This window comes from Miscanthus floridulus, chromosome 6 (assembly GCF_019320115.1).
Source record: "Miscanthus floridulus cultivar M001 chromosome 6, ASM1932011v1, whole genome shotgun sequence".
NCBI lineage: Eukaryota > Viridiplantae > Streptophyta > Magnoliopsida > Poales > Poaceae > Miscanthus > Miscanthus floridulus.
This window is the reverse complement of record NC_089585.1, coordinates 66,150,340-66,222,428: the sequence shown is the minus strand read 5'-3', so window position 1 is coordinate 66,222,428 and position 72,089 is coordinate 66,150,340. Positions and strand designations below refer to the sequence as shown.

The 72,089-nt window shown below is 44.4% G+C and overlaps 2 protein-coding genes across 3 annotated transcripts; one reads left to right on the top strand and one right to left on the bottom strand.

The window, feature by feature from the left end:
- The first annotated feature begins 14,141 nt into the window (after window positions 1-14,141).
- Window positions 14,142-19,860, top strand: LOC136456075 (probable RNA-dependent RNA polymerase SHL2). Its single transcript, XM_066455838.1, has 2 exons — window positions 14,142-16,961; window positions 18,653-19,860. Exons 1-2 carry the CDS (start codon window positions 14,202-14,204, stop codon window positions 19,520-19,522), a joined length of 3,630 nt encoding a protein of 1,209 aa, XP_066311935.1. The 5' UTR covers window positions 14,142-14,201; the 3' UTR covers window positions 19,523-19,860.
- A 19,803-nt stretch (window positions 19,861-39,663) lies between these two features.
- LOC136458320 (protein REPRESSOR OF VERNALIZATION 1-like) lies at window positions 39,664-47,944 on the bottom strand. 2 transcript variants are annotated; one of them, XM_066458279.1, is made up of 8 exons: window positions 47,368-47,943; window positions 47,186-47,248; window positions 45,701-46,405; window positions 44,997-45,131; window positions 43,540-43,623; window positions 41,662-41,718; window positions 41,443-41,529; window positions 39,664-40,233 (listed from the first exon to the last, which is right to left on the bottom strand). In XM_066458279.1, the coding sequence occupies exons 1-8, from the start codon at window positions 47,857-47,859 to the stop codon at window positions 39,946-39,948; spliced, it is 1,911 nt and encodes a 636-aa protein (XP_066314376.1). In that variant the 5' UTR covers window positions 47,860-47,943; the 3' UTR covers window positions 39,664-39,945. The 2 variants fall into 2 exon arrangements, with proteins under 2 accessions (XP_066314376.1, XP_066314377.1); XM_066458280.1 differs by lacking the exons at window positions 39,664-40,233; window positions 41,443-41,529; window positions 41,662-41,718 and adding an exon at window positions 42,492-42,820 and having other exon boundaries at window positions 47,368-47,944.
- Between the last annotated feature and the right edge of the window lie 24,145 nt (window positions 47,945-72,089).

Below are 72,089 nucleotides of genomic sequence, written 5' to 3'. Positions count from 1 at the left end.
AATGTGAAGTCCAATTATAAGCTTGGTGAAGACCAATAGATACCATTTTGAATTCCATTCTTCACCCATATGAAATGAATACCACTTATGATCAAGTGCACTTTCTTGTTGTGGTTGGCTTGCTTCATCTTTTGATCTTTACTTGCACGAGAGCATCAATGTGAGAATACCACTTGAAATATCATGACTAGCTCTCTTTTGGGTGTTGCTTGCTTTCTTGATCAACCCTTTTGATTGCTTCAACTAAGCATCTCAAATGTCCCTTGGATTACCACTTCCATGTTAGCCTTCCAAGTACCATACTTGGTTTACCTACACATAGGCGGCAAGCCCCTACACTAGGGAGAAGTGACCTCTCACCAAAGAACCATTCTTGATACTCACTTGAAATAACTTGATTGATTGATCCAAGTGATGGACTTAACTTGATGAGTAACCTTGATTCCTTCTTTAAGTCCTTTTCTTTCTACTTGTTTAAGTCTTTTCTTTCTACCAAATGATTTTCAATAGTCACTAGAACTTAAACTTCATCTTCATCTTGAGTTTGATCTTGATCTTCCAATTTGAGTACCGAATGTGTGCAAAGTACACTATACAATCAAATGGCCTTGTACGCTTTGCTTGTCATGCTTCTAAATCATCTCAAAACCAAACTTAGGTATCCTCAACCACTTGTAAACATGTTTCCAACTTGAGGACCTTTCAATCAAAGTGACTCTAGATCAATCCAACATTTGTCACTTTTCTGGCATATTCTGTACCCTTCAAAGAAATAAGCATATTTCCCAAAGTACAAATCCAAATACCATGAAATTTGGTAGAGGTATGCATTACTAAGTTATATAGCAGATGTAAAAATTTGAGATTCATTTGACTTCTAGATTGCTACTAGATTTCAATTCTTCCACCACTTCTACATGCTGAAAACTGCTGCACTATAGCTGACAAGATCCACTCCAAAACCGAAGCATTTCTTATCCAATTTTCATGCAATTTCTACAGCATCTCATACCATAAGTCTGATCATGTACACCAATTTTAATGCCAATCCAATAAGTTTTGATCACTCAAACATGGCTAAGATCATAGCTAGCTCAGATTTTACAATATAGGACAGATTTCAACAGTTGAGCTATACTTCATCAAATATGAATAGAACTTGAAACCAACTTGTTTGAATACTTTCACAAGACAAATCCATTCAACCCACTTACTAAATGTTATCTCATGAATTCATCCAATACAAATCAATCCAAACTTAATTACTAATCAAATTATCCATTCAATCAACTTATAGCAAGCAACTTTGCATATTTGTCCAATTCAATCAACTCATATGCACCAAAATGAAATAATCAACAAGAGATATACCTTGGTTAGCTCATGATCATCCAACTTGAAAGCTTCAACTCAATTATTTGCAAATCATCAAATATAACCAATGAATCACTAACAACTTGAATTATAGCACTTGTATGATGTAGCATATTTAGACTTTACTCAATTATCATGCATTGGGTTTGGATGTGCACTAAACTTCATATATTGACTCAACATATGATGATCAATATGAAATCAATTGAATCAAGTCTTCAATGCCGATGATACCTACAATCAATCATCCACTTTTTGATGGTACCCAAACTAATTTTGGGTCCTCTCAAGTTAGGAAGCAACATACTTAGGTATAGCCTTAGTATAAATAGCGGGATGTTTTACAATTGCAACCAATAAGGTACCATTGCCATCCTTCCTAAGCATAGAATCATCATCAATTGAAATAGGCTTAGGAGTGTTACCTAGGGGACATGAATGTGCCATGTGTCCCCTTTCTCGGCATGAGTAGCACTTTCTCTTTGCTTGAGCCTTTTCTTCCTTGCTTATGTTGTGCTTCTCATTGCCTTGCTTCTCCTTGTTTGCTTGAGCCTTCTTCTCAAGCTTGTTTGGACAACCCGAAGCTAGGTGGCCCAATATGTCACAACTATAGCATCTCATGTGAGCAATCTTCTTATTTTCTCTTCTTTGTTCTTACTCATTTGCTTTGCATCTTGATTCATCCTTGGACGCAATGCTCTTTCTCTTGCTTTTCCACCTCTTCTAGTTTTCTTCTTCTTTCTCATCAAATCACCATCTTCATGGTTGATCTTGATTTGCTCTTTGGTGTCTTCTCTTGCTCAACTTGTGGCTATGGTTGAGGCTCTTCTAGTTGCTTCACCAATTATTTGGTTGGGCACATTGAGGTAAGGTGACCCCAAATGCGGCACTTGAAGCACTTCACATGCTTGAGCCTCTCTTCTTCTTTTATCTTTTTGAGCTTCTCAATGTTAGGGCAACCATTTGCAAGGTGTCCCGCTTCATGACACTGGTAGCACATGGTATGAGAGAGCTTTCTTTGTTGTAGCTTCTTCATCTTTCTTTCTCTCTTTTTTTCGCCCTTTGTCATCTTCTTCTTGAAGCCAAGGCCACACTTGTCACCATAGTTTCTTTGAGTCTTCAATATAGCTCAAAGGTGACTTTTGAGTTGTAGCACCTCTCTAACTTAGTTGCTCAATTTCTTCACTTCATTTTTGAGCTCATGGTTCTCCTTCAAAAAGTTAGTCTCACAAGACATAGAAGTAGGACAAGCATCTATTTGTGAAGAACATAGTATTTCTAATAAATCATCACAAGAGGTGGATACATGTTTCTTGCCTACATCACAAGGGTTAGCAATAATATGTGATTGATCAATTGACCCATGTGATGAGCTCTCACTAGTTTTAGTTTTTCCATTAGAAATCTCTATAGTGAGAAAAGCATGGTCTTGTACCAAGTTATCATGAGAAACACTAAGTTCCTCATGAGCCAATTTTAGCTCCTCATATGAACAAGTAGTAACATAAAGTAGATGCTTTTGTTGTTCACATGTGTTCTTTAGAAAAGAGTTTTCATTTTTTAATTTCTTGGTTTTGGCCATCTCTTTTTCTAAAACTTTGATCATGCAACCATATCTATCTAGAAGCTCCTCATATGAATCAAGATCAATCACATTTGCATTAGATACCTTAGTGTCACCTTGTGACATGAAGCAATGTGATGTAGTTGGAGAGCTTGAAGAAACATCACTCTCATACCCCGAGCATGATCCATCATTGTCACTATCAAGTGTGCATGGAGTAGAATCATCATTGGCATCACTTGTGGCATCATCATCAATCTTGTCAAGTGATCTTGTGATATGATCATTATCGTCATCACTTGACCATGAGGTGGAGTAATCTTTCTCAATCACCACATTGTGATCATGCTCGACACACTCATGAGCCTCCTTCTTGGGCTCATCATCATCATCGGAGACCGTCCCATACTTCTCATTGAGATAACTCCAAATCTCATGGGCGGTCTTCATGTCAATGATCTCTCCAAAGATGTTATCATGCAAGGATCTATACATGATGTTAGTAGCTTGGATGTCGAGATCTAGGCATTTCTCTTGTGCTTGAGTTAGATTATCTTCATCCAACACATGAGAAAAGCCTACATCTACCATCCACCACATTTGAGGGCAAATAAACTTAAAATTGCATATCATCCAATTTTTCCATCGTGTAAAGTGTGTCATAAAAAATGTGTGGACAATCAACATCTAGCCCATAAGCCGCCATCCTCTCGGGTCGGTGAAGACCATCAATGAGAGACCGGGCTCCGATACCACTTGTAGGGATCGAGATGGCAGACTAGTGGGGGGGTGAATAGTTCTTTTTAAAATTAATTGTGTCAGCTAACCGAAACAAGTGCAGAATTAAGACTATCGGTCTAGCCAAGACTACACCCCTCTATCTATGTTCTCTAGCACCTTCCAAAGATACTAATTAAGCAACAAAGGTGCTGGGCTAACTAGAGCTCACCTAATCAATTTTAGGAGCAAGGTCACACAAACCTATGCCACTAGTATTTCAAGCAATGAGGGAGCTCCTACACATGCTAGTAAGCAAAAGCACAAAGCCAACTAAACTATGCTCAATAACAAGGCAACCAATGCCAAATTAAAGAGCACAAATACTTAGCTACACAAACTAAGCAAAGTGACTAATAAGGTTACACAACCAAATTAGCCACACAAGTGAGCTACTTCTATGCTACACAAGCAAGAAGGTAACTAGTGAGCTACACAAGCCAACTAATTACAAGAGCAACTACACAAGCACAATATATATAAAAGTAATCATAAGCTTGTGTAAGGGGATTACAAACCAACGGGAAGAACTAGGTTGACACGGTGATTTTCTCCCAAGGTTCACGTGCTTGCTAACACGCTATGTCCCCGTTGTGTCGACCGCTCACTTGGTGATTCAGCAGCTAATTGGCATCACCCGGCAAGCCCACACATCAGGCACCGCAAGAACCTACCCCGAAGTGAGGGTAGCTCAATGGCATGCTCAACTAGAGTTGCTCTTTGTGGCTCCCACGGGGCGAGCACAATGCCCCTCACAAAGCTCTTCTTCGGAGCACCGCACAAGCTTCTTGCGGGCTTCGACGGAGACCACCACCAAGCCGTCTAGGAGGTGGCAACCTCCAAGAGTAACAAGCACCACCGGGTTGCAACTCGATCACCTAGTACCACTCGATGCAATCTCATAATGCAATGCACTAGAATCACACTCACTCGCAATCGATTCGCACTCTTACAAGCACAAGTGAGTTAGAGGGCATCCAAGCACTCCTACACAAGCCACATAGGCGTGAGGGTGCTAAGCAACCAGCCCAAGGACGGCCACACACTCCTTTTATAGCCCTAAGGGCTAAAATAGTCTTTACCCCTTCACTGGACAAAGCGTACTGACCGGACACGTAGGTCATAACGATCGGATGCTGAAACCCAGCGTCCGGTCACTTACAGAGAGGTTCCAGCGATGTTTTTCATCGACCGAACGCGTCTGGTCATCACTGATCATACTCTCCCAGCGTTCGGTCGCTTCTGGACACACTAAAAACACTGATCGGATGCTGGGACTGGACGCGCAGGTGCTGACCGAATGCTGGAACCCAGCGTCCGGTCGTTTTTCGCGCCAGCGTCCGGTCACAGACCTTTCAGCGCTAAAACGGCTATAACTCTTAGCTCCAAACTCTGATTTTGATGATCTTGGACATTTTGGAAAGCTTACTCAGAGGGCTACACATCCCACATGTATACTTGATCCAAATCACAATGGATCAAAGCAGTATTCTAATCCAAGGATCATCCTATAGTTTGGAGTACACCGAAAAACCTTTTTCTCTTCTCTAAGTTGATTCACAACAACTCTAACTTCTTCTCCTTTGCAAATGTGCCAACACCACCAAGTGTGCACCACCATGTGTATGTGTGTTAGCTTTTCACAAACATTTTCCAAATGATTAGTCACTCAACTTACCACGCCACTCGATCCTAGCGATGATGTAAAGTTAGATCACTCGAGTGACACTAGATGACCGATATGCAAACAAATTTGCCCCTCTTGATAGTACGGCCATCTATCCTAAACCTGGTCATCAACTTCTCTACACACCTATGACCGGTGAAATAAAATGCCTTAGGTTATACCTTTGCCTTGCGCATTCCATTCCATCTCCTCCAATGTCGATGCAACACATGCACCAACATGATCAACAATGATATGATCCACTTCATATCATCATGTGATCATATTGGTTCATCGATCTTGACTTCACTTGCTTTTCACCATTGCCTTCATCCATCGGCGTCAAGTCTTGCTTAAGCTTCACCGCCACCCGGTCCATTGCTCCAAAGCCTCCGACTTGCCCTTCACGCTTGCAACCGGTCCATCAAGCCAAGTCTTGTCTTGATCTTCTCCACCTTGATCACATGACTCAATGTCATGTCTCATGTGCAATAAGCTCCTTCAACATCACATGTGTGAGCTTTGCAACATCTCCAAACTATTTTCACCTTCATGGCATATGTTGCTCACACATATGTACTTAGTGGACTAATCACCTAGTGTATCTCACATAAACATAATTAGTCCATCTAGGTTGTCACTTAATTACCAAAACCACACAAGGACCTTTCACCTACAAAAAAAGATCAATTTCTTTTAGGTACCTAAACTTGTTTGGGTCCTTGTAGGTTAGTTACCAAGGATTTTGGTACCCAAATGGCCTTCTTCTTTGGAGCCCACAATTGGTGTACCAATGAACTTAGCCTTCACACCATTGGCACCCTTAAAATGTATGTAACAAGAATCAAATTTAATTGAGGATAGATTAGGTAGCTTGTTCTTGTTAATCTTGCAATATTGCTCTACATGCCCAACTTGCTTGCATCTATTGCAAAACTGACCATTGCCCTTCACAAAGCTAACTTTGGGAGTGACTAAGGCCGCCTTGCCTTTTTTGGGGGTATAGCCTAATCCCTCTTTGTTGAGAGAAAATCTTTGGCTACCCAAACACTTTAGCAAGCAGGCATCTTCACCATAGGCATTGCCTAAGGCACGAGTGAGCTCATTCACCTCCTTCTTGAGGGTCTCATTTTCCATCATTAGTGAGGCATCATAACTGAGACCATCACTCAAAGGTGAATTAGAAGTAGTAGTGCTACAAGAAGTGTTAGTGGGAGTAACTACAATGGACTTATAAAAAGATTCATCAATAAGATCACATGTTAGTCCCACATCACATGATACAATTACTTGCTCCTTCTTCGCTTCCTCCATTTTGACTTGCTCTATGAGAGAGGAGTGAGCCTTTTCAAGCTTAGAGTGAGCTTTGCCTAAGCTTCTCACGAGCTTCCATTAGCCTCTCATGAGTGGCATTGAGCTCATCAAGGGATTGCTCAAGAAATTTGACTTTCTTGTTCAATTCCTTGCACTCCTTTCTCTTCATCTCAAAGCAAGTATGCAGTTGCTCACACATATCCATAAGCTCCTCCTTGGAGTACTCCTCCTCATCATCATCATCATTATCATCATTCCTACAAGCGTCAAGTTTCACATTCATCATCATCACTCACATCATATTTTACCTTGGTAGGCTTTGTCATGAGGCATGTCGATGGAGTGTCGAAGATGGAGGGCTTGTTGTTGATGGCGATGCTTGCTAGTGCTCTCTTGATAGATTTCTTGCCATCGTCACTAAAGTCATCACTATCCGAAGAGCCATCACTATCCCAAGTGACCACATAGCCTCCACCCTTCTTCTTTTGAAAGATCATCCTCTTCTTCCTTCTTTTCCTTCTTTTCTTTCTTGTCCTTCTTGTGCTTCTTCTTCTCATCCTCATTATTGTCACTATTATAGGGACAATCCACTACAACGTGATTGGGGCTCTTGTAATTGTAGCATCTTCTCACATATTCTTTGCTTTTGGTGTGATCTCTTCTCTTTCTTGCACCATAGCCCTTCTTTTTCATGAATTTGCCCATCTTGTGCACAAATAGAGCCATGGCTTCATCATCAATGTCACTAAGATCCTCATCATCACTTGATTCTTTCTTGGACTTGCCCTTGTTCTTGGATGATGAGCTAGCCTTGAATGCTACACTCTTCTTCTTCTTGTCTTCATCTTCCTTCTTATCATCCTTGTCAACCCCTTCCCTTTCCACATAGGTATGTCTCTTGTGTCATGACATCACCTAGTACTTGGTTAGGGGTAATCTCCTTCAATCCTCCTCTTATGATAAGCAATCTCAACATCTCAAATCTTGGAGGTAGGCACATCAAAAACCGATGAGAGACATCATCATCCTTGATCTTCTCTCCCAAAGCATTTAAGTCATTGACAATTACTTGTAACCGATGGAACATCTCTGGAATGCTCTCATCATCCTTCATCTTAAAGCTTGTCAACTTATCCTTGAGGATGTACAACTTGGCACTCTTCACCGCTGGTGTGCCCTCATATAGTTTCCTCCAATCTCCTCTATACCTCATTAGCTCTTTCACAATCCTTGATTTGCTCAAACACCTTGGAATCAATGGCATTGTATATGGTGTTGAGAGTCATTGTATTACATTGCTTGTTAGTCTTGTCTTGATTGGTGGGATTGTCAGGATCAATGATAGCATAATCATTCTCGGTCACTTCCCATACTTGATCATTGATTGAACCAAGATACATTCTCATCTTTCTCTTTCCAATAATCATAGCATGTGCCATCAAAGAACGGTGGTTTGCCCCCCACATGGTTGAACACAACTTGAGCCATAATTTGACACCAAGGTTGTTAAGCCTTCAATCAAACGGTGACCACGGCTTTGATACCACTTGAAAGGTCCTAATATGGCTAGAGGGGGGGTGAATAGCCTATTTAAAATTCTACAAACCAACTAGAGCAATTTGATTAGTATGACAAATAGCAGAAAGCAAACTTGCTCTAGCTTTACAAAGGGTTGCAAGCCACCTATCTAACAATTCTAGTTGTTATGATCACTAGGCACACAATCTACTAGGTCACTACTCACTAAGAGCTCTCACAATTGCTACACTAAAGAGCTCCACTAGATGAACTTAACCCACAAGGCAAGCTCTCAATTCTAGCTATACTAAAGAGCTTGCTATAGCTAGTTTGCAGGAATGTAAATGAGTAAGTAATATGATTATACTGCCGCATAGAGGAGTGAACCAATCACAAGATAAATTCTTTATCAATCACTGGGATAATACCAAAGGGCAAGAGACAACCAATTTTCTCCCGAGGTTCACGTGCTTGCCAACACGCTATGTCCCCGTTGTGTCGACCAACACTTGGTGGTTCGGCGGCTAAGAGGTGTTGCACAAACCTTGTCCACACGATTGGACACCGCAAGAACCTACCCACAAGTGATGTAACTCAATGACATGAGCAATTTACTAGAGTTACCTTTCGGCGCTCTACCTGGGGAAGGTACAAACCCCCTCACAATCACCGGAGATGGCCACGAATAATCACCAACTATGCCAATCCTCTTTCGCTGCTCCAAGCCATCTAGGTGGTGGCAACCACCAAGAGCAACAAGCGAACCCCACAGCAAAACACGAACACCAAGTGCCTCTAGATGCAATCACTCAAGCAATGCACTTGGATTCTCTCCCAATCTCACATAGATGATGAATCAATGATGGAGATGAGTGAGAAGGGCTTTGGCTAAGATCACAAGATTGCTATGTCAATGCAAAATGGCCAAAAGTATGAGCTTGAACCGGCCATGGGGCTTAAATAGAAGCCCCCACAAAATAGAGTCAGTTGTACCCCTTCACTAGGCACAACATGGGGTGACCGGACGCTGGACCTCAGCGTCCGATAACATGATGCTGTGCCACATGTCCCTCTCTTCAATTACTGAATGCCCTGATCTCAACGGTCATATGACGACCGGACGCTGTGGCTCAAAGTGACCGAACATTGAACCACCAGCGTCCGGTCATTTCAGTAAGCATCTAGAGATGATTTTCTTCGACCGGACACGTCCGGTCACACTTGTCCGGACATAGTCAGTGTCTGGTCAGTCACCTTGATCACTGTGCTGCCACATCAGCTGTACCAGATGCAGCCTTCCAGCGTCCAGTCAGTTTGTGACCCAGCATCCAGTCAAAGACCGATGCCAGCGTCAGCGCTGCTACTACTGACCGGACGCACCGGTCCTTCTGAGACTAGCGTCCGGTCACCTTGTGACCAGCGTGACTAACTCCTTTTTACCTCTATCTTCTTTACCCTTTCTCAAATGTGCTAACCACCAAGTGTATCACCTTGTGCACATGTGTTAGCATATTTTCACAAATATTTTCAAGGATGTTAGCACTCCACTAGATCCTAAATGCATATGCAATGAGTTAGAGCATCTAGTGGCACTTTGATAACCGCATTTCGGTACGAGTTTCACTCCTCTTAATAGTACAGCCATCGATCCTAAATGTGATCACACTCACTAAGTGTCTTAATCACTAAAACAAAATAGCTCCTACTATTTATACCTTTGCCTTCAGCCTTTTGTTTTTCTCTTTCTTCTTTTACAAGCTCAAGCATTTGATCATCACCATGCCATCACCATCGTCATGATCTTCGCCATTGCTTTATCACTTGGAGTAGTGCTACCTATCTCATAATCACTTTGATAAATGAGGTTAGCACTTAGGGTTTCATCAATTAATCAAAACCAAACTAGAGCTTTCAACTATGCCAACGGTCACTGAGTTAAAGTAAGCGAGGTGTCAGGAACTCCCTACTCTTCCTAGGACTTCCGACTAGTCGAAACTCATGACTCACGTCAGGAACTCCCTGACTAACCCATTTGAAAACTAGCCATTGGGCTCTGGTTCGGCCATACCGGTTAAGTGCGAGACATCGGAACTCTCGATGATTGCCGAAACTCCCAACTCATGTTAGAACTCCCAACCTTCGGTTTGTGCGAAAACTAGTCGTTGGGCTCTAGCCTACTATACCGGACATGCCCAGTGTGACCAGGCAGTCAACTCTCCAAGTCAGTTAAGTGTTGGGATGTCGAAACTCCCGACGATTGCTGGAACTCCCGACCAGTCGAAACTTTTGAGTCACGTCGGAACTCCCGACGAACCATGTTAGAGAAACACCTGAGTGACCCTACCATACCGGTATGCTCGGTCATAGACCAAAGTTAGTTTCTCTCTTCTCTCTTTCACTCAAACCTCACATAGGTTGGCTTGAGCACTTGTGAATGATTATCTATCAACATGATGCATCCCTCTTAATAGTATGGACATACCTATTAAACTCAAGATCAAAGGAAAAAATAAATTTATACCGCTTGAGTTGATCTCTTTTGAATTGATGTCGTCTCTTTCAATCTTCATCAAGGGTGCTAACATGTTGATATTGATCTTTTCACTTGAGCATAGCCATCTTGAGCACGTGACTTGATTCCATTCATCAAATATGAATAACTCCAAATGCATCAAGTCACTTTCAACACTTTGTCCAATATAGATTTGATCCTCCACATCAATATGACCATCATAGCTTGATTAGTACCTCAACTAAATTCAAGTACTTTCTTCTTCACCCTAGCTAGGTTCTTCGGCCGCCAAGCTGTCACTTGCCTTTCACCCTTACTTAGTATCTTGAAACCTTTCCTTGCTATCTTCAGCATCTCAAGCCATAAAGTCACATATTGTGTTGAATCATCCATTCATTTGTATTGTTATCTTTTTCATTTCAATTTAGCAAGCTTCAAATATGAGACCATTCCATATGCAATCCCTCATGTCTCATTAATTAATTCTTATCGTGCTTGCTTTCACATAGTACATGGAAATCCCAAAATAAATAAGCCTTCACATGAATTTCATTTGCATTATTGTCTTGTGCTTGAACTAGATTGTTTATACAACAACACATCATTTTAGCTTCATTAAGCATCTGTGAGATAACCAATTTCCTGTTTCACACTTAGAGAAAATGTTAGATCTTTAATCATGTTGTTATTCAATCATCCAAAACCCACTAAAGGGCTAGATGCACTTTCACTAGTTGTATTAGGGAGAAAAGCTAGCCATTCAAGAAGTTATAAACCTTAGCATGTGCCATACTTTCATCCCTAACGAAATATTGAAGCAACTTTAACCGTATATTTAACTATGTCAACATCGAATTTTTGCTCCACTCATAAATGCAGCCTCAAGGCAACTACAAGAAGACTTTAAGCTCTTATCATCCAATGAGCACATTGCACGGGAAGAAAACATGAGACCAAAAATTATTTTTATATACTTTTTAGTGTTGAAACCAGTAAGCGAAGCAATGTTTTGTTATAAATAAAAAAATATGTGTGCGTGTGGTGGTGGTGTGTTGGGGTGGGGTTCTAGAAATTTGGGACACCAGTTTTTCAGGTATGCATTCTACATAGGCTTTTATGGTGTTAGGGTTATGGTTAGAGTTTGAGAAGTTGAAGGGGTAGTGTCGAGCGTATATGTATGCTCATTTTTAATTGAGTCATTTTTTGGCACTGTTTTTGAACACTGTTTTCATTAACAGCAAGAAAAAGTTATAGCATGAGATCCTGGTAAAGTAGTAAGATTAGGATTATAGGACCAATATGATCTTGCAAAACTAGTCTCACAAGAATCATCCATTGAGTTCAAGCTCAAGTACATAAGAACAATTTGCGACCCGAGCAAGCTTAGCACCAAGAGAAATAGCTACCGAAGCTATATAGCTAGCAACTAGCAAACCAATTGATAGTCTTATCGGCAGCATCCTTCTGCTCTACTAATTCCTTCAGCTTCGAATGTCACCTGGCTTCATTTTTAAGTTTGTTCCAGCAATACATCAATACAAACGACTTGTCACCTTTGTCTCTTCAACAACAACAGCAACATCATCAACAACAACAACAACATCAACAGTTTTTAGTCCCAAGCAAATTCATGTAGGCTAGAGTTGAAACCCAACAAAGCCTTTTAGTCACCTTTGTCTCTTGCCTTATATAAATCCAATGCATTACCTATCTGCATATGCAATAATTAATGTAGTTAGTACAACTGTAAGCACAAAAGGTAGAGTGCATAAAAAGTCATAACATTATCTTATCTTGAATAGTAGGTCCACTTTGATTCCTACACAAAATCTCGTTGTAGCAACTACAAAATTTGTTTACTACAACTAAAATAATCATCCATCTATGCATGAAAGAATTCTCAATGTGATCTGATACGAAGTCCTTGTTTGTATTGTAGTACTATGCAAATCTCTTCTAAAAGTTTTCACAAGTTTGATTGGTTCTGTTCACTGGATCTTTGCTAGTATTTAACCAAACTAACACAATTAATCCATCCTCCTTATTAAACTTTTTTTGCTTTTTTGTTTTGGGTCTGGCACCATAAGTACTTGTAGCAACAGGAGAAGGGGAGCACCTTGGTTTCAGAAGGGAGCACACCAAATTGGTTGAACAATCCATCCAAATACAGATCATCATTGTCGATATTCGTCATATCGGTCTAAGAACTTGGATTATCCATATTTATATTTACATTCAACAAAAAATAAGTTGCAAATACACCATACCACAACACATGAATGTGTTGTTCATCAAAAAAAGAAGAGAAATTTCCATCTACTTTTGGCCGGCTGCCTATAGCAAAGCCATCCCGCAAGAAGCAGGAGGCAATGACACTATTGAGGCGATGTGAAACCAATTGATGACCACTGGGGTAAGGGAACTCCAGGCGACTGGGTGGATCGCAGCTATAGATTCAATGGCGACGTGCAGAGGTGTTGCTGCTCTGGTATGCAAGATAGAAGCTGGACGAAGGCAAGTACGTACCAATAGTACTGGACTGAAGAGCAGGGGGGAGGGGGAGAACAGATCCCGCTGGAAACAACAATGTATCTCGCACAAAAAGGAAATTGCTCGCACGAGAAGTACCGCAGAAATGAGCCCACGGAGGAGGGATACCAAGTTCTCGACTGTAGAAACTTATCGCTCGCACGAGATGTATCGCGAAAACCAGCCCATGGAGGAGGGATACGAAGTTCTCTCGACTGCCGAGTTGGAGACAATATTTTACAACGTTTTCTTTTTAAGAAGCTTTTTTATGAAACTATCAAAGAGAATTGTTTTTGCTAAAAAATCAACATAGAGAATTGTTTTATAAAACTCCTACAGATGCTTAAGAAAAAAATAGTTGTTTCAGAATTTGGACATGTCTTTTAATTTGCCTGCTCTAAGATTACAAACGGTGTGCATGCCTTTACTTTCTTTAGGGCAATTTCAATAGAAGATTTTTCATACACATTAAATATGTTGATATAGATATTAAATATGCTGATATAACGGGCCTGTTCGCTTGGAGGAAATTCTGGAGGAATTTGAATGGTTTGGAGAATGCTGGAGGAATTTATGAGAGAAAAATACTATTTCAGATGAAAAAGAAGCGGATCAAGCCAAATTTAAGGGCATGCGAACGGGGCCAACATTGTTATTAAAATAATTGTACTGAAAACTGAGACATAAAACCCCACTCACACTCACCGACATCAGTGAAAAACGATAAATAGCTGAAGAAAAAGAGAGGCCATTGGCCGACCAACCACAACGAACACACACTTGGCATTGCACCCATCCGTTCCTCGTTACGCTTAAAATTTTAAAACCCTTCCTATTCCATTAATTAAACCAAAACAACCCCCACAAAACCCCCTCGGCCCCTCCAAGAAGACCATTGCTCTCTCCTCCGCCATCCACCCAACGGAGCCGCGGCAACCACCGACACCATGGGATCGCTGCGGGGCGCGGCAGCCCCCTCCCCCTCCCCGGCGCCGCGCGCGGGCGACCTGGTGACCACGCAGGTTAGCCTGGGCGGATTTGACGCCACCGTCAAGGCGCTCGATCTCGCCGACTTTCTCGAGTTGAAGGCGGGCTTGGTCTGGCGCTGCCGCGTCAAGACCTCCTGGACCCCGCCGGACGCCTATCCCGACTTCCTTCTCCCCACCGTCACCTCCGCCGCCGCGCAGCCGCCACAGTACGATCGCGTGCCTCCGCACGCCTTCGTCCACTTTGCGCGCCCGGAGGGCGCGCGCGCCGCCGCCGACGCAGCGGGGCGGTCCGAGCTCATCCTCTCCGGGAAACCCCTGCGCGCCGCCTGCGCGCAGGAGAGCTCCCTTCGGGCCTCCCGCCGCCGCAGTGTCTCGCCAGTCCGCTTCCCTGGCTCGCGCCTCGAGGTCGGGGATCTCCCGGCCAAGGACGCCTTCCTCGCCGCCTGGCGCGGCCCGGCCTCTGGGCTCGAGTTCTCCGTCGATCCGTTCGACTGGTCTTGCCGCCTCATCTTCGCCCGCGACACCGCATTCAAAGTCCGGGAGTTCCGCGAGTCTGTGGTCATGCGCTGCGACGTCAAGCTCGAGTTCCCCGTCCGCAACGTCGCCGAAGTCAGGGTGTTCCGGCTCGACTGCTCGCTGCTGATCCGGCTGTCGGCGGCACCGCTGGTTTATTACCGCACGGCGGATGACGACATCCACGAGTCCATGCTGTTCGACCTGCTCGACGACGATGACCCGTGGATACGGACCACGGACATCACTCCCAGTGGCGCGATTGGGCGGTGCGGCGCGTATAGAATCACATTCTCGCCGCGGTTCTGGCCAAAGATGGAACGCGCGCTGGCGTACATGAGGGATAGGAGGGTGCCAATAGTTGATTGCGGTGGTGGGTGGGGGGCCAGGAGGGGCCTCACCGTGCGTGATGAGCCTGAGTTTGGGGAGCCAATGCAGGACCTGTTCTTCTGCGTGCAGCACGCCGAGGGTCTAAAGTTTCCGGTGTTGTTCCTCGTGAATGCTCTGGTGCACAAGGGAGTAATAAATCAACACCACCTCACGCCTGAATTCTTCGGTTTGCTCCAGAGGAAGGAGGAGGATGTGAATGTGGCTGCTTTGAGGGAATTTTGGGGGGACAAATTTCCAGTTTTTGATGCATGTGGCAGGCTGAAGAATCTGCAAGATAGGGTTGCCAGGTACCCCAAACTTCTTCGCAACAAGATTGGGGATGACAATTCAGAGGTGAGGAGGCTGGTAGTCACGCCCACCAAGGCTTGTTGCCTGCCACCAGAAGTGGAGCGCTCTAATCGTGTCATCCGGCATTATCGTGAAGTCACAGACAGGTTTCTCAGGGTTACTTTTATGGACGAGGGTATGCAGCAACTGAACAGTAATGTGCTGAATTTCTCTGCTGCGCAAATTGTCAAAGATTTGATGTCAAACTCGTTCCTGCATAAGACAACAGTGTACAAGCGTATTAAAACATTTTTGACAGAGGGATTCCACATGTGTGGCAGGAAGTACTCATTTCTTGCATTCTCATCAAACCAGCTGAGGGACAGGTCAGCTTGGTTCTTCGCAGAGGACAGAATGAGAACAGTGGAAACCATTAGGAAATGGATGGGGCGGTTCACAAGTAAGAATGTAGCAAAGCACGCTGCTCGGATGGGGCAGTGCTTCTCATCTACATATGCTACAGTGGTGATGCAGCCGCATGAGGTGAATGAGTGTCTCGAGGAAGTTGAACGCAATGGGTACATTTTCTCTGATGGAATTGGCAAGATTACGTGCGACCTTGCACTTGAAGTTGCTCAGAAGCTGCAATTAACAGATAATCCCCCATCCGCTTACCAGATTAGGTATGCAGGCTTCAAGGGTGTTATAGCTGTCTGGGAAGGAGAAAATGATGGGATACGACTTTCCCTGAGGCCGAGCATGCACAAGTTTGAGTCTAACCATACTGTGTTAGAGGTGGTCTCATGGACAAAGTTTCAGCCAGGATTTTTAAATCGTCAGATTATTACATTACTGTCCTCCTTGAATGTCCCGGATGCTATCTTTTCTCAAATGCAGGAAGCCATGTTATCTAATCTCAATAATATTTTGTCGGACACTGATGTTGCTTTTGACATTGTAACCACCTCTTGTGCTCAGCAAGGAAACACTGCAGCACTGATGTTGAGTGCTGGCATTTCACCTGGAACTGAACCACACCTGAAAGCAATGCTGTTAGCTATAAGGTCCTCACAGCTACTGGGTCTTCTGGAGAAGACAAGGATTTTTGTGCCCAAGGGGAGGTGGTTGATGGGCTGCCTTGATGAACTTGGGATCCTTGAGCAAGGACAGTGCTTTATCCGGGCGTCATCTCCATCACTCAATAATTGTCTGGTAAAGCATGGACCAAGATTTTCCTCAGCAAACAAAAATGCAGACACCATTGTGGGTACTATCGTAATGGCAAAGAATCCATGCCTTCATCCAGGGGATGTCCGGATCCTTGAAGCTGTTGATGTGCCTGAACTGCATCACCTTGTTGATTGCTTGGTCTTCCCCAAGAAAGGTGAGAGGCCACATGCCAATGAAGCATCTGGGAGTGATCTTGATGGGGATCTCTACTTTGTGACATGGGATGAAAACCTTATACCACCTGGCAAAAAGAGTTGGAACCCTATGGACTACTCCCCAACTGAAGCAAAACAACTACCTCGTGCAGTATCCCCACATGTAAGCTCAACTATTCTCGGCATTTAGGCATTTCTTCCCTTAAAAGTTCAATATATGGATGCATTGCCTCAAATATTAGTTCATTTCGATGCCCTCCCATTACTAATTTCTGCTTGACATGTTAGTGTTCTTACTGAGCAATCTCTGTTGCAGCTAATATTGAAGTTGAGCATAAACTTCCATGGAAATTGTATCATAGGATTGACTCTGAATCAGGGATTCTTTTTCTTCCTACTAATTCTATGCCTGTTAATATTTGACATGTGAAATCCTAGAGTTTTGAACTGTGTGTCTATATGATTATTTGTCTTCTACTCCCTCCAGTCCGGTTTCTAAAGCGTCCTTGCGTTTTAGAGAAAGTCAGTAATATTATTAGGCGTCACTCGTATACTGAGACAGGATTTAACTCATAGACAGAACCGAACAGTCACTTACATGGAAATTTTTCTCTTTTTCTTCTGGCATGATTAATACTGATCCAATAAAAAATCGGTAGCTAGCACTTGACTAATACCGAGGCGATTGTTGCGCTGCAATCGCATGCATGCCACAAAAAAACAATCCAATAAACAAAGCGCTAGATTAATACGATGTCAAACATCCCATTGCTCCTTGGTATTTGTGATTTCACCATATGCACCTTAGAAACCGGACTGGAGTGAGTATTTGAATAACAGATGAGGATAGCTCTGATGACATTTCTTCAGTAACAATCCTGAAAGTTACCATCTTTTCTTATATATCAACTTTCGTGGACTTACTATCTCTTGTACTGACAATAGATCATCGTACAATAATTTTATGATGCTTTGTATTTAATTCTAGTATCTTAATATGAATCATGCAAAATCCCGTATAATGTAATTTTACTATAACAATTCTTGAAGTTAATGTGCTCTGCAGAATACATGTATAATCTGCAAAACTGTGTTCATGTCATTTGCTCAATTGATACATGTTTCTAAATTTTCATTTGACAATCTACATCCACAATGGCATTATTGGTCAAAGTTAAAAGAGTTTTGGTTGCAAAATCACTTGTTTCTGACTGGAGGGTGTTTTGTAGGGATGCAAGTGGTGACACCAATTGGTAGTAGTGGGGCACTTTGTTACTTCATTTATATCCCATATCCTTTTCTTTGAGATCTTAATTAGTTCAATTAAATTAACTTTGGGTTGACCCAGAGAAAATAAAACTTTGCATCCCTAGTGTTTTGTGTGTATTAGGTATAGGTAGTAAGCTAGGAAGTCTAATGTGCACAGCTGGATTTCAATCCAAAAGGACTATTTTTAGTAATACCATGTTTTTTCAAAAATACAAAGCTCGTTGCATCCAAATACATAGTTTGTCAAAACCAAAGTATTTCACAAAACCATGATATTTTTCTAATAAAACAAAAATACTTCAAACAAGGACTAAGGTGTTTTCATAGGTTGGAATTAAAGTCAAGAACTCCTGAACATTAGTACATATAAGGCATAAATATTTTTCAGTTCATCATCAACTAGCACTCTCTTGGCTTTTGAGACTTAACGTTTGCACTTTTTATCCAATCGATCTGATCATATTGCTAATATACAAAAATTATGATCATTTCACATGGTTTCTTCAAATTGCTTTGTCCTTGGTTTGTGATAAATATTACTTTTTTCAATACACTTTTATTAATAAGATATTGTACTGTTAACAGGATATTGTTGATTTCTTCTTGAAGAACATGGTAAATGAGAAACTGGGTCCAATAAGCAATGCTCATGTTGTTCACGCTGATATGAGCGAGTATGGAGCAATGGATGAGAAGTGCATTCAGTTGGCAGAACTAGCAGCAACTGCTGTGGACTTCCCCAAGACAGGCAAAATTGTGTCAATGCCACCATCCCTTCGACCAAAATTATATCCTGACTTCATGGGAAAGGAGGATGGCATCTCCTATAAATCAGAGAAGATCCTTGGAAGGCTTTATCGGTCAATCCAAGAAGCCTCCAGTGGTGATTTGGTTCCAGAAGAAACTTGCACGTTAAACGATTTGCCTTATGATGCAGATATGGAAGTTCCTGGTGCAACTGATTTTCTCTCAAGTGCTTGGGAGTGCAAGTGCTCATATGAAACACAACTGAATGCACTGCTCAACCAATATGGCGTGCGCACTGAAGCAGAGCTTGTTACAGAGCACATATGGTCACTTCCCAAATACAGCAGCAGAAAGCAGGGGGACATAAAGGAGAGGTTGAAGAATGCATACTCTGCTCTCCACAAGGAGTTCAGGAGCATTTTCGAAAGCTTTGTGACAGATCAAACTGAGATCTCTGATGATGAGAAAAATCGGTTTTATGAGATGAAGGCCTCTGCATGGTACCAGGTAACCTACCACCCCAAATGGGTCCAAAAGTCAAGGGAAATGCTCAAACCTGACTGTGAGGACATGCCAGCAAGGCTTAGCTTTGCATGGATCGCGGTCGAGCACCTGGCACGGATTAAGATAAGGCGCCATGGAGAAGTGAAAGTGGACAGCCGAAGGCCCGTTGAGAGGCTCGCAGCCTACATATCTGGGAGCATGTGAGTTGGCGTGAAGCTCCATGCGATAGTGAAGCAAGACCACTCAGCATGTGAGTTGGCGTGAAGCTCCATGTGATAGTGAAGCAAGACCACTCTGCCCTTTCTGCCATGCCATCTGAACTCTGAAGCATGGCTCCGTCTAGTCACTTCGGTTTTTTTACGAGTCACTTCGGTTTTTTAGGAAATTATATAGTCAGACACAGACACTCTACATGCACGTACACCAGACACAGACACTCTACATGAACGAACATTAATGCATTTACTAGAGTCGAACTTGTTCAAACTCTATTACTACCAGAATGTTTGTGGATATTAGTTCATGGTGTCTGAATTCCAAAACAGTTTTGTTGGTTGTGTAGAGTGTTCCAGTTTTGTCCTGGAAAATTGGTCAAAACTGGTCTGGTATGTTTTTTGTGGCCATTAGATGATGTCTGAATTCAGGTTGAGTGCAGCTGTGTAGTGTTGGCAATTTGTATTCGAGTCAACATGTAAACATGCTTGTCGCTTCTCGTCGTACGCCAATCTCCGTAGCGTCAAACAAAAGCCTTAACTGGTGACTAGATTGCTCTCGTTGTACGCTGGCCAATCTCCTTAGCGTCAAACAAAAGCCTTAACTGGTGACTAGCAGCAACCTCTCTCTCTACAACTAAAAAATACATAGAGCAATTGCCCCTGTTGCTAATCGCCTCGCCTGCACGGGTGCCCCCTGTCTATACCATGACCGCTATAAGGAAAGTGGATCAAGTCATTAAAAACTTGTGAGTGCATCAAGTCATCAAAAACTTGTGAGTCTCTTCCATGACCACTATAAGGAAAGTGGATCCTATGTGCCATCAAGTTTGATTTTAGTGTTCCATGACCGACATGACCATTCGGACTAATGATGTTTGCTAGTATACAAGGTATAGTTCAAATGGATGTAAGGTGGCCTTGGACTTTAGGCAAAGGGGCGATTCAAATTATCAACACCTCAATCAAGATATTAGAAGACATGTTGAAGATCCACAAGACATGCTAAAAGTCCAAGACACAAGATGGAACCAAGCTAGACATGAAGAAAAAGACCCTAGTGCATGCTGGTTGCATGCACCAGATTGGTCCGGTGGTGAACCCCCAGGGGCACCAGACTATTGGGTGGCAAACCCTAGCAAAGAGGCATCTAGAAGGCACCATATTGATCCGGTGGCGGCGGTAAGGAAAGCACCAGACTATGCGCTTGTATTGTTCACCAATGGAGTGTTTCACTCACCGGATTGATCCAGTGTGAACGGTGAAGGGGCAACAGACTATAACAGTGGTCACCAGAGAGGTTCTAGAAGCAAAAGGAGGGCATCGGATTGATCCGGTTGAAAGCATCTAGGCCCCTAGTTGGATTTCGGTGATTAATGTCAATGCAATATTACTATGACTAACGTGTGTTTTGCAGAGGCAATAAAGTTAGGTCATGGTAATGGAGATCGATTGGGCAATCGAGGTGGTCATGCCCCTACGATGGAAATCGTTTCGGTTTTCAAAGGATGGACGACAAGGTTAAGGATGACTAGTTCTAAGTGTCGATTGGAGTTGGGGAGACACTTAGAGTAGTTTAGGACTTTGTTTTTCCTTTGGCCGTACTATTAAGAGGGGTATGGACGGGTAGCTTGACCTAGATGAGTCTAGTGAGTTAGGTGTGGTGCACACTTGTTATAACTAGCTCTAGGTAGCTCCTATGAATGCCTAAGATCCTTTGGAGCAAACTTCATTCACATATGATCGAGAGTTGGAAGTGAATGGAGGATCAAATGCTGACCGGACGCTGGCTCCGGTGCGACCGGACGCTGGCCGCAGGGTCCGGTCAGTTCATTTGATCAACAGACTGTGTTCGGTGCGACCGGACGCTGGAGAGGTCAACTGACCGGACGCTGAAGTCCAGCATCCGGTCGACTCCAGTAAGGTTCCAGAGAAGGGAATCTGTGACCGGACGCGTCCGGTCAGTACTGACCGGACCCTAGGGGTTCAGCGTCCGGTTGAGTACAGTAAGCATCCAGTGAGGGTTTAATACGACAGGACGCGTCCGGTCAGTGGTGATCGAACGCTGCCAGCATCCGGTCAACACATTTTCACTGGTTCGCGGGTTGAACTGACCGGAGCGTCCGGTCAACATGACCGGAGCGTCCGGTCACCCCGCAGAAGCTCATAACGGTTCGTTTTTTAGGCTGCCTTATAAATAGAAGCTCCACTCGTGTGTGGAGTCACTTTTGCTCATTCCAACAGCTGAGAAACACGTTTATGAGTGCCAAGAAGAGCAAGGTCCTAGTGAGGTGATTGAGATTTAAGAATCCAAGAGAGTAGCCTCATTAGTGAATCAAGAGTAGCAAAGTGTGCATCCATCTTCTCATTAGGCTTCGCATGGTCAAGTGAGAGTTCATGCTTGTTACTCTTGGTGATCGCCATAACCTAGACAGCTTGGTGGTGATTGGGAGCTTGGTGATCACCCGGTGGAGCTTGTGGGTGACCCAACTCAAGTTGTGAGCGGCTTTGGGTGATTCGCCGCGACGGAGTGTCGAAGAATCAACCCGTAGAGAGCACTTGATCCTTGCGCAGATCAAGGGGGAGCTACACCCTTGCGCGGGTGCTTCAATGAGGACTAGTGGGGAGTGGCGACTCTCCGATACCTCGGCAAAACATCGCCGCGTTCCTCTCTCTCTATTTACTTTGAGCATTTACTTTGAGTATTTACTTTGAACAATTCAATACTTGTCTTTACATTCATAGAATTGCCATGCTAGAGTAAGTTTGGAACATAGGTTGCAAGTCCGTTGTGTGTTAGTTTGATAGAAACACTTTTCTAGGCACAAGGGGTTAATTGGGCTATCCGTAGGATTTGATTATTGCAAGAAAATTTAGAATTAGCCTAATTCACCCCCCCCTCTTGGGCACTTTGATCCTTTCAATTGGTATCAGAGCCTCGTGCTCACGTTTTAAGCTTAATCACTTTGAGCAAGATGTCTCACGGGGATGGACCTCCTCCTATCTTTGAGGGAGATGACTTTCTATATTGGAAAATCCGTATGGAGGCGTACTTAGAAGCTCTAGACGCCGGTATTCTTAGAGCCGCCTCTTAAGGCTTCCCAAAACCTCAGGATGCTACTAACCTACAAGGCGATGAGGTGAACTATGAAAAATGGAATGCAAAGGCTCGAAACACCATCTTTAGAGGTCTTTGCAAAGATGTGTTCAACCGTGTAAGGAACCACAAAGACGCCCATGCACTATGGTCGGACGTTTGTGCGCTCCATGAGGGAACCAAGAGTGAGCGTGAGGAACGCTATCATCTTGTGATTAAAAAGCTAAATTCTTTTGAGATGCTTCCCAAAGAAAGTGCTAATGAGATGTATTCTCGTTTAAATGTTCTTGTAGAGGAAGTCAATGGGCTTAGACTTACTCAAATGTCACCATCCAATGTTGTGAGAAAGATCTTGAGTGTCCTCCCCATTGACAAATATGGGCACATTGTGACCGTGCTACATCAAGGTGATCTTTCCGCCGCTACACCAACACAAATCTTGGGAAAGATTAATGCTCATGAGATGTACATGCACATCATGCCACAAGATGGCTCATCCTCTACAAAGAAGAAAGAGAAGGACTTAGCATTCAAAGCTAGCCAAGATAAGGGCAAAGCAAGACTTGAGTATGAGAGCTCAAGTGATGAAGAAGATGATGAAGAAAGTCTTGCTCTCATGGTGAAGAAGACCGCCAAGATGCTAAAGAAGCTAAACAAGAGTGGCATCAAGTTTGACGGCAAGAAGAAGAAGTTCTTCACTAGCTCAAGAAGAAAGTCAATCTCCGAGATGGATTGCTACAATTGTGGCGAACTTGGCCATCTAGCTCATTAATGCATAAAGCCTAAGAAAGACAAGTTCAAGAACAAGAACAAGGGCAAGAAAGATGACTCAAGCAATGAAGATGAAGATGAGAAGAAAAAGAACAAGCCATATAAGAAGAGAGATGGCAAAAAGAGGGACTTCTACAAGAAGAAGAAGAGTGGAAAGGCCTACATCGTCGGTGATTGACTCACGGACATTGATTCATCAAGTGGATCATCCGATGATGATAGTGACAATGAGAAGGTGCCCGCCATTGCTATTGATCTTTCATCTTCACCGCCACCACCGCTATCATCCTCTACACACCTATGTCTTATGGCCAAGGGTGAACGTAAGGTATCAAATGATGGTGATAGTAGTGATGATGAACATGCTAGTGATGATGATAGTGATAGCGATAGCGATGATGATGATTCACCTTCATATGATGATCTTGTCAAAATACTAAGAAAATACACTAAGATCATTAGAAAGAGTAGAGCTAAAAATGAAAAGCTTGATGCTAAAAATGATTCACTTTTAGCAAAATGTGATACATTGGAAAAGACTAATGATGAGCTTAGAGAAACAAATGATGCTATATCATCCAAACTCAAGGCGCTCAAATCTTCTAAGAAAGAGCTTAAAGATAAACATGATAAACTTGAGTGGGTGCACAATGAGCTCATCACTAGCCACAACAAGCTAAAAGATGAATACACTACTCTTAAGATCAATCATGATACTCTTGTTATTGCTCAAGAATTTTTACCAAATGTGCCACATGATGCTACTAACCATGTTGTCAAGATTGATATAGCTACTTCATGTGATGATTTAATTGATGAGAGCATTGAGCAAGGATTTAGTAGCAAAGGCAAGCAAGTGGTTGAGTGCAATGACTATGATGAGTATGTCAAGCTCAAGAGTGATAATGAGAAGCTCATGAAAGATCTTGAAGAGATGAAAAGCCACAACATCATTGTGCTAGAAACTCTTGATCATGACAAAGAGTTGATCCTTGAGAATGAGAAGCTCAAAGAAGAAAACAAGAAGCTCAAGGAAGAGAAGAAAGATGATGCTCTAAAGGAAGAAAATAAGAAGCTCAAGTTGGAGAAAGAGCATCTCAAGATTGGGTTGAGCAAGTTTGCTAGAGGCAAGCACCTCCAAAGTGAGATACTTATGAACACCGTCATGAAGATTGATAGAAGTAGCATTGGATATGTGGCAAGTGTAGAGAAGAAGAAGGCTCAAGCTCAACAACAACAATCAAAGCCAAAGCTAAAGCCAAAGAGATGTTTTGAGTGTGGACAAGAAGGCCACTTTGCTCATGAGTGTCAAACTCCACCGCCACAACCCTTGCCCAAGCATGCTAGACCCTTTGCTTTCAATGCTTACTACATGCTTAGAAATGATTCTAGTGGAAAGATGAAAGTCATGTTCTTAGGACCCCCTAACAAGAGTAGGCCTAAGAAGATTTGGGTGGCTAAGTCACTTGTTGAGAAGGTGAAGGGTCCTCAACAAGTTTGGATTCCTAAAGCTTGAATCTCTTGTGTGTAGGTGAACTACAAGACCGGTGGAAGTCATTGGGTTATTGATAGTGGTTGCACTCAATATATGACCGGTGATCCTCATATGTTCACCTCACTATATGAAGAGGTAGATGGACAAGAGAAAATAACATTTGGAGATAATTCAAAGGGCAAGGTTAAAGGATTGGGCAAAGTGGCAATATCAAATGATCATTCCATCTCCAATGTGCTCTATGTTGCTTCATTGAGCTTCAACTTGCTATCCGTTGGACAATTATGTGATCTTGGCTTTCAATGCTTGTTCACCGAGAAGGAGGTTGTTGTATCCAAGGTAGATGACAATCAAGTGATATTCAATGGATTTAGATATAACAACTTATATCTAGTGGACTTCATCCTCCGAAGATGCAAATTTGAAGACTTGTCTATTCACTAAAACAACACTTGGGTGGCCTATGGCATAGAAGACTTGCTCATGTTGGGATGAGCTCACTTAAGAAGCTTATGAAGAATGATTTGGTGAGAGGGTTGAAGGATGTGAAGTTTGAGAAGGACAAGCTTTGTAGTTCATGTCAAGCCGGCAAGCAAGTTGCAAATACTCATCCAACCAAAGCTTTCATGTCAACCACAAGAGTGCTAGAACTCCTACACATGGATTTATTTGGACCAACAACATACAAGAGTTTGGGAGGGAATCTCTATTGTCTTGTGATTGTGGATGACTATTCAAGGTATACATGGGTATTCTTGCCTTCATGACAAATCCGAAGTTGTATCTTGCTTCAAGAAGTTTGCCAAGAGAGCTCAAAATGAATTTGAAGTGAAGCTCAAAAAGATTAGAAGTGACAATGGGAAAGAATTTGACAACAGCAAACATTGAAGCCTATTGTGATGAAGTTGGGATCAAGCATGAAGTCTCCGCAACTTATACTCCTCAACAAAATGGTATAGTTGAGAGGAAGAACCAAACTTTGATCACTCTTGCAAGGACAATGCTAGATGAGTACAACACCCCCAAAGCTCTATGGGCGGAAGCAATCAACATCGCATGCTATGCATCAAACCGCCTATTCCTTCAAAAGTTCCTTGGCAAGACACCTTATGAGTTGCTCAATAAGAAGAAGCCGGACGTCTCTTTCTTTAGGGTGTTTGGTTGCAAATGCTACATCTACAAGAAGCAGGCAACACCTAGGGAAGTTCCAAAGACGTTGTGATATTGGTTTTCTTGTTGGTTACTCATCGAAGTCCAAAGCATATAGAGTATTTAATCATGCCACCGGCTTGGTTGAAGAAACATATGATAGTGGAATTTGATGAATCTAACGGCTCCCAAGGAGCACATGAGAATCTTGATGATGTAGGTGATGAACCATTAAGGGAGGTTATGAAGAATATTCCTGATGGGAGACATCAAAGCCAAAAGATGATGAAGATGATGTACAAATCATTGATCAACCTTCTTCATCAAGTGTACCACAAGATGGTGAAAAAGATGGGAGAGTAAAAAATGAAGATACTCATATCTCCCATGAGCAAATGGTGATTCAAGCACAAGATGTTGATGCTCCACAACCTCCTCCCCAAGTGGTCAATAGAAGAAATACACTTCTCCTACAAAATCATCCACAAGATCTCATCATAGGGAGTCTATCAAAGGGTGTAATGACTCGATCTTAAAAACTTACTTCATTTATTGCTTATCACTCTTTTGTCTCTTGCTATGAGCCTACCAAGGTAGAAGAAGCTCTTAAAGATCCGGATTGGATCAATGCCATGCATGAAGAGTTGAACAACTTCACTCGCAATAAAGTTTGGACTCTTGAAGAGCGACCAAAAGGTGCAAGAGTCATTGGAACAAAGTGGGTGTTCCGCAACAAGCAAGATGATCAAGGTGTTGTTGTGAGGAACAAGGCAAGACTAGTTGCAAAGGGGATTCTCTCAAGTTGAAGGTTTGGATTTTGGAGAGACCTTTGCATCGGTTGCAAGATTAGAAGCCATCCGTATCCTTCTTGCATATGCATCACATCATGAAATGAAACTATATCAAATGGATGTGAAAAGTACATTTTTAAATGGCTTTATTAATGAACTAGTCTATGTTGATCAACCTCCCGGGTTTGAAGACCCTAGATATCCTAATCATGTTTATAGGTTGTCCAAGGCACTATGTGGGCTTAAGCAAGCCCCAAGAGCTTGGTATGAGCGCCTTTGGGACTTCCTCATTGAGAAGGGCTTCACTATGGGGAAGGTCGACACCATACTATTCACCAAGAAGCTTGATGGGCATATCTTCATTTGTCAAGTATATGTTGATGATATCATCTTTGGATCATCAAATGAAGACTCATGCAAAGAATTTGGTGAATTGATGTCGAAGGAGTTCGAGATGTCAATGATTGGTGAGCTTACATTCTTTCTTGGTTTTCAAGTCAAGCAAATAAAAGAAGGCATCTTCATCTCTCAAGAGAAATACACAAAAGATCTTCTCAAGAGATTCAAGATGGATGAATGTAAGCCAATCAAGACACCAATGCCTACCAATGGACATCTCGACCTAGATGAGGGAGGTAACCCGGTTGATCAAACTCTCTACCATTTCTATGATTGGTAGCTTGTTATATTTAACCGCATCTAGGCCCGACATCATGTTTAGTGTGTGTATGTGTGCAAGATTTCAAGCTAACCCTAAGGAAACACATTTAATTGCCATAAAAAGAATCCTTAGGTATCTTAAGCACACACCAAGCATTGGTCCTTTGGTATCCCAAAGGAGCTTTATTTGAATTAATTGGCTATTCCTGATTCGGATTACGCCGGATGCAAAGTTGATAGAAAAAGCACATCCGGAGGTGCCATTTGCTTGGTAGATCACTTGTGTCTTGGTCCTCCAAGAAACAAAATAGTGTGGCTTTGTCCACCGTCGAAGCGGAATATATTACTGCGGTGCTTGTTGTGCACAAATTTTATACATGAAATAAACTTTGCTAGACTATGGTGTAGTTCTAGAAAAAGTACCTCTTTTGTGCGACAATGAAAGTGCGGTAAAACTTGCAAATAATCCGGTTCAACACTCTTGCACCAAGCACATAGATATCCACCATCACTTTCTAAGAGATCATGTTGCTAAAAATGATATATCACTAGAAGGTGTAAGAACCGAAGATCAATTAGCGGATATCTTCACTAAACCGCTAGATGAGGCTACATTTTGTAGATTGCGGAATGAGCTCAATGTACTTGACTTTAGCAACTTCACTAAAAATTGAGCTTGTGTTGTCCCTTGCATTCATTGTAATATACACCATGTTTAATTTTTGGCAATGCATATAGGGCTTGTCTAACATGGTTAAGATAACCGCCGAAAAGCGTGTGAAGAAGCTTAACCTTGGATCAAACTTGACAAGCAACTAGATTACTTACAAAGTATTGCATATGCATAGATGTTGTTTTGTCATTTTGTTCCATTTGCCCTCTTATTGCCTATTTTCTTAAAAAGAATTATAGCCTAAGGCAAAATATTTTGAAAAATATGAGGGTTTGAGAGAGGTCACTCACATCAGTCCCAATTGGTGTTTATTTGGATCTTATTCTAGTTGGGACTTGATTGGGAACAGGCAGCATGAAGGAACTTTTAAGATTTGCTAGAAAAGGACCATCGGACGCTGCATCGGACGCTGCTGTCCAGCGTCCGTTCAGTTCATAGGAGGTGAACTGCTGCTGAAGGAGTGATCGGACGCTGCATTTGTGTGTCCAGTCAGGAAGGGATCCAACGTCCGGTCGTTTGAAGAAGAAACAAGCTGTACTGACCGGACCCTACCTGCGTCCGGCCATGGACCACCGGACGCGTTCGGTCGCGATTCCAGAGGAATTGGACCTCTCTGGAATCGACCGGACGCTGGGTGGTAGCGTTCGGTCGCTACCACCGGAGCGTCCGATCAGTGGATCTCATGCGGCTTCAGGACTCTTTTTCCATTTCCTTTCTTGTCACGTTGGGGGATCTATTTAATCGCATTTGTCATACCCTTTGCCCCACATCTCGCCGTGACCTAGCCCATGTCCTAGCCATCACGCCACCACCGCTCCACCATGTAGCTGAGCTTTCTTGCCACCGTTCATCTCCAGCCGCCTGCGCTCATCACCGTCCCCGACTGCCCGTGCCAAGCCCCTCGAGCCACCGCATCTGCACGCCTCCTGCGACAGCGCGCCACCGCAACCACGCCACCATAGCCAAGCCCGCGGCAAGAACCTTGCCACACCGTCGTCGCCCGCATGTGCCACCGTCGGCTCCTAGGCACTGAGCGCCACTCAAGGCCGTTGTTCTAGTGCCCTAGCCCTGCCTCCTCGTTGGTAAGGCCAGACCTTTGCTCCCAATTTGATTTGCGTGTGACCTAGATCAAATTGCAGTGCACTGATTTCAAATCACATTCAGGGCTTTTCGATCTACCCTAACCCTAGTCGGTTCTGAGGTTCCCCATGTGACGTCTCTTCTTTTCCTGGATCGCTGATCGTCAGGTAGCATGCTCGTCGTCTCAATTTTATACCTACATTACTTGCTTCCTAGGTCTTTCACATCTATTAGATATATTGTATTTATTTGTATATCCATCTATTCCATCGTGCAGCGAGTCGATGCCGTTGAGGTTCTTGTGGCAGTTGTCAGTCAACTCAGAGTCAAGCTCGTGAGTACGGATCGAGGCCAAGCCTCGGGAGTGTCAGTTTGACAGTTGATCTTTGTCAGCGGTAGTTCATCCTCTTGTTAGATCAGATGGCTCGCACGAAGAATGTTGGTGGTGGTCCAGGAGATGATGATCGGAGGCCCCCGCCTCGCCAGCCTGTAGGACCGAAAGGCAAGGCAACAAAGTAGGTGACATCCAAGAAGTGCAAGTACCCCGACATAGAGACAACGAGAGCAGTAGTAGTCGCTGAGGCCGCAGAGCGTGCCGAGAGAGGTGGTGCTCACAGTAGAGTTGTCATAGCAGATCATCTAGCACCAGATGCTTAGGGCAGACTTAGGGAGATTGAGCGACTTCATGGTAGTCCATCTAGGACTATCATGATGGCAGGACATTGCCTAGGCTATTGAGGAGCCTTAGTGTTAGGGGGGGTCCCAGCAGGAGCCACAGCAGCAGCCCCCACCAGCAGAGCCTCAGCCAGATCAAGATACTTAGGAGGGCCAGCAGGCCAAGGAGACCAAGCAGGCACCCTAGCTATGCCGCTCTAGTCATACCAGTGCTACAGTTCCAGCGAGGTTAGCTACACAGCGTAGGGGTTCATGCCCACCGCCCAGACCATAGGGTCCGCCTCTAGTGGTACATCTTGACTTGAGGGCCGCCACAGCCAGATAGGTTCGCCTAGCTGAGGTTTGTTGAGTTTGACGTGTGGTTCCCTCCGAGGAGGGATGAGAGAGTAGTAGAGGGTTTCTATACACCGCTCCAGTAGGATTTCTATAATGCTTATCTCAACAGTGGGGCAGTGTTCAGATCTCAGCGGGTATGCAGTATAGAGTCTATTGTGGCAGCAGTCGGAGAGCATATGCACCTCTACTTGTCATATTTGCCGGGATTGATAGATCTAATTGGCTAGACAGGAGTATATGTACCATCTTGGGTTCGGTAGTTTTATGCTTCGCTCTACGTTGATCCGCAGCATAACTTCATACACTTTGCATTCAACTGGCAGAGACTACAGGGTGATGAGTTTTAGAGCCCGGGAGATACTGAGGCTACAGGATCAGCCTGTCATATTGCATGAGGTATGCTATGGATAGCAGGAGCCTCCCAGGCACCCTCATGGAGGGATGGTGCCCCCTACAGATCTTGTGCGCCATTGCTTCAAGGAGCCCTTTGGTGAGGGGTTGAGGAGGAACCCTAGTGATCTTACTCCTACAACGCGAGTGCTAGAGGCCATTATCAGGAGGACACTACTTCCTAGGTTGGGATACAGGAAAGGTCTGACTCGCTTATAGCTCTAGCTCCTTAATGCCCTGATGTAGCAGACCGTGTTCGACATTTGGGACCTCCTTCTATCAGAGATGGAGGATACTATAGCTAAGGGCTTCAAGGGTCAGTAGATAGCTTCCATATGCACATTGGATTACATTCCTAATGCTCCAGTCTATGCAGGTTCAGGACCCCTGAGATGGTTGCAGAGTACAGAGGTGCCACCACAGAGTTTCTAGCATATAACATGGCATAGAGGATCAGGCACAACACTCCACAGGCACCCACTCAGCCTAGTCATCGTCCAGATGTTCTAGAGTCAGTAGCTTAGTAGGACGAGATCATCAGAGGCATAGCCACTACTGAGGAGGAGGCAGCTTGAGGCACAACAGGAGATGACCGAGTCTAGTGACAGTTCGGATGATCACTATCAGCCTATTCCTTAGATGCCTCCACGCCGACATGATGCAGAGGCCGGCAGCTTTAGCTCAGCTCCACCTACACCGTAGATGGACCCTGTATTGATTGCCATTCTTGAGCGGATGCAGTAGGATCAGGCACGACAGGCTCAAGAGACAGCTGCCAACTTTGCATAGTTTCAAGCTCATTAGGACGAGTTCCAGTGGCAGCAGCAGCTCCTTCATCAGCAGTAGTTACTTATGCAGCAGCAGCTCATGGGATTTATGCAGCATGTAGTAATAGCACTTGGGGCCCCATAGCCATAGCTTTCGCCCCAGCTTGCTCAGCCTGCCACCACTTTGACGACTCCAGCAGTACAACCTAGTGGGCTTCAGAGTCAGGGATAGCCTCCAGCTCTGTTTGCTTCACCTACAGTACAGGTGTCCTAGTGGTTATCTTCACCAGTGGTAGCCCCACAGTTCACTCTATATCACACGGGCTTCTCATCGGAGCAGTCACCCTCGCTTTTTGTGCCTGACATGTTAGTCTCTAGGAGTCTTGGAGCATCCTTCAGCGAGTTGACCGACATGCCTACACTGCCTCATATGCATACCGTCGGTCCTTCTACAGCAGCCCATGTCGCCGTGACTACTTAGAGGCTCCCATCGTCTGTCGCCTCTTCAGATCCTACGACAGACATCCTAGCAGCATCATAGGCAGCACCTACCCCAGCTCAGACCCAGACCACTTTAGACACGCTTCCAGCCATAGAGGGTCAGTCAGTTCAGAGCTTAGGGTTAGATGATGATGGTGCCCAGTTTCATCTTGCTCCACGTACTTCAGCGCCCAGCTCGTCCGCTGCAGCCCCGCCGACCGACCCTTAGGTTTTAGTGTTTGATGCCAAAGGGGAGAGGGTTTGAGTATATAGACTTAGGGGGAGCGACATTTAGGGGCAGCTAGTTATCTAGTATCAGCTTATTATATACATTTGGAGTTTTATTTGTGTGATACACTATTACTATTATGCATTCGTGTGTTACTTTCATGCATATTATTATATCTATGTGATAGTATTATCTACGTGATTGTGATACATGACATGTGTGCTCTCTACTTTGTATTCATTGTTATGTCAGATCACTTGTGTCATGCTCATTTGTCTTTGCTTCTGCATTAATACTCCGATGCAAATGAGCTTTGTTATTTGTACTCTTGCTTAATTCATATCCTTTGAGTACATTGTGTTGGCTTAGGTTATATAAGCTTGCCTAACTCTTTTGTTCTTATCGACAAAAGCTTATATGAACCAAGCCCATCAAAAACCTCACTCTTTCACATACTCAAGGTAGTATTGTCATCAATCACCAAAAAGGGGGAGATTGAAAGCATCTAGGCTCCTAGTTGGATTTCGGTGATTAATGTCAATACAATATTACTATGACTAACATGTGTTTTACAGAGGCAATAAAGTTAGGTTATGGTAATGGAGATCGATTGGGCAATCGAGGTGGTCATGCCCCTATGATGGAAATTGTTTTGGTTTTCAAAGGATGGACGACAAGGTTAAGGATGACTAGTTCTAAGTGTCGATTGGAGTTGGGGAGACACTTAGAGTAGTTTAGGACTTTGTTTTTCCTTTGGCCGTACTATTAAGGGGGGTATGGATGGGTAGCTTGACCTAGATAAGTCTAGTAAGTTAGGTGTGGTGCACACTTGTTATAACTAGCTCTAGGTAGCTCCTATGAATGCCTAAGATCCTTTGGAGCAAACTTCATTCACATATGATCGAGAGTTGGAAGTGAATGGAGGATCAAATGCTGACCGGACGCTGGCTCCAGTGCGACCGAACGCTGGCCACAGGGTCCGGTCAGTTCATTTGATCAATAGACTGTGTTCAGTGCGACCGGATGCTGGAGAGGTCGACTGACTTGACGCTGAAGTCCAGTGTCCGGTCGACTCCAGTAAGGTTCCAGAGAAGGGAATCTGTGATCGGACGCGTCCGGTCAGTACTGACCGGACCCTAGGGGGTTTAGCGTCCGGTCGAGTACAGTAAGCATCCAGTGAGGGTTTAATGCGACCGGACACGTCCGATCAGTGGTGATCGGACGCTGCCAGCGTCTGGTCAACACATTTTCACTGGTTCGTGGGTTGAACTGATCAGAGCGTCCGGTCAACATGACCGGAGCGTTCGGTCACCTCGCAGAAGCTCATAACGGTTCATTTTTTAGGTTGCCTTATAAATAGAAGCTCCACTCGTGTGTGGAGTCACTTTTGCTCATTTCAACAGCTGAGAAACACGTTTGTGAGTGCTAAGAAGAGCAAGGTCCTAGTGAGGTGATTGAGATTTGAGAATCCAAGAGAGTAGCCTTATTAGTGAATCAAGAGTAGCAAAGTATACATCCATCTTCTCATTAGGCTTCGTGTGGTCAAGTGAGAGTTCGTGCTTGTTACTCTTGGTGATCGCCATCACCTAGATGGCTTGGTGGTGATTGGGAGCTTGGTGATCATCCAGCGGAGCTTATGGGTGACCCAACTCAAGTTGTGAGCAGCTTTGGGTGATTCGCCGTGATGGAGTGTCGAAGAATCAACCCGTAGAGAGCACTTGATCCTTGCGCGGATCAAGGGGGAGCTACACCCTTGCGTGGGTGCTCCAACGAGGACTAGTGGGGAGTGGCGACTCTCCGATACCTCGGTAAAACATCGCCGTGTTCCTCTCTCTCTATTTACTTTGAGCATTTACTTTGAGTATTTACTTTGAGCAATTCAATACTTGTCTTTACATTCATAGAATTGTCATGCTAGAGTAAGTTTGGAACATAGGTTGTAAGTCCGTTGTGCGTTAGTTTGATAGAAACACTTTTCTAGGCACAAGGGGTTAATTGGGCTATTCCGTAGGATTTGATTATTGCAAGAAAATTTAGAATTAGCCCAATTCACCCCCCTCTTGGGCATCTTGATCCTTTCACCGGTGATGGGCACTGGACCATGCGCTATGAACCAGTGCTCAATGGTCACAAATGACTAGTTCCAATGGCTAGTTTCTGGACATGCACCAGATTAGTCCGGTGGTAAGCTGTTGCCTTGCTCCAACAGCTAGTTTCTTTGGGGCATATTTATACCCCCACGTGGGCCCTTTGAAGGTAGTTGGAGTGTGTTGAAGATATAGGAATGTTGAGACACTTCACCAAGTGCACTAGCCACCACAAGTCCTTAATAGAATATTAGTTATTAGTGTAGGTGCTTTTGTGAAGTGTTTAGGCTAGTTAGACACCACATTTACACTTGCTCTAGGTTTAGGCCTAATGTTTATTGAGGTTTGCATAAGCTCAATAGTTAAGATGGTGGGGAGCGGTCTGGGAGAGGTGAAAGGTCCTAATGGCTAGAGGGGGGTGAATAGCCTATTAAAAAATTCTACAACAACACTTAACAAACCGGTTGGACAATTATGAGGCGTAGCGAGTTTTACGCTAGCCTACTAAAAATGCAAGCCACCTACCACAATTCTAGTTTATGTAGTTTCTATCCACACAATAACTATGTCACTACACTAAGTTAGTGTGCTCTCAAAAGCTAACTAAAGAGCCACACAAACTAAACTAACAAGCTCTCACAACTAGCTACACTAAAGAACTTGATAACTAGTTTGTAGTAATGTAAAGAGAGTGAGCAAGATGGTTATACCACCGAGTCGAGGAGTGGACCAATCAATCATAAGAATGAATACCAATGAAGACCAATCACCTTGGAATCAAATGATGACACAATGATTTTTTACCGAGGTTCACTTGCTTGCTGGCAAGCTAGTCCTCGTTGTGGCAATTCACTCACTTAGAGGTTCACGCGCTAATTGGCATCACACGTCAAACCCTCAATAGGGTGCCGCACAACCAACACAAGATGAGGATCACACAAGCCACGAGCAATCCACTAGAATACCTTTTAGCTCTTCGACGGGGAAAGGTCAAGAACCCCTCACAATCACCACGATCGAAGCCAGAGACAATCACCACCCTCCGCTTGACGATCCTCGCTGCTCCAAGCCATCTAGGTGGCGACAATCACCAAGAGTAACAAGCGAATCCCGTAGTGAAACACAAACACCAAGTGCCTCTAGATACAAACACTCAAGCAATGCACTTGGATTCTCTCCCAATCTCACAAAGATGTTGAATCTATGATGGAGATGAGTGGGAGGGCTTTGGCTAAGCTCATAAGGTTGCTATGTCAATGTAAATGGCCAAGAGAGTGAGCTTGAGCCGGCTATGGGGCTTAAATAGAAGCCCCCACAAAATAGAGCCGTTGTACTCCTTCACTGGGCACAACATGGGGTGACCGGACGATCTGGTCATATCGACCGAATGCTGGACCTCAGCGTCCGGTCACGCGATGCGTGCCACGTGTTCTCTCTCTTCAAATACTGAGCGCTCGATCTCAACGGTCAAGTGATGACCGAACGCGCTGCTACGAAGTGACCGGATGCTTGGACCTCAGCGTCCGATCGTTTCTAGTAAGCATCCAGAGATGATTTTTCACGACCGGACTGAAAGGTCCTAATATGGCTAGAGGGGGGTGAATAGCCTATTTACAATCTACAAATCAACTAGAGCAATTTGATTAGTATGACAAATAGCGAAATGCAAACTTGCTCTAGCTCTACAAGGGTTGCAAGCCACCTATCCAACAATTCTAGTTGCAATGATTACTAGGCACACAACTTGCAATGCTACTACTCACTAAGAGCTCTCAATCTTGCTACTCTAAAGAGCTCCACTAGATGAACTTAAAATAACAAAGCAAGCTCTCAATTCTAATTACACTAAAGAGCTTGCCACAACTAGTTTGCAAGAATATAAATGAGTGAGTAGGGTGATTATACCGCCGTGTAGAGGAGTGAACCAATCACAAGATGAATACTAAATCAATCACCGGGAGAATACCAAAGGGCAAGAGACAACCATTTTTTCTCACGAGGTTCACATGCTTGCCGGCATGCTAGTCCACGTTGTGTCGACCAACACTTGGTGATTCAGCGGCTAAGAGGTGTTGCACGAACCTCGTCCACACAATTGGACACCGCAAGAACCTATCCACAAGTGAGGTAACTCAATGACACGAGCAATCCACTAGAGTTACCTTTCGGCTCTCCGCCGGGGAAGGCACAAGACCCCTCACAATCACCACTATCGGAGCCGGAGACAATCACCAACCTCCGCTCAATGATCCTCACTGCTCTAAGCCATCTAGGTGGCAGCAACCACCAAGAGTAACAAGTGAACCCCGTAGCGAAACACGAATGCCAAGTGCCACTAGATGCAATCACTCAAGCAATGCGCTTGGATTCTCTCCCAATCTCACAATGATGATGAAACAATGATGGAGATGAGTAGGAGGGCTTTGGCTAAGCTCACAAGGTTGCTATGTCAATGCAAATGGCCAAGAGAGTGAGCTTGAGCTAGCCATGGGGCTTAAATAGAAGCCCCCATGAAATAGAGCCATTGTACCCCTTCACTGGGCACAACACGGGGTGACCAGACGCGCCGGTTATATCGACCGGACGCAGCCGGTTATATCGATCGGACGCTGGACCTCAGCGTCCGGTCAACGGATGCTCGCCACGTGTCATTGGCTTCAAACGCCGATCGCCCGATCTCAACGGTCAAGTGATGATCGGACGCGTCAGTTAGAAAGTGACCAGACGCAGGACCCCAGCGTCCAGGTCATTTCTAGTAAGGTTCCAAACGCGAAATTTTATGACCGGACGTGTCCGGTCATGCTCGACCGGACTCACCCGACGTCCGGTCACTCAACGTTTCCTCTGTGCGCCTCATGTCAGCACTGACTGGACACACCCTGCCAGCGTCCGGTCAGTTTACACGCCAGCATCCGGTCACAAGACCGAGACCGTGTGCTTACTGCTGTCACTGACCGGACTCTAAACCCAGCGTCCGGTCACTCCACCACCAGCGTCCGGTCACTCCGCCGGTGAAGTTCCTAACCCTTGCTCAAATGTGCCAACCACCAAGTGTATCACCTTGTGCACATGTGTTAGCATATTTTCACAAACATTTTCAAGGGTGTTAGCACTCCACTAGATCCTAAATGCATATGCAATGAGTTAGAGCATCTAGTGGCACTTTGATAACCGCATTCCGATACGAGTTTCACCCCTCTTAATAGTATGGCTATCGAACCTAAATGTGATCACACACTCTAAGTGTCTTGATCACCAAAACAAAATAGCTCCAACTATTTATACCTTTGCCTTGAGCCTTTTGTTTTTCTCTTTCTTCTTTTCAAGTCGAAGCACTTGATCATCACTATGGCATCACCATCATCATGTTATGATCTTCATTTGCTTCACCACTTGGAATGTGCTACCTATCTCATGATCACTTGATAAACTAGGTTAGCACTTAGGGTTTCATTAATTCACCAAAACCAAACTAGAGCTTTCAAGAGGCCATCTCGGAGACGCACTCGCGCGTGGGGAAGGCTCAGGGTCTATCCACAAAGTTATCCGACCGGAAGCTTTGCCCTTAAGAGGGGCTCAAACGAGGATTAGGGAGAAAACGTGAGCTTCTTGATACCTCGATAAAAATACTAGTCATCAACTTGAATTTGCATCTCTATCTCAATTAAGTTTCCACATTTATATTGTGTACTTAGGTTGTGTGCTTTACTACTCTAGTTTAGGTCGCTAGGCTAGTTGATAGGATTGGAAGCTAGGTTGCATAACTCTTATCCGGTAGAGATAGCAACACACCTAGCCAAACCTTAGTAGCACATTTAGATAGGTGAAAATTAGAGGCCATAGTTTAAAGTATATTCTTAGAAAGCTTAATTCACCCCCTCCTCTTAGACGTCACGGTCCCTACAAGCACAGAGATGGTCCACAATCACACATCACTTCACCCACCAGAACTTTATCAAAGATATGTATTTCCTTCAAAACTCATTTATGTTTTTTTGTGTATAAATGTTTTTGGTATAGTTCATCGTTTATGGCAATAACTATAATATGTCATCATATTTTCTCATGATCTTTCCACAGGGTTTTACAAAAGTTTTACCGTCATATTACTTTATATTCTCCTCATATTTTCATGTAAGGTTTTTGTGGAGTTAATCTTTTATGTTGTATCTGTTATTTTTCCTCGTATGTTTTTAAAATGAGATACCGAAGACATAGTGATTTACAAATCACACTTATATGTCATTATTATTTTCTTATTTTCCTATAATATTTAAAGGAGTTTTATGGAAAATCTATCTATATATTCTCCTCAAAGGGAGAATGTTTCAAAACATGGTATCCCTTCAAAGAGACATCCTTTAGTGATCTCACTTAGCAAGTAGTCATTAGACTTCTAAATGCACTAGGCAAATTATCAGTGCCACCGATGGGGACATGGGGTATTTCCAATGGCCAAGGGATTAGTGCAATTAACAGTGCCACCGATGGGCGGATGGGGTATTTCCATTGGCCAAGGGATTGCCAACAGTTATCTCCTGACCAAATTCCTTTAGTTATATGTATACTCAGGAGATCGATACAGAAAGACCGTTCTTATAATTCTTGTTCGTTTTACATTTCACTTCTCAACAAACAGACAAAGCACCCATACGTTGCTATAGTTTGGTATGAAAGTAGGGTGGATATTTTCTGATATCTGACCATCCTGAAAGGATTAAAATATTAAATGGATAATCACAATCTGTATATGAATCCGAACATTTAATATCCATATTATACCCAAATATGAATACTCAGAGTTAAATTTCTAATATGTGTATGAGTAGGTCAAGGTTCTGACACATCCAACACTATCCGCGTGCAACTCCGAATCCACAACTACCTATATTCACAACGACCCGTGTTTAGTATCCATAATGTCCGTTATATCTAATCTTATTTCATCCCTAGCTGCAGGTGTGACAAAGGGTCCTTTGGTAGGGATTCAACCAGCTCCGACTCCTACACTATTCAGTCATTGTGCGTCAAAAGGGCCACAGCTGGTGAAGAAAAAAAAATGGCTCCACCGAGAGCAAAGGAGGAAAATGGATCATGTGAACAGTGTCGAAATAGTGCCTGTGTCAGGTGGAGGTAGAGCTGCCAAATCTGTACCAAAAGGGGGCAAAGTATACAATGTCAATGCTACCATTCCAGCGTTGTTGACCCGTTGAACCTCCTGTTGGTTGTGATTGGCATTTGGCAGACTGATTCCATCCATAATCACCTCGATATCCTCCAACGTTAGTTCCTTACTCTGCTCTTTCAGACTGACACACAAGAAACTCAACCAGATGCCTTTCCAGTTGGCGCGGAGATTTTGTTTAAAGCCCGGAACATTCGGTCATGATGTCGCCCAACATAACTGGGAAATGACCCTTGCAAGACAAAATCTTAGCACATAGAAAACAAAATCAACACAAACCTATGTCCTCATGTCAATTGGTGATTGCTACAATAAGCGAAAAATAGAACAAAGGAGGTAACTGGCTATGCATGACTGCCGACAGTATCAGAGGCACTGCAAAACAAACTACCGAAGGGAAGGTGTCTACTGTAAACTTCAAGCAGTATGAGTTAGTGGCATGTCAAGAAAACGGAAACAATGCAATCGCACACCTCTATATGTACAAGTCTGTATCTCGGAATCCTGAGCTTCCTAATTCCAAAGACCAACCTGCAGCATGCATAAGGCTCTACATCTGTTTTGGTGCAGGGGAGGGTTCATCCAGCTTGGGCTTAACAAACGACTTCTGCCTCTCCACAGTTGGCATGTAAGCTGCAGTGCTCTTCTGGAGGGCATCAGAAGCAGGCTTGCCGGATTGGTCCCGTGGGCTCATGAGCTTCTTCTCAACGACCTCAAACTTTGCTGTTGCCAAAGGGGCGGTACCCACATTCCCAGCAGTGCTTGGGGCATCCTCTGTCAGTGTTGTAATGGCATCTCTGGACGAAAAACATGTGAAGCCACAGGAAGTACATTCCAACTGAAACAAAAAAAAAAAATTCTGTGAGGCAACTGGTGCATGAACATCATAATTTGAAGGTTATAACAATTCCACATGTCAACGGATACTTTAGGACAGTTCACTACATAAAATCCATCATTCTAAATCAATTGTGCTATTTTCAAGCAGTATAAGTTCAACATCACATCAAGCAAACAGTACAACAATTAAGTTCAACAGTGCATCAGGCAAACATTTAAGCACTACCAAAGTATCAATGTTGAAATATCTTAACACAATGAACATCCACTCAAAAAGTTTGCAGACAGAACTTCTAGTACACCTAAGTTTTACACCCTCAGGATGACGCAGTAGCGTGGATTCAGAGATAAAGAACCTGTTATTTCCTCACTAGTGTAGACCCATAGACATAAAACACAGTTAGCTATAGAATGAATCTAAGGTCCATTTTGTTAAGACATCCACCAACATTCGCTATGCATCAAGGATCAAGCAGTACCATGCCATTCTAACCTAAGGTCCAAGTCGAAGGCATTTGAGTTTCTTATTTTTTACTAGGTCATTGCTCATTCTAACAAGTAATAACAGCTAATACTGAATGCAACAAGTCTTATTTAGGGGCCGTTTGGTGCAGCTCCTCCGCATGTGCTCCGCGGCCGGAGCCAGTTTTCCTGGCTTCGTGTCCGTACGTGAAAACAGCTCTAGCTCCGTGCTTTGCAGGCCAGAAGCGCTCCTCCGCGCGAGACCGTTTGCTGCGACTCCACCCGGCCTGCCCGTGGAGCCAGAGGAGAAGCCGGTGCAGGAGCCGCACCAAACGGGGCCTTAGTCTGACTCCGAGGACTACAGGATACTATAATTGATCCTGTGGTTAAGGGTCTATTTGGATCCCCTCTAAACTTTAGAGCTGTAAAAACTTTAGAGCACTTTAGCTCAGTTTTGAGATCTAAAGCTCTAATATGAGGTGGGCTAAAGTTTAGAACTAACTTTAGACCACCTGTTTGGAGACATTAGCTCTAAAGTTAGAGGTCTAAAGTTTAGAGGAGCGGATCCAAATAGGCCCTAAGTGACTTAATTTTTTGCAGTACATGGTAAAGAAAAAACTGACAATTTTATTCCCTCAACTGCAACATAAACACTACCATTTGTTATTTTTCCTCCAAACTCAATCCATCTTTTATCAGAAAAATAATATAAAAAATGACCACAAAACATCAAGCATTTACAAACCTGATAGCGGTCTCCATGACCTGCATGGATAATATTAGATATGACAACTTTCTTCTCACTGCATCTTTCACATCTTTTATCAGTCATCTAATTAAAACAGAACACAAAATTAGAGAATCATAGCATAAATAACTCCATGAGAAAATTCAGCTATTGTAATGAATATTTATCTTTGTTCTTTTCGCTCGTTATTGATCTTAAAGCATATATGTACCATACCTGCAATTTCCTTGATTCTTCTGGTTCAGATGTTTTCTCTGCTGAAGTCAAGCCAGCCTGAAATGTTGTAAATAATATATATAAACACATAGTGGCAGTGGTTTTCATGATATAGTGTAACATACAGTCAGGAAAAATGTTAAGAAATTTAAGAAAATATAAAACCATTTTCTCATAATAGAAGTGGCCAAAGTTCAGCTAGGCGCTAGGCGGAATCTAGGCGCTGACCCTCAGCCTAGCGCCTAGGCGGGATTAATCGCGCCTAGGCGTTCCTAGGCGTTTTCCTAGGCGTTTTCCAATACATACTTAAATTTATTAATACATACTTAAGTACTTAAAAGAAAAGAAAAAATAGAAGACCAATGGTCATGGAACAGGGAGAAAAGAGAAGTAAGGCCCATAAAAACGGCCCAACCCACCTTATCCACCGTTAAAAACGGCCCAGCGCACCTTCTCCACGCCTCCTCCCACAACCGCCGCCGCCCGCGCCTGCGCCTGCGCCCGCCCGAGCGCCTGCCGCCCGCGCGAGCGCCCGCCGCCCGCGCACGCGCCCACCGCCGCCCGCGCAAGCCCTCGCGCGACGCCCCGCCGCCGCTCGCAGCTCCTCCTCCCCCAACCGACGACCTCCGCCAGGCTCTCATCCACCACCAACCGCCGCCCGCGCAAGCCCGCGCGAGCGCCCGCTGCCGCTCGCAGCTCCTCCTCCCCCACCGACGACCTCCGCCAGGCGCTCCTCCACCACCACCGCCGCCCGCGCAAGCCCGCGCGAGCGCCCGCCGCCGCTCCGCAGCTCCTCCTCCCCCACCGACGACCTCCGCCAGGCGCTCCTCCACCACCACCGCCGCCCGCGCAAGCCCGCGCGAGCGCCCGCTGCCGCTCGCAGCTCCTCCTCCCCCACCGACGACCTCCGCCAGGCCGCTCCTCCACCACCACCGCCGCCCGCGCAAGCCCGCGCGAGCGCCCGCCGCCGCTCGCAGCTCCTCCTCCCCCACCGACGACCTCCGCCAGGCGCTCCTCCACCACCACCGCCGCCGCCGACGAGCCACCGCTGCCTAGGGGTCCGCCTACCCCCATAGGCGAGGCGGACACCCTCCGACTAGAGCCTAGTCGCGCCTAGGCGAGCGCCTAGCGGAACTATGGAAGTGGCCCCATAGTAAACCTACACTACCAACACTTTAGTAAACTCAATGCATTACTGTCAAATACCATGTACTTGCAAGTTCAACATGACTAGATAGAAATAGTACAACAGTGCTAATAGTCATAATTTTATTTCCCCCTCGAATACACAGGAGAACTGTGTATAATTGCATTAAGAAGAGTTTAAATATTTACCAGAACCCCACACACCCCACACCAAACAAGTAACCACAGGTGAGCCACCAAGTAATTTAGACAACTGACAGTCAGTATGCTCAACCACATATCATCAATCTCTTTGAAAAAGGAACTATGCACCTTATACTCAAATAAAAACCGAAGGACTATTCATATCCAGCATTTGAAGGCCAAACACTCCCTACTCAAATGAGAACCGAAGGAATAAGGGAAATATATCGTGTATGTCACTTCACCGATAAAAACCAAATTTCCAAAAATATACAGTAAAAAGAAAAACTTAGCCTGTTATACACAGTAATATTTTATAGCGCTGCCATATGATGCAGTTTCATGCTGCAATAGCAGCTGCCCAAGTTGCCATAGTATGCTAAATTGTCATATCAACTTTAGCAGTACAAACAATGTTGCCATATCAATATAAATAACTAGAGTACAAGGCAATTACCACAAGAATGAAATCAATTTTTGTCAACAAGATAAAGAGGAATATCTGGATCTTGTAACCAAAATGCAAAATATTTGAAATGAGAATTAGACCTTTAATTCATCTGGGGACATGGTTAAAAGAGCTGGAGGATCAAGCCCCTTGTCCATCAGCCTCCTGCGAAGTTTAGAGATATTCTGTATATCCGAAATGACCATGGTAAGTCAAATATTCACATAATAATATAAACATACATAAGCATAATGAAAGACTATCTGGATTCATTCCATTCCATGCAGAGTTGACTATGGAAAAAGTACTATTAACATAATTATATCTAGGAAGATAAACTTACAGTTCAAACAATTATTTTTCTACAGTACTTTGGTGAACATGTGGAGCTGATACATCTTACAGGAGATGGTAGACATACAAAGTGTTCTCATTTTATCAAGTGGCAGTACAGCAATAATGCAGAAGCATCATCAGGCCATTGTATTTGTACCTTACGTCCTTACCTACAAGTTACTGTACTTTACCTAGGGGTATGTAAAGATGACAATGCTTTACAAATTCCAACTATATTCAAGTGGAACACAACTTAGATGTGCAAATTCTAACTTTATCCCACTGTTCCAAAATGTTAGGTGTTTTAGTTTTTTCCTAAGTAAAAAAAAACCTAGACCAACCTAGGAGGAACTGTGGCATTTTATTTAGAAAATAGGCACAAAAATTCGCCTCGATGAGGACTTGAACCTGGATGGTCCGGGCATTAATCCACACCCCCGACCAACTGAGCTCACCAAAATCAAATTAGTCTTAATTAAATCCACCATAAAATATGTTTCGATAGTGCATTTATTTGGTATTGTAGATCTTAATATACCTTCATATAAATTTGGCCGCCGAATTTAGAGAAATATCACTTAGGAAAAAACAAAAACACCTCACATTTTCGACCAGAGGGAGTAGTTTTACAGGATACACAAGGTATTCCTGTGGAGAGAGTAAACAGTGATTGGATCATTGTAACGAGTTAACAACCAAGGTTGGGTAACTACAGGATCAAAGTAAAAGCTATTTATGGTAATACAGATTTTGGAAACAAATTATTGTAGAACTACAAGTTATGGACCATTAGAAAAAAAAAACAGAATCGACTTGAAGGAAGCCAACATAACTATACAGATGAGGTTGCTTGTTGATAACTTGCAGTATACACAAGCTCTGCATGCAGAAAAGTAAAACCTCAATAGGCCACTTCTGAACTAGCGTTTTAGGTTGGCCAGACATAATGAACAATCTGAATGCAATATTGTGTTTTCATGACACAAAACCAAGTCAGAAAATTAGAACATATTTTGACACATGTTGAATGCATGCTTGAGTAGCTACATGGTTCTTCTCAGACAGACATGCTCTTGAAGCAATTAACTATCAACTATAAAGATTTATATGGTCATAACAGCTAAGTATCTTAAGTTATTAAGTGGCACATGATCCAAATGTTCAAGTAGTAAACCCCAAAACTTGTAATGCCCAAACAAGTAATTGATAAAAACATTTATACCTTGATGTTGAACAGTAGTTGTCGCAGTTTCTGGTTATATTTCCCAAAATCTGTTCCAAGAGCTTCAAATGCAGATCTTTCTAATGCAACCATTATCTCAACAACAACATCAAGTCCATATGATTTTTCATTTTCCTGATTGAAAAGATAGAAACCATTATAATAAACCAAGGGAAATAAAGGATCAATAGAACACATGGAATGAGGGAAGCAAATTGTCCAATAGTAAAACAAGAGAAACAGCCAATAGAAAAAGAACAATTAAACATGAGACTCATTCATTATTTAAAGGAACTGAAGGATGTTTAACAATGGATTATAAATGAATGATGTATTCACTTATATGTAAAAAAGATGGAGATGGAAGCAACCCAAGCAAGAGACATGACATGGCAAATGCACACTGCAGAAATTTATCCGAGTTCTACTCAAAACATGAGATCTCTCTCATTTCATTGAATGAAAATTCATTAATCTGTGCTCTTAATCCAGGTGCATTTGAGAGAATAATACAAGTTGTGAACACAAAGCTCTAAGGGACCATAATCAAATAATTTCTATATTTTGTCACATCGTCCTTCCAGTATTCCAGAATTAACCCAACTGAAGCAGAGCTTATATAAAAAGCACTGACAACATGGCTAGATACGATATGTAGGAGTTTAAAGTTAACACAATCAAATTATAATGAACAAGCAACTTACAGCAGAACCAACATCCTTTGCAGGTGAACCATTGATTGAACTTTTGGCTGTAGAATCAGCGTCAGCAGAGGTTCCAGCATTCTCCTTTGATGCAAGCGGAATACTTTCTACCAATTTATCAAGCCACTTATCACGATAAGTACAGCCTGTAAGTACTTTATACCTAACAAGGATATCATAATTCCTTAGCTTATCACTTCCAGGTGTCTCTGCTTTTGCAAACTGCTCGGATTTGCCAGCTGGAGGTTCTCTTGTTACATCTATAGGGTTAACAGGTTTCTTACGCAGGCCTCGTTTATTTGACAAATGATTGTTCTCAAGAGGTGTCTCTTCAGGTTCGAGATCGGGAAGCTGCCCAATACGGTCTATTGTTTTCTTAACAAGAAGATCAATCTCTTGTTGCTTGTTATCCTCATAGTCCTTGTCTGTTAGGTTCCACAGTTTCTTCTCAACTGCATCATAGACCTTCTGGACAATAAATCCAGGGTGCTGCTTTCGACTGGGAATCTGCTTGTGCTGAGGAATGAAATGGACCACACATTTGTGCATAACTGATTCTGCAGGCACATCATCAATATGAAAACTGTAAAATAGCTCTCGTGTATCTCGTGCTACCCAGCATCCACCCTCCTTTTTGTCAGCCTCTTCTGGTCTATAAAACCATTGGCCAGTTACATATAGGCTCCCCTCAGTTTCTGTTATATCCTGTTCGAAGATAATTAAAAAGATATTAAGATACAGAAAATGAAAGTTGGAAATATCAAATATCACAAGGAACTGTAGCACATAGGTGACTGTATTGTAAAATAAGGACCACTATATTAGAAGATATGTTCCAGCTGTACAATGATAAGAGACTTTGTCCTCAGAACTAGCAAGAACAGGTAACCATTCCAGTAATCCAGTCACAAAAGATAAGGTAAGGCTGACATTAAACTGCTTGACATAAGGGTTGTCCATTTGCAGTTGCACCCATGGCAATAAAAACCCAAAATCCACAATGATGCCTAGCAGCAAGCACTTAATCAATGTTCATGAAATGAGTTAACTATGATGTCCAGTTTTCAACAATTCAAGAGTAACACTTCTAATTTAGTAGTAGCAACCAAATGCAGGGAACAATATAAGTTAAAAGGGATGAATACATTTAAGAAAGAATTTATGCAAAAAAGAGTGAGGTCACAGAACAAAACAGCTGGATGCAAATATAGGTCAATTACAGTCTAAGCACAATGGCAGTATGAAAATACCGCAGCCGAAACCTAGCATGATCTCATATTGCATTGTAAAAGAACATGTCTATCTTATACTGGTATAAAGACTCTGGTCACTCAAACTATCACACAACAGAAGCATCAATAGCTACCAACCCATCAAGTTTAGCGAAACCTATGAGACTCTACAAATGAATCGAGTAAAATTTCATGAAACTAAACAGAAAAACAGTTTATTCGGCAACGTTTGGTCCCTGATACGATCACAGACCTTGAGGATGGCGACATAGGGCTTCTCAGTACTGTCCTCAGGCGTGAGCAGCACGGGGTCCTCCTGCACAATTGAGCCCACAGCAATCACCCAACGGAAAGAAAACAATATGCGCCTCCCGAAACCCCAAAAATCCAAATAGAGCAGAAATCGGGAAGCAAGAAACGGAGGAGGCGGCTTACCAGCTCGAAGGTGTTGCCCTCGTACTCGAAGGAAGAGTAGTGCTTCTTCTGCTTCCTCCCCTTGCCGGTGATCTTGACCGGGTCCCCTACAGCTACGGGCACCGCCTCCGTGTTCTCCTCCTCACGGGGCTCCTCCTCCTGCGGCTCCACCTCCTCGGGTTCCTCCTCCTCGCTCTCCGGGTCGCGGCGGCGCTTGGGCCGTCCCCGGCGGCGGCGGGTCTTCGTCTCGGCCTCCTGCTCGCGGCGCTCCTCCTCCTCGGCCCGTCGCATCGCCTCGAGATCCTTCTCGTCGTCTTCCTCCTCCTCGAGTTCCACCTCCTCCTCCTCCTCCTCGTCGTCAGTGGCGAGTCGGCGGCGCTGCTGCGGCTGCGGCTGGGGCTTCCTGGGGTTGGCGCCCGAGGAGGAGGCGCCACCCGAGGGCTTGAACTTGATGGGCACGTCCTCTTCGTCGTCGTCGTCGTCCAGCTGCGCGAACCGGCGGCGCCGCCCCATTTCTCCGCGGTAGCCGGTTCGGAGGAATTGTGGGGAGAAATGGGGATCGGAGGTTTGGGATTTTGAGATTTGGGTTGGGACTTCGTGTTTGGGTTTAGGAAGCAAAATTGTGTCGGAGTGAGACGTGGGGGAGGGTCCAGGGGCCACCTGTCATGCATAACCTTAGTCACGTAGTGTATATATGTATAATTAATAAAATAAAATAAAAATTCTAATCCTTGCCAGGAATCCTAATCCTACTGCTAATTTAGAAGAAGGGGATAAAAAACCCTCCAGAAAGTATTTCTCCCGGATTTCCACCTAGAAAAAGACAGGGATCTCAAGGGGATTTGAGTTTCAAAAGAAGCCTTAAGAATAAGAGTGTATCATAACATGCTTGAAGAAAAAGTGAAGCTGCCTAACCAGTCGATCGGAACAAAAAAATTTGAGGCTATTTTGCATAAGATATTAGCACAGTGCTCAACATCACCAACCAAACATTCATTGACCTCATCCTGTGCTAACATTTTGCATTATTCAGATCAAAATATCTTGGGTTGATTACTTGAGCAACCTTTTTTTTTCTTTTTCACTACATATTCATGTGTTTCAGGCTGAGATGCCCGGAGCTTTTATCGAGCCCCCCCCCCCCCCCCCCCCCCCAAGGCATATTACTATGCTTATTTGAGATGATATTACTCCCTATACTCAGAACATCCGATCTTTTACGCATGTTATATTATTTTACCGGATAAGCTTTTGCCCATGATTTGGATAACATGTGCCTGGGATGGGTGGAATATAGCTACAAGATCAAATTTCTTCATATATTGAGGCCATGTTTGGATCCCCTAGTATAAAATTTAGCCATCAAAGTTTAGATTTAAAGTCTCCAAATAGATGGTTAAAAGCTAAATATAAACTTTGACTCTCTAAAAAACACTTTAGACCATTAGACCATAAAATGAAGCCAGAGTGGTATAAAGTTTTGATTCCTCTAGTCAAAAGACAAATTTGCCTATGCACCTTATCTTTTCCCTCACGCACACATGCTCTGAAATTAGAACCGCTCACCCGCATGGTCGCCACTCACCAAACTCCCACCACTCCCATCAAACAAACGTACCAAACTATAGCAAATGGGGAATGACACCCACTCCCGTGTTTAGTTACCGTTGTTCGGTTGGGGGACAAGGTGGGATGGGATGACCCTAGGACCAGTGTTGTTTGGTTGGGAGGTTGTTGACGGTAGTTAACAACTATTATAAACCATCAATATAACATGTATAAGGGCATAAATATTATCACCAATGAAGGTCTAGGGGTTTAAACTAACAAATTCCATGAGTTTTAGTGAATCTGTATTTTTTGCAAGGTTTATCCAGAAAACCATCAAAGTGGACCTAAATGTCAGATTTAATCGCGATATTCCGCAGTGAAACGAACACTAGAAGGTTTCAGAAAACTCGAGAGGACTCCACACCGAAGCGGAGGGCGAGGCGGCGCTAGGTGGGGCCGACCTGCAAGCCGGCCGGCCCTTGGGGCCCATGTGTCAGCCCCTGTTGCTATGTCGGTTCTCCATAGCCTCCTAGATTGCATCTACGCCATTTATTCAAGTCGGTTTAATCCGAGGACTCAGGATTGACACTCCGACCTATATATACCAGCCCCTGGCACCCCCTGAGGCATAAGTCATTTGAGAAAACAGAAACTCTAATCATCCTCAGAGCTCCACCATATTTTAGGGCATAGCTAGTTGGCTTGGTCTAGAGGGAGGCAAGCAGGCTTCGTTTGGATTCCTAATCTTGTCAAGAGCGTGGTTTAGTATAATCTTTATACCCCCTCTCTTTTGTATCTCTCATTACTTTATATGTTTACTACAATTGTTATGACATTATTAATCATATCATTTATGTTCTTAGTTATTATGTTCATCGTCTACTTTGATTGTATGCTTAGTATAGTTGGATTATTAACATATTCATGCATAAGTTCGTATAGCGCTTGCTCTGGTATACACGGGGTGAGTGGTCGACATTGTATAAGCGTGGTGCTTATATGTTGTTTACCTACGGATACACCCTATATTTTGGGTCATGTGGTAGATCGCGGATGTGACACTCCCGTTGAGTCCTTTGTAGTCCACTCCCCAATGTAGGTATACAAGTAGGATATAGTTACGAAGGAAGACAAGCTATGTTCTTAATCTTCCTTAGTAATATCCCTTATGTGTAGATATGAAGATGATCTTAGCCATGATTACTAAGTGTAATTGCACTAATCAATGTATGCTTTGACTTGTAATTAAGAATGTGTTGGTGCAGAAAGTGACCAACAAGTAAATATTTGTAGTTTTATCGTACGTTGTGATCGAAGGTGGCCTAGCACTCAATGACACAGGGTTCATACTAGTTCAGACAACATGCCTTACGTCCAGTTTGAGTCGGTCGGTGACTTTATTCCTAAGCCTAGGTGCTTGAAGTTTATAGTGGGGTTACAAACAAGAAGGAGAAAGATGGTGTGCACTAGAGGTCCGGTCGGAAGGACCGAGAGCGACAGGAGCTCCTCTATGTGCTAAGTGTTCAAGCGTGTGCTTGAGGTCCGAACCTGGTGGTTCTATAGTTGTGAGCTAGTGAACTTGGTTGATCTAATGAATATGTAATGACTTGTATGAACTTGAATCCACTTCTCCTCTTGGGAAAGAGCACATCCCCTTTTATAGATGAAGGCGACGTCCTTACAAGTGAGAGGGAGAGAGAGTGTGTATGCTTCTAAGTCTTGTTGCCCACGCTGGTGGGTATAGGAGGATGGTAGGCGCCCACAACACTGTTGGATGTCGGTTGTATGTGGGAGGTTACGTCGTCTTGTTTCGGGTATGGTAGATGTCGGCACCTGCATATACTGTTGATGCCCAGAGGCATGTGAGGAGTCTCACCATGTTCACTTGGTATGGTAAATCCTGGCGCCCACAGCACTGTCGATGCCTAGAGGCAGTGGGGGGCCTTATCATATGGGAGTTTAACGGCGCCCACAATACTATAGAGGAAAAAGTCGGTGCCTACAATACTGTTTGTGTTAGGGCAGTTATAGAGTATTGTTCCTATAGGTGACAGGGTACGGTCCCTGGTATCCTAGTTTGACTTGAGCGCCTTGCCTTGCTTTCTCCGTTTGCTCTGGTCCCTTCCGGGCGGGCGTCCCCGGTCGATTGGTCCTAGTCAGCTCTGGTTGCACTAGTCGAAGAAGAGCAATGAGCAGGGTCTTTACATAACGCAGTCGGAGACGTGGGGTCAGAGTTGGAGGAGTGCTTTGCCAGGCCTTCTGGTCAGAGAGACCATCTGGTGGCGCTGGAGACCGAAGTGAGCGCCCCGGTCGGAGAGATGGGCCGAAGTCGACAAGCGGGCGCTGTTCCTCCTCGGCCTGACCTTCCGATCGGTGACTGGACCGTCCTCCTGGCCTATTGTTTTAGACACTTGGGCCGACCCATGAGTTGCGCGTTGTCTGCTTGGGCCGAGCCTTTATGGGAAAGCCGGTCTGTGAGGGACCCCGGGTTTATGAACCCGACAGAATGACTTAGGAATTATTCTTCTAATATTCTACTTAACCATGCTAATGCCATAGAAAGGAGTTCTCTGAGTAATCAATAATTAGTTTTTATGCACCATTCATATATACATTTACCTTTTGACTTACCCTTGTTGTGAGTAGAATATTAGTTATGGTTTACTTCTCCATCAATAGTATAAGTTATCAATACATGTCTGAAAGGATCAAGATGCCCAAGAGGGTGGATGAATTGGGCTAATTCTAAAATTTAGCATTAATTAAACCCTACACTTAGCCCACTTCACCCTTTGTGCCTAGAATGTGATTCTATTGTTCTACCGCACAAAAGTTTTGCACCCTAGGTTCCAATCCAACTCTAGCATGGAAATCCTAGGAATGTAAAGACAAGAAATGAATTGCTCAAATATAAATGCTCAAAGTAAAGAGAGGGAAAGGAACGCGACGATGTTTTCCCGAGGTATCGGAGAGTCGCCACTCCCCACTAGTCCTCGTTGGAGCACCCACGCAAGGGTGTAGCTCCCCCTTGATTCGCGCAAGGATCAAGTGCTCCCTACGGGCTGATTTTTGACACTTTGTCATGGTGAATCACCCACAACTTCTCACAACTTGAGTTGGGTCATCCACAAGCTCCATCAGATGATCACTAAGCTCCCAATCACCACCAAGCCATCTAGGTGATGGCGATCACCAAGAGTAACAAACACAAACTCTCACTTGACCACGACAAGCCTAATGAGAAGGGTGGATGCACACTTACTACTCTCCTTGCGCTAATGAGGACCTTAATCTTGGATTCTCAAATCTTAATCACCTCACTAGGCTCTTGCTCTCCCTTGCACTCTCAAGGTGTTTCTTAGTTGAACAAATAGACAAGAGACCTCCCTTGGACGAGTGGAGTAAGTATTTATACCCCCATTGAAAACATAACGTTTGGAGGCTGAGTCAGCATTCTACAAGGTGACTGGAGGCTCCAGTCAGGGTGACCGGATGCTCTGGTCAGTTATACCCTCCACTATGTCAGAAAGAGCCGTTAAGTTCTAACTAGACTCTGACCAGCGTCCGGTCAAGAAAAATGCTCTCTAGAACCTTACTGATGTTGACCGAACGCTGGCACCCAGACTCCAGTCACTTCACTATTCAGCATTCGGTTAGTTACTGGATCCTAACCAGTGTCCGGTCAGCCCTGACCAGCGTCTGGTAAGCCCTGACCGGACGTGTTCGGTTAAGAAAATTCTTCTCTAGAACCTCTTTGGAGTTGACCGGACGCTAGCACCCAGTGTCGGGTCCACTTTCTCTCAGCGTCCGGTCAGTACCAGACGACTTCAGTTGATCAAATGAACTGACCGAACTCACCCTCTAGCGTCTAGTCATAACCAGACCATCGTCCGGTCAATCATTTGACCCTCTATTCACTTCTAACTCAAAATTCTATGTGAATGAAGTTTGCTCCAATTGATCTTAGGGCTACTCCTGAGCTACCTAGTGCTAAGTTTGATAAGTGTGCACCACACCTAACCCACTAGACTCACCTAGGTCAAGCTACTAGTCCATACCCCCCTTAATAGTATGGCCAAAGGAAAAACAAAGTCCTAAACTACTCTAAATGTCTCTTCAACACCAAACGACACTTAGAACTAGTCCGTCCTTAACCTTGTTGTCTATCCTTTGAAAACCAAAATGATTTTCATTGATAGGGGCATGACAACCATGATTGCCCAATCAATTGCCATTACCATGACCTAACTCAAATTACCTCTACAAAATACACGTTAGTCATAGTAATCTCGTGTTGTCATTAATCACCGAAACCCAACTAGGGGCCTAGATGCTTTCAATCTCCCCCTTTTTGGTGATTGATGACAACACAACCTCAAGTATGTAGAAGAGATTATTGAGGTTTTCAACATGCTTGGTTCATATAAGCTTTTGACAATAAGAGCAAAGGGGTTAGACATGGTTATATGACCCAAGCCAACATGGTATACTCAATAGATATGAATTAAGCATGAGTACATAAAGTAAAGCTCATTTGAATCGGAGTAAAATGTGGAAGCAAAGCAAATGAGCATAACCAAGTGACATGACATATATAAAGATATCAATGTAGAGAGCACACATGTCACATAAGTCTCACCATCACAAGTATGTAATGCAATGCATGAAAGAAAATGTGAATGCACAAACTATCACACATAAAGAAATGAATCACATGCTCCCCCTAGATCACATGCTCCCCCTAGATCTAACATACTCACTCCTCTCCTCCTTTGGCGTCAAGCACCAAAACCTAAGGGTCGGACGGTAGGATAGGAGCAGTTGAGTCGGGCGCTGAGGTGCGGTGAGATATCTGGAACTGAGCAGCATCATCCTCTGACCCTGAGCTCTAAGCAGTCTAACCCTCTATAGCTAGAAGGGAAGGTGAAGCGGTCTGAGTCTGCTTAGTAACTGGCACAACTTGTGACTCTAGAAGTATCACTGTAGGAAGTGGAGCCACATTTGCCGTTGTCGCTGTCGCTGAAGCCTCAAGTATAGGAGTGACTATCTGAGGTGGCTCAAACGATGCAACAGACGACGGGATCTATCTTGGTATTCTCGGTAACTAGAGCAACTATGGTAGGAACATGGACTCATAACTCTAGAGGTGTAGGCTACCCTGTGAGCTCACTAAAAGTAGCACTAAGACTCCTGGAGACTAAGGTGTCCATCACTAACCCTAAAGAACTCTGAGTCAGAGCGAAGCCTATAATAATGGGAGTAAAGTGAGGACCCAGAGCTATCATTGGTGAAGCAAACCACTAGGACACCTGCTTTGTAGGTGAAGCAAACTGAGTAGCTGGTGGTCCCTAACTCTAAAGCCCACTAGGCTGTATAGCTAGAGTCACTAAAGTAGTGATAGCAGGCTGGCCTATCTGAGGTGAAGACTGCTGAGGAGCAGCCCCGATAGTAGAGAATACGTGTTGCATGAAGCCAAGTAACTAATGTTGGATCATAAGTTGCTACTGATGCATGGCTTGCTGCTGCCCCTAAAACTCATCCTGTCAAGCCTGAACCTAAGCAAGTGCAGCTGCGGTCTCCTGTGCCTAGCGTGCCTAGTCCTACCTCATCCGCTCAAGTACAGCTAGGAGTGCTGGGTCTGTCTACGGTGGCTATGGTGGAGCTGAGCTAGAGCCATTGGCCTCACTGTCGTGTGGACAAGGAGCCATATGCAGAATTGGCTGATAATCATCATCTGAGCTGTCACTAGGGTCACTCTCGACCGCATCCTCCTACTGAGCATCAAGCTGCTCCTCCTCTATCACTGCAATGCCCCTAATGATCTCATCCTACTGGGTTGCTGTCTATAGTACCTCTAGGCGACGGCTCGGCTAGCGAGGTGTCCTCTCATGACTGTGGCGTAGCATCTGGGTCATGTTATATGATGGAAACTTAGTAGTAGCATCTGTGTACTCTGCCATTGTCTCTAGAGACTTCTATGTAACTACCTTTCTGATTAGGAAAGTGATCTAATGAGCATACGACTGTTGATGGTGACCTCTGAAGCCCTCTGCTAGTGTATCCTCCATCTCTAAAAGTATCACATCCTAAATATCAAAAGTAGACTAAGACACTAGGTGATACACTAGCCATAACTGAATGCGAGTCAGACCCTCATGGTAACCCATCCTCGGAAGTAGAGTCCTCCTCATAATAGCATGAAGAAGCCGAGCTATAGGAGTAAGGTCACGTGGTGTCCTGCTCGACCCCTCGCCAAATGTGTAACAAACCGGATTTTTGGAGAAGCCAAAAATACGAACTTTTTAAAAAATTTCCCGCAATGAGTGAAGCATGTAGACGCTAGGTCAAACCTAGGTCAAACTGAGAACAATTTATAAATAAATTGTTGCATACATATAGTAATGCTTGTAGGAGCTTGCCAGAGTTTCTTAGTTGAGGTAGGGTTTTGTGTTAGAGCACAAGTCCATAGCAAATCCTTTTGATCCCTTCTAGAATATCTTATGAATCCCTTTACCTCTCTCGATTCATTCCAATATCCCTGAACCTCATTCGAATCCTTCGATCCAATTCACTCACTCAATCAACTTCTTTACGATATCAACGATCATGTGTTTCCAACCCCTGTCGTGGACCCTAGAACCCTAGTGGACCCCCATAAAGGTTTGTATATGTTGGCAACACATGCACACATGTATAGGAGCCATGGAGTACATTAGATATAGTGATAAGAAATAGAAAAGACTTAGAAAAAGAATGGGCAAATGGAAAAGGCCATCGGCCCACTCGCACAACCCGTGGCCCGCTTGGCCTGCTAGCTGCACAGGACCAGCTTGCCCTCCACTGCCCTTCCGCCCCACCCGACCTCTCTCCCTTTTTCCTGGCCCAGCTAGCAACATGGCCCAGCTCGCGCTCGTGCTTGCCCGCAACCCGCATGCGCGCATACATAGCCCAGCAGGCCGAGGCCTAGCTCATGCGTGGCCGTGCCCACATCACCACAGAAGAAGCCGGCGCCCCCACTCCAACCCAGGAGCAAGTTGCTCCTAGGCACCACCGCCGCCACCACACGAAGGCAAACCGCACGACGCCTCTACACCAGCGCCCTCACCTACTCCCTCTTGGTGTCCGTGCTGCTTGATACGTGCCACGCGTCCGTGTGTACGGAAGCCGAGGCTCATCACCGTCCATCACATCAGAACCCTAGCCAATGCCACTATAAAAGGACAAAGCAGCCGGCACCCTCTCCATTCCCTGTTGTAGCCACCGCCATTCCCTTCTTCCTCCCTTCCTCTCATCCTCGATGCCCCCCAGTCCGGGCGCAGCGCCTGGAGCCCTCCTTGTCAGCCGCCACATCCACGCCACCCACCTCTACCTCGAAGCTGCGACCGCGACGTCATAGTCAACCGCAGCCACGCCAAGCGCAGTGCCCGCCACGGTGCCCTGTGGCCTTGGCCCTCGATGATGGGTCATTGGGAGCCCGCCTCTGCCCACGCCGAGAAGCTGTCGCTAGCTGTGACCTCGGGGCGTGGCGCTGTGTCCGCATCGCGACGTCAAGCTAGCCACGCCACCAACGACCGCGTGCTCGGCCCCCATGCCACGCCACCAGCACGACGACCACAAGCTACTCCACCACGATGTCAACAACCTCATGCTGTGCCACGACGTCGTCCACGTCCTCGCCACAGGCCACCACGAGCTCATGCTCCACCTTGCGCCGTCCAGCTCTGTTGACCATGGACACTGCTTCCTCGCCACGACGTCGCGCCCAACCACCACGCCGTGCAACGCCCCGCTACATGGGACGCCGACCGTCTACTTCCCCTACACCCGGCCACCACCGCATGATCTGCCTGCATTGGGCCCTGCCTGCACCATGCGGATGCCTAGTGCTAAGCCCAATGGTGAGCACTAGACTCCCAAGCCCCCACCTTTGTTCATGCCCTTGTTGCCTTCCTGTCCCAGCCTTCGACGCTGACACTGCCCTCACGCCGACTTGACCCCGGAGCATCCCTAGATGACGCACCATTTTGCATGGACCTGAGCCCCCTAGACACGCGCACGCACGCACCCATGTACGTGGCCAAGGCCCTGCCTTGCCAGGCTGATGATGCCCGAGAACGTAGCCACCACCATGTCCTATCGTAGCCACCGTGGCCAATAGCCAACCATGACGCCGCCGCGTTCTAGACACACCATGCTGTCAGCGGCGCCCTTGACCTGTCTACTGAGTAGGCCATGCCTCGGAACACCCCAAGCACCTCCCCTTTTGCCATAGAAGCCCCAGATGCCTTGGGCGGTAGCCACCGCGTTGACGCGGCTGCTTCCGGAGTGCCACCCGCATTACCATCCCTGCCAGCTCCGGCCACCTCGCTCCGAGAGGAAGGGCCGTCGAGCACCCCTAGAGCCCCTCTGCACATGCATACACGCACTACACATGCACGGCCCAAGAAGACGCCTTGCTGAGCCCTAGTGGCTCAGGAACACCAGCGCCACCACCCTGTGCCCGCCGCGCTCGCCATGGCCAAACCTTGCCATGGCGCTGCTCTGATCCGGCCCTACCACGAAGACCTAGGCGTTAGGAATAGCCTCTACATCCTCGCCCCGATGTGGGACACACCCCGCTCTAGCCCCTGGCTGAAGAGGAGCCCAAGTACCCCGACTACCCTCCACCTCGCCAGCGCGGACGTGCTCCAGGGCGCCGCCATGTCGTGCACGTCCCGCTTGTCTCCGGCCACCTCGCTCGACATGGTCGCGCCAATGAACTCCAGCTTGGCCAACCGCACTTAGCCACCTAGCTGGTTGAGTCCTTAGCCTGCCCAAATGCCTTTATCGCCAATCCTAGCTATGTATGACAGCAATAGGCACATCTTAGTCAGTCGCTGTCATGCCCAGCCAGCCATAGCTAGCCTTTGGCCAACCATAGCCACTTGTAGCCAGCCGCAGCCAGCCATAGCAAGCCGTAGTAAGTCACAGCAGGCCGTAGCTAGCCTTAGCTGGCCAGAAGAAGCCACAACCCTTTGGGACAAGTCACAACTGCCTCTGGCCATCTTCATCTTTGCCGTGAAGTCGAATCCTAGTCGAACGCCATTCCCGACACCGACGAAAGCCCCTTCCTGCTCATTCTTATACTCGTTCGTACACTTACAATACGTGATCTTGATCTATCTATATCTGTCTGCACCATGCCCTTGTGCAGGTCTACCCATCCCCCTCGCTATGGAATGTGCTACTCCACAGTCGTGTCGAGTTGTTGCGTCTTCGGTCGTGTTTGGTTCTTATCACTGATTGTTGGTGTTATTACCTATGTGACGAGCCTTCGAGCCGGCTAAGGGATCATACCTCGTTCGGACATTATGATGGTGGGATCTGTCTCGCCGTGACCGTGATGCTGAGTGTAACTCGACCCCTCACTTTTTAGTTGACTTCATAGTACCACGAGTGTTAGCTCCTACCTTCGGCCCTAGAACATGGTCATGATGGATTCGATGTCGATACTAACATCGATGCGAATATCACCTGCACGCCTTGAGCCTTCCATGACCAAGTCCTGTGGGAGATGACCTAGAGATAACAATCGTGGAACGATGGGTGCCAACTCATTAGTGTAGCTTGTGGCCGCGAGTTCGCCTCGCCATGACCATGGAGCTATGCCTCTCTTTCGCTTTTGTTTGCTTCTTCGTGCACAAGCCCTTGTATGCTTGTACCCCATTCGACCATCATGTTTCTTTGATTCTCGCGGTGACCACCACACCATTATGAATAAGAGAGATGACTTAGTGCCAGTGCACCCAGGTCGGGTACCCTATGAGTGGTTTGCGCACTTGTATTCTTTAGTGAGTCGCTCCTTCTGATGCCCTGTCTTCTATCGAGGCATGTGTGTTGGAAGGAGCAGACCTCCGTTCTTTACTGTTATTGCCCTATTAGCCCGCTCTGTTCGATCCCACCTTGTCCGTGGCGATTGGATCAAAGACCGGACTATCTCTTTTTAGTTAGCGAAGCTATAGTCTATGTCGTACCTCGGACCCATGCGTGTCGACCTGATCGGCCGTTTAAGACCATCTTTCCTGAAGATGTGTCTGAGAACATGACATGGATGTGCCTAGCTAACCCCCACTTCTTTGATTTGCTGAGCAACTATCCTCTTGGCTCCCGATGTTATTATGTCGTGTGGATCGAGAGAACCCGTTGCTATCCAATCTCTTTGCGCTACCACTTTCTACCATAGCGGATGAGCCAAAGTACAATGGAGCCAAGTCACAATAGTGTTATTCGTTCTTGTCTGCTTCTTGTATCCAATAGTGACTCACTGGATAAGACTATAAGAGCCAAACCCCGTCGTTCTTCCTTCGTTGGGCCTGTCCCCCGATTCCCGTCCTTTCCATGATGCTCGGATCGAAGGTCATGAGCCATGGTGTTGCTATGGATAAGCTTTGGCTTAAACCATCTATCCTAACGCCATACTAGCTTGGCCATGACTTAAGCTTGTGCTTAGCAAACCACCACTTGTGATTCTTTGGCCCGAGGAAATTAGACAACCGCCGAGAGGGCTAAGCCGTGTATCTCTTATTACCTCACTGGTGTTATTGGATTTTCTTGCGTCTTGTTGTCTTTTCGAGTGTTGAGTGCTCTCTTGCCTTGCATGTCGCTTCACGGAGTAGCTGATGATCGGACCAAGAGAACGTGGACGACGACAAGGACTGCAGAATGGAGTCAACGTAGGAGGAGGTGACCCCGCTAATGGAACACCAACAAATGGAGAATTGTACCACTACTACCTCTACATCATAGGTGTCATGGCAGCACCCTCTTTTAGAGAATCCTATTAGACATTGCATAAATATCTAGAACTGCTAGCGCTTCATAATTATTCCTTTGCTAGTACTTTGATGCATGCTACTACCTGAGCCATTATTACCCTGATGCAACCCACTCTACCACGTCACCCTGCTTTATGCATTCACTCGCTTAGATATGCTTACTTGCCTACTTGCTTGCATATTACACCACTATACTTATTAACTCCACTTCGCATTATATCGGGGATGTGATGCTGGTGGTGAACCCCCTAGGAAGGGTTTGGCTATGGGTGCCGGACTTGGTGGTGTGTGAGCGTGTTGCGTGTGTCTTGGGTGCGTGGAGAGTGAGGGTTGTGTCGACCGAGCTGGAATAACGACAAGCCTAGGGTGAGTCTTGCCATGTGGTGCTACTTGGGCACTTGGATATGGAATACCTGTGGTGGGTAAATGGTAATTGGAGGTGTCCTTGGGTGTGAACCTCGAAGAGGTGGAGCCCAGGGTAGAGGTGCTGTGGTGGCACATAAAATGGAAACCCTGATGAAGACATTCTGGCTTGGTCAATCCCTAAGGACTTACTAGTACTCAGACTCACCAGGAATCCTTACATCCCACTCGCCCTATATGGTGCGGGACGGTCAGACTACTTGGTAGAGCGATGCCACTACTGCTAGGCGAACATGTGCAAGGAGGTACGGGGCACGCGGTTTCCCCCACACCCTTTCGAGACTTCAGGAGGCCTTGTGGACCTAGCTCTTGACATCTGGTGGGCCCCAGCTCTGTCTATGACTCACAGTATCATCCATCCCAGACTAGACTTGGGATGTTCTAGGGCTGAGAGGTAGGGTGGCATCGTTCTAGGCTAGCAAGCGGTCGGAATCTACCTAGACGGGGCACCGTCGAGGATGGCTATCTTGTGGGTATGTAAAACCTCTGCAGAGTGTTTGGTTGATCGATTGATACATATGCTGACTTGTCGGCTATGGACCTTTCCTAGGTTTCGCTTAAACTAGATAGGAGATGAGTCCTTTTCTCCCTCTAGGGTTGGGGTATTTTCCAGTCATGAGCCTTGGGGGCTGTGGGCCATTGAGATAAGGCCGAGAGGGAGTTGGCCTGTCGACCTGAGTGTGTGAGATGAGATATGGTATGGTGGTGTGGAGATGGTTTGGGAAGGATGGTTGGTGGATGGATATGGATGGTGTGGTGGTGAATGTGTTAAAAATTGGATATTATTATTATATTACTGTTGTTATTTACTTCTCATGCGCTAAGAATGCAAACCATAGCCAAATATTAGGATCACCAGATCCCTTGTTTATCTTTTTCCACTAAAGCTCATCGGTGCTGACCATGGCCTGCACACATCTAGCGGTGTGCAGATTTTCTGCTTCTTAGAGATGCTAACTTTAGAAGGATTAGGAGGTCTCATGCCTGTGCTCAAGTTTGGTTCAGAGATGGAATCTACGCTGCACTATGCCAACTCTGATGATGCCCGTGAAGGAGGAGCCTTCACTCGATAGTCTTCCGCTAGATTAACTCTGTAATAGATGTGTTCCCCAGTGATGTAATATCTTGTATTTTTGTAATCTTACATTGTATGACTATGACATCGACTAAATATGATAATATGATGGAATCAGTTCTTGGTTTTATCATCTTAAAATTCATTCTGTGGATTTTCCCTTTAAGGAAAATTGAGGATGTTTCAAAATGGCTCTATGAAGCAAGGTCTAACAATATCTATAGGTGGCACAAGTCCACCGTGAGGGCATCTTGGAGGCTCTGTCTGACCATAGCATACCTCATGAAGGCGAATGGGTGACTCTGGAATCCTTAGTATCTCTCTGACCCTCGAGCTCTGGAGCCTATAGTCACAGCCTCTAAAAGCAAAGTGAATGAATCTATGCCTCGGGTCAATCCAAAGAGAGGAGTAGAACTCACAGACCCAAGATGGAACAAATCGACCTGTCCATCCAAGAAGATCTGTCAACCCTGGCAGATAAGAGAGGTGAGGATGAATCTGCTCACCTATAGCTACAACTAGAGACTCTATGGAGCAGACTCTGAGATCTAAAGGCAACTCTACTGTTAAGATAAGCATTATAGAAATCCTCCTATAGTACTATATAGAAGTGCTCTGAAGCATGCTCATCCCACCTCGGTGGAAACCAATCCTCAAACTGGACAAAGCGGAGCTACTGCACTTGTCTGGCTATGGCTGCCCTTAGGACAAGGTGAACCATCGGAGGTGGACCCTATGGTTTGGGAGGAGGATGAGAGCCCCTTCTCTGTGTCTCAGGTCTCGGTGACACCTGAGTACGTGTATGACCAGAGCATCAAAGTTGTGGCTATGCTGCCTACTCTGTCTCCTGAGTAACCTTTGTCTACTCTACTGGCTATGTCTACTACTCTGTCTCCCCCTAAGACTGACTCTCCTCTAAAGAGACATGTCGTCCTCCAAGCATGACCATCCTAGGTGGACTGCCAAGACCGGCCTCCATCCTCTCGATGGTGGCCCTCTAAGCGAGTGACAACTAGTCGTCTATGCGAACCCCATTGCCAGCTCCACCTCTCTCTACACACTCTATGGCGGCTACCACGACTGCTACTCTCTCTGTCTCCACATCAGCAAACTTGCGCTTCTTCTTTGTAATCGTCTTTTTCGCCTTTCCTTTTTCCTGAGCAGTTAGGCGAGGCGAAGGCCTTGGATCCTCATCTCCAGGACCACCTCCGGCATTCTTGCAACATGCCATTGCTGAAGCTAACAAGAATTACTACCACTGATAGAAAACAATAGCTGACTGACACTCTCGAGGCTTGGCCTCAATGCGTACTCACGGGCTTGGTCCCGAGTTTACTAACAACTGCCAAATTAATCATAAGAGCACCGACTCGCTGCACGATAGAATAGATAGGAAATATAAATAATCACTATATTCATCTAGAGATGTGAAACCCTAAGAAGCAAGCAGTAGATAAGAATTTGAAAGCAATGGCTAGCTACCCGACGAGCCAGTGATTGACGAGCAAGGAGAGGATCACATGGCACCACCAGGATCGATAATCTTACACCTATAGTTAGGGTTTGGCAACGCGAGGTGGTGCTACGGCCGAGGAGACACGATGAGGTGGGAAGACGTCGACACTAGGGTGGCTAAGGAGATGCAGCAGCGCAGTGAATGGCGGCGCAGTGAAAGGACCTAGGATGTCGCCTAGAGGGGGGTTGAATAGGTGTTTCTAAAAATTAACACCATTAAATACGGAAACAATTAGTGAAACTCCAAATAAGAGTAATACTACCCCTCACAAGTTAGCCACAGAGTATGTAAACGATACTAAATAAATCTAGGAGCCACAATCCTGCAACACAACGATTAGTGCACGGATCAAATAATTTCAGCACTAAGCTCTAATACCGGACGTGTCCGGTAGGTATACCAGATGTGTTCGGTATACACATGTTCTATTGAATAGCCTAGCGTAGTGATCAATATCGGACGTGTCTGGTAGTTATACAATTTCAGTGGAACAGCCCTAAGCTTGCACCTTTTGATTTCTAACTTCAAACCAAACTGCAGGTACCTACTAGAGATGACAATATGCACAGATAACCTACACAAGAGCTGGAGCAACACAAATATCAAATGAAATGCGAATTGAGACACGATATTTGTTTTACCAAAGTTTGAACTGGTTGGAGTCCTACTCTTCGTTGAGGGAGCTAAGGCTATCGTAGAACCGACCAATTTATAAGAGCACAAGTACAATGGCAGCCCATAAGCGGGCACACTATCATACTTGAACCCATATAAACCCGGTAGTCTGTCGAGTACCATGACGGGTCTCGATAAACGATCCACAACAACCAAGATCATACATGATTCAATATACATGTCACATATTACATAAAGTTTGTAGATATATTTCCATCATCAGAGTAAGAAACAAAGTTATTACAAACCAAGTTTGATAGATAATAGCAGAAGCAAATTAAGTTTGAAAGTAGCATTTGCCAACATAGTTTAATACAGTGCCAACATACGATCACAGTCTACAAAAGCATGTAGAGGGATTAATAAAGAAGCCTACCCAAGGCTTACTCCTCATCCACAGCGGGATAGAAGCAACTTTTGCAATAACCATGATATATTGTGCCATCTGCAATAATGGGAAATAAAAACCCTGAGTACGAGAAGGTACTCAGCTAGACTTACCCGTCATAAACCAAAAATAAAATTACTCCAAGGATTATGCAAGGCTGTATAAGTGGAGATAGCTTGACAACATTTTGCATAAAAAGCGATTACTCAGTTATACCATTATAATTATGTTATCAAATTAATTATGAATATCCATCTCTAAATTAGCAACTATCCTATGCCAAACATGTGGTATATCATTTTAAGAGAATACAATAGTAACCATAGCAGGTATTGTAATTCCATGTTTATCTGAACCATCATATTCCATAATATAGTTACTACGATGTTGGGGCTAGCCAAGTTTCTCACTATCCGGGAGAGACGACGATTCAAATCGATTTCAACCAGCTGGGAATTTATTCCTAACATAAACCTAGGTCTACCAGCCATGGTAGCCTTAGGTCACCTTTCGTACAACTCAAGTACACATTTCACGGGTTCGCCCAGTGCCGCACAATCAGGGACACCAAATGCCAGGATGTTCAGGCCTAGCTTGCCCTTGGGCTCAGTCTAGCTCTCTGCACATCCTTACTACCATCCAGAGTGCACACTCTTACAGAGCAGGGCCCAGCCTGAGTTGAGCTACTTGGCTTCACGGTCGGAACGAGTTATCCGGCCAGCTAAGTGATAGGCACATGTTCAATCTTGTCAGAAGTGCCAACAACAGTACGGTCCTTAATCGGCACAGACGGAATCACATGAGTCAACCAACCATAGACTCCATCTGGCCTCGATTTACATTACCCCATGGTTCTTTTCCATGATAGCAAATATAGCCAACCGTGCTTTGGTATCCACCTATATCTCGCAGGTGACATGAAATCACCTGACTTCTACCGGTCTAAGCATGGCTAAGCATATATTCGATCCTGGACCTACATAGGGTTAAAGTAGTATTTCTGGACAAGGAAATCATATGCATCAAGTGGTTCCAATCAACTCTTATAACCTAATGCATCAATCATAAATGACTCGAGTAATATTTGGTAAAATACTGGGAGACTTAGAATGCTCCGGGGCTTACCTTTTAGAAAGGAAGTGGGGCGGTGGTCAGGGCACTCTGAAAGCTCTTCTAGGGTCTGCTCCTCGCCTTCGGGTGCTATGGCTTGAGGAATCTCTTGCTGGTCCCCTTCCTCTCATTCGTTGAATTCCAGCAACGTTATCTCCTCTGTCGACCCTATATGCATGGATATGGCATAAGATATTGCGAATGCATACATGTTGACAAGTATAGTATGATAATACATGATGAATGCATTCTTGTAAGTATTCTTAACAGCATGGTGTTAAAGTAATAACAAGTGCATCACATTTTACTGAGTATGTGCATATCTCATCTTGATTACTTAATGAAACCCTTCAACAATTCATTTACTATACCACAAACCAACAACTACTTGTTTTACTCATAAATGAAGTTCTACTTATCCAAATGTTGTGATCTTGGACTTTATGAAAATCTTATAAAATTTTCTACAACTCTTATTTAATCACCAAAAGCTAATTCACAATCTATCTTAGCCAAAACAGATAATCAATCCAGTGCTGTCTAGAAATTCCAGAGAGCGAGCATTTCAGAATACTAAGTTTAAACAGCTATAACTCCTAAACCCTTTGGCCTATTGTCCTAAAATTTTGACACAAGATATATGAAGAAGTTACCTACAACTTTGTTATTAACCATTTTTACAACAAACATCATTCTTACTATGCAACATACCAAACCACAGAATTTGTCCGAAAACTCTTCTCACCCGAATTATAAAGCAACGATATTTCTATTGCATATAGCCATTCAAAATTTGACCTCACCAATTATACCAACAGTACAAGGACATCAAATACACTCAAGAAAACATAATGGCCATGCCCAAACCATTTATTTAAATGCCTTTATCAATTTACTAAGATACTTAGGTTAAATAATAAACATGTACCAAATGTACATCATAAATTCTCAGAAATTTACAGTGACATACTAGTGCTACCAATAGACTACTGTAAAAGTTTCATGCCATTTTATCAAGTAAAACATCCTATGCAAAAATGGCAAGGCATAAAGGCTTAAAATAACATAAATAGGAAACCCTAGTGAAAAGTGTTAAGCAACATATTTTATATTTTTCTTAGTATCCATATGGTACTAGGACAACCTCCAATAAATTTCATGAGCATTGGATTCATAAATAATTTATAACAATTTACACAAGGATTACCTAATTATAAAAGGAAAATCTATAACTCAAAAACTATTCATGCACTGACCCTCAAATTTTTACCAGAGCTTATAATTATCAAGAAAAGCTCACCATATAAATTTCATAAATTTTTTGGAGCATAGGAACTCTAGATATAAATTAATCCAGTTTGCATACATTTAAAAACACACTTCAAGTTTCAATTTAATCCTTCCAGAAACTCTACTACAAGTGTTAATATTACATTTTTCCTAAATACTACACTTCACCAAGATCCTAACAAAATTGGAACCACCAAATTTGGATCTACCAAACTCCAAATATAAATTTTACAAAACAGCATGAAATCTAGAAATAATTGAGCTATCTTTTCTGAACTGAGTCACTGACAGACGGGACCCACTGGTCAGTTGACCCATCGGTCAATGAAACAGAAAATAGAGGAACACATGGGGCGGCGCTAATTCACCGACGACGACCTCTCCGGCGATGGCACCTCGACTACTGTGACCCCCTCGACCTTGCACACACGCTAGGCTAGTCGTTAGGATGGATTAGTGATGCGAAGCTTGACGGTGGCGGCCATGGCGGCGCGGTGATGCGGGTCGACAGCGATATGCCAGAGGTGACCATAGTGACTCCAACTAAGACTCAGACAAGCATCGATAGACCATGGATGTAACACCTCGGGTGTTAGCCTTGCATAACTTGACTTGCATAACATGAGCATGAGCATCAAGCATTCATAAATCATCAATTACAATTGAAACATTTGATCAAAACATATGAAACATTTCTTGTTATTTCATGTTTCTTGGAACATATGCATATGATCTTGTACAAATGAATGCAAGTGGGTAATGCTAGTCACTAAAACACCTTAGCTATACTTAGGTTAGCAAAAGGAACCTTGTTCATGAAGGCCATATTTCATGATCAAGCATTTGAGTGCTATATCATGTGTTGGGCTGAATAGCTATATGAGTGACTACTACATGAAATGCTTAAATGACCTTGCAAATTGTTTTGACATGCTTAGAGTATCATCATGAACAACTTTGGTATTTAGTGCTAGGGCTAGTTTGGTCATTTAGCCATGGGTTGAATGTGCATCATGATTTCAAAGTGACAAGTTTGACTAAAGTTGAACTAGGTGTTAGAGACCTTGCATGGAGGAGTTCACTAAAGCAAAGTTGTAGTGTTTGACATAAGGAACAACTTTTATTTTTGGGTCATGGACTGATTTTGCTTCTAACATGCTTGAATGGGTCCCACAAAAACCAGCAAATCCAGCCTTCAACACTTAGGAAATTTTTTCGAAGTATTTGATCAACTGGCCGACTGACAGCCAAGGTTGGGCACAAGATTACTCCGTCTATGTTGCGAATTAGCACGAGGTGATTGAACAACATTTGTAGCTGGTACTTAGGACTACGAAAGTCATTTAGATCATTTACGAGTTGGAGCCACCGATTAGCCAATAAACCGTTTCGAAAACGCGCTGTCAGGCACTGATCGGGACTTAACTGACGAACTGAATCGCGGCGTCATGGCCGACCGGCTTCAGGCTTCGCACGCCGTGTGGCGCGGGAAACGGCCGCGCGTCGCCGCCGGTCTGTCCGCGCAGGCCACGCCGCGCCCGAGCGCGCCTTCATCACGCCAGCGCCCGCCCGAGCCTTTCCGTGCCTCCATTTGCTTCACCTCGGCTTTTCTTCCTCGCAGCAGCAGCCGCCGAGCGCCCACAGCTCCGCCATCGCCATAGCCACGCGCAGCTCGTGCCTGGCCACTTCCGCACCACCGTGATAGCTCCACCGTCTCCCCAGCACCCCATTGTTTCTCCCCGTGCCCGCTGACAAAGCCTGGTAAGCCACCGCAGTGCGTGTAGGCTCGCCGGAGTTCCGCCGTGAGCCCCGTCGTCGTGGCCACGCCGCCACCGTCCTCCTCCCGCTCCGTTAGCTAGCGCGCTAGGTTCCCCAGCGTTCGTAGATGCTTGTCCACGCGTTGATTTGAACCACCGTAGCCCACACCGGCGTTTCACCGTCGACCCGCACCTTCACCCCGCCATGGCCGCCGCCGTAGCCGCTAGCTCCGATGAGAAGGCCACCCAAGTAGCTCAATAGCTCCGCTAAGTCGAGTAGGTCATCGTGTGATGATGTCACCGCCGGCGAGTTCGCTGTCATCGAGCTCTGGCCGCGCCAGCACCGCGCAGCGCCGCTGCCCTATTCCGTGTCACTGACGCGTGGGGTCCCCTGACCAGCGGGTCCCACCTGTCAGCGACAGCAGTAGAGAGGGCTAACTCATTTTGAATCCAGTTTTTGATTTGTTTTGTTATTTTTGTATCTGCAGATTGGTAGCTCCAAAAATGTTGAAATAAATATGGTTGTGTTCCTTAGGAAGTGTAGTATTTAGGAAAAATATGTTCTTGGTTTCAACAGTAGAAATTTCTGGAGATTTAAATAGGGATTTCAAATGTGCTTTTGAATGCATTTAAATTTGTTTATTTTATATCTAGAGTTCCTGTGCTCCAAAAATTATGAAATTTTTGTGGTAGGCTATTCTTGTCATACATGAGCTTGGATAAAAATTTGAGAACCAGTGCATGTGTAGATCTATAGTTATAGATTTTTCTTTTATAAATAGTTAATCCTTGCATGAATTTTTATAAATTAATTATAAGTCCAAAATTCATGAAATTTGTTGGAGATGATACTAGTACCATATGGATGTTAAGAAAAATAAGAAATCTGTTGCTTGACACTTTTCAATAGGATTTTCCATTTATGCTATTTCAAGCCTTGCTTCCTTATCATTTTTGTATAGGATGTTCTACTTAGTAAAATGACATGAAATTTTTATAGTAGCCCTTTGATAGCATTATTAAGGCTCTGTAAATTTTTGAGAATTTATTCAGCACATCTGTTATATATTTATTATTTAACCTAGATATCTAAATAAAATAATAAAAGCAATTTAATAAATAGTTTGGGCCTTGCCATTATATTATCTTAACTATGTTTGGTATGCTTAAACTGTTAGTAGTTTCTAGGTTGTCAATTTGTGAATGATTACATGAAGTAGAGGTGTTATTACTTTATATTGCATGTTAAGTCATTTCCGGACTGATTCTAGAATATGATGAGTTGCATGTTGAAACTGATGTGGACTGTAAAAATGGTTAATAACAAAGTTGTAGAAAATTTGATAAGCTTTCCAGAAAGTCCAGGATCACTAGATTTGGAATTGTAGAACTCCAGTTATGAGTGAAACAAGTAGATATTGTTTATGGCATAGTCGATGCATTGTAGAAGTAGTTAAGTAGTAAGCGAGAAGAGATATGCACCTACTCAAACAACGCGATGCACGTGTTAACATTATGCATTCGTAATACTCATACCATACTCATGCATCTAGGATCGGAGGAAGAAATCACGTTGCTGGAATTCGAAGAAACAGAGGAAGGGAACCCGCAGGAGAATCCGCAAGTCCCCGCTCCCGAAGGCGTGGAGCAGAACCCTGAAGAGCTTCCGGAGTGCCCTGACCATCGTCCTACTTCCTTTCTGCGAGGCAAGCCCCAGAGCATTATAAGTCTCCCAGTAATTTACAAATGTTTACTTACGTATTTATGATTGATGCATTAGGTCATAAGAGTTGAATGAAACCACTTGATGCATGTACATTCCTTGTCCAGATATTAACCCTTTAACCGGTATAGGTCCAGGATCGAATATATGCTTAGCCATGCTTAGACCGGTAGAAGTCGGGTGATGTCCTGTCACCTGCGAGATATAGGTGGATACTGGAGCACGGTTGGCTATATCTGCTATCGTGGAACAGAACCATGTGGTAAAAGTAAATTGAGACCGGACGGGAGGTCGATAGGGAAGCAACAAGGCATGGAGGTCTTGGGTGTGGACTTATCCCCGTCTGTGTCGATCAAGGACCGTACCGTTGTTGGAACTTCTGACAAGATTGAACGCATGCCTCTCACTTAGCTGGCCGGATAACTCGTTCCGACCGCGAAGCCGAGTAATTCAACTCAGGCCGGGAATCATTCTGTTATGCGCTCCTTCCGGGGAACGATCAGACTGAGCCCAAGGGCAGGTTTGGCCTGAGCATCCTGGCATCTGGTGTTCCAGATTGTGCGGCGCAGTACGAACCCGCGAAATGTGTACCGGAGTTGTACCAAAGGTGACCTAAGACTATCGTGGCTGATAGATCTGGGTTTGTGTTAGGAATAAATTCCCAGCTGGTGAAAATCGATTCGAATCGCCGTCTCTCCCGGATAGTGAGAAACTTGGCTAGCTCCAACACCGTAGTAACTGTGTTATGAAACATGATGGTTCAAATGAATATGGAATTACAATATCTGCTATGGTTACTATTGTGTGATTCTAAATAATATACCACATGTTTGGCATAGGATAGTTGCTAACCTAGAAATGGATAGTTATAATTAACTTGATAAAAGAATCACAAGTGTACAAAGATTAATTGCCTTTTTCGCAAAAATGTTGTCAAGTTACGTCCACTTATACAGCCTTGCATAATCCTTGGAGTCATTTTATTTCTGGTTCATGACGGGTAAGTCTAGCTGAGTACCTTCTCGTACTCAGGGTTTATTTTCCCATTGTTGCAGATGGCACTGTGTATCATGGTTATTGCAAGAGTTGCTTCTATCCCGCTGTGGATGAGGAGTAAGCCGTGGGCAGGCTTCCTTAGTAATTCCTATCTTTGCTTTTGTGGACCGTGATCTGGTTTGGCACTGTATTAAACTATGTTGGAAAAAACTTTATCTCGAACTTATTTGCTTCCGCTTTGTTTATCAAACTTGTTTTGTAATAACTTTTATTCGTACTCTGATGACGAAAAGTATCTGTGAACTTTATGTAATTTGTGGCATGCATGTTGAATCCTGTACAATCTTGGTTGTTGTAAATCGTTTATCGAGACCCGTCGTGGTACTCGACAGACTACCGGGTTTATATGGGTTCAAGTATGACAGTGTGACCGCTTGCGGATTGCCATTATACTTGTATTCTTATAAATTGGTCGGTTCTGCGACAGCTGGTATCAGAGCAGGATTCAACGTTAATTGTCACAAGAGTATTTAAAACAAAAGTTTTTGTTTCCGAAAACCCTTCTCTAGCAACTAATAGTTATATAATAGGTATTTGAAATCTAAAGTGTGCCAATGATCACTTTCCTTATGCCCAGATTAAGGACTATTAGGTGGCTATTTAAGTACTAACATGGGGGTTTTTACTTCGTCGTCCATACGGCGTGCTATAGTATGGATGCCATTCACTTGAGTGGTAATGTATGGATCAAATGCCTCTACGCCAAGGTAAGATGAGTATATGACCGCAAGATGTGAGCGTGCGGTCGGGAAGAGTTAGTTCTGGTACGGCTATGTATGCATGCTTGCATGTGTATATGGTACGTATTTAATTGTGGGTTTAAATTATTGTTGGGTAGATTGATACGGAAGTATATGTATGGGGATACATATATGGAAGTATTTACAATTACATTCTGCATATTCTTTATGGGTTTAGGGCTGAAATGAAATTTTATGCAGGTACACTAACAACGAAACGTGTAGCTCGACTAGTTACGCTATTTATGAGAGAACATATGTATGCCACCGTGTCTACCGTTAGAAACAAATTTTTCCTAAGTTTGTGAGGACGTACGGCACGAGCATGCATCATGTTAAACTATCATTCACATAATTACAATTGTTCCTCCCCTTATAAGATTCTTACTCGGTTATGTAACTCTTATCCATTATGGCATTGTCTCACCAAAGGGTACATGTTGATGGTGCAGATGGCACGCACCAAGCAGACTGCTCGCAAGTCCACCGGAGGCAGAGCTCCTAGCCGTCAGCTTGCTCCACGTACCCGTCAACGTCACACGTTCCTTGGAGAGTTTGGGATGCCTACACTTTTATGGAGAGTGCTCAGCTATGTAGGCTATCCTGATGGAATGGAACCCCGCTA

Coding starts and splice junctions, on each gene's coding strand:
- LOC136456075 (XM_066455838.1), top strand. CDS start 14,202: ATGGGATCGCTGCGGGGCGCGGCAGCCCCCTCCCCCTCCCCGGCGCCG. Junction 16,962..18,652: donor CTCGTGCAGTATCCCCACAT/GTAAGCTCAACT, acceptor TACTGTTAACAG/GATATTGTTGATTTCTTCTT.
- LOC136458320 (XM_066458279.1), bottom strand. CDS start 47,859: ATGGGGCGGCGCCGCCGGTTCGCGCAGCTGGACGACGACGACGACGAA. Junction 47,249..47,367: donor AGGGCAACACCTTCGAGCTG/GTAAGCCGCCTC, acceptor TCAATTGTGCAG/GAGGACCCCGTGCTGCTCAC. Junction 40,234..41,442: donor GTCATGGAGACCGCTATCAG/GTTTGTAAATGC, acceptor TTTTTGTTTCAG/TTGGAATGTACTTCCTGTGG.